The following is a 72,089-nucleotide window of genomic DNA, read 5'->3' on the forward strand; positions in this document are numbered from 1 at the left end:
GATGCAAACCTGCAGCCTGACTCCTGCAGGAGTTAATGTGTTAGCATTTTAACAAACTGAACCACTTCAGTGGCCTACTTATCAGTTCAAGCTATTTGGAAATGTTGCGACCATATGTCGTCCATTGAAATGAACACTAAACACTGCATTTATAAATGGTAATTTATGACTCATAAATGTCTTTGCTATTAGAGCCATTCTGCCACTGTGAATGGAATTGATAGCAGGTTCTAAGCTCTGTGGTATGTGTATGTTTTTTTCCCTTTTTAGGAATGTTGTAGATATTAAAGCTTTAGTGCCTCATGGAAATGTTATTTTTAAAAAGCTGTGCATATCAAAAAGATTGTGTTTTATGCTAGATTTTCATATTCATAAATTTGACAGGCAGGTTAAATATATGTGTGCATGTGCATATGGTGAGGATTTTTTACATGCTTGTATAGACAAAGATTATAGAATTATAACTCTAAGATGTGGAAGTTACACCTCACTATCTGCCCAGGCCTGGGATTTAACTCATGTAGTTGCAACTGCTCATCGTACACTAATATGTCCTCTCCCTTTCTTCCTTAGAAAATAGAATGCCTGACTTTGAGTTGGACATGTGACCTCCTAATACTGTATTGCTCACTTCTCTTACAAAGAGCATGGCAACACAAGCAGAATGATTATGCAGAAGCTTCTGAGAAACCACATTAAGAGATAGCTGGATTACTCTGCACATTTTGTTGTTCCTTTCTTTGCTCTGCTACCTGGAATGCAGATGTCAAGGCTGGAACTTAATGACACTGAGAACTATGGACTGACCATATTAGACCCAGAAGAAGCCTAGGTCCCTGAAAAATACATAAAGCCATATGTTGGCCCTGGAAAGCCTAGCTCCAGACTTAATTTATGTAAAAAAGAGAGAGATAGCAGGAAAAAAAAAAACAAAACACCCTGCCTTCTTTATACAGTCATACTTATTTTTTGAAGCATGCATCCAATACTGAATTGATACAGTGAGGTAATGTACATTATCCTGATTTAAGGATTGAATCATACGAGGTCTAGATAACTTATTTCATATGTTGAAGGTCACAGAGTTTTTTGTACCTGAGGAAATTCCTAGAATACACATTTTTGAGCTTTGTTCATTATTCTTGCTATTTATATCATACCTGTAGCATTTAATGAGGTCTGTATGGGAGATACCATGCTTCAGTTATAGCTTGTAGTATTTGCAGTTGGCAAACCCAGGCACCTGGCAAGTCAGAATACCTTCTAGGAGTATCTCTTGGGGAATTTGCTGGTAGCTAGGAGAGAAATTTATATTTGAGGGTAGGAGTTCCAACTGCTCATCACATGTTACAATTTACCCTACATACATGGAAGCCCAGTTCTATCTGTAACTATTACATGACTATGTCTGGATCATCAAAAATGAACATGATTAAATATCTATAGATATAAATATATACTCAGTACAGTTTCCACAGCGAGAGTTTTGGTGTGCTGTTTTGAAGTTCTAATTAATCGTGAAATTTGTAAGCGTTGTTATTAATATGCACAGTTAATACCATGACATTTATTTCTAAGGAGAATTGAGTATTTGAGATTCCAGCAAAGTGGTGAGATGTGAGAACCAAAAGGTTACAGCTAATGAACCTCTAGAACAGGGCAGAGAAAAGAAGTTCTCATTGTTAAAAGGTAATGGAATGTTCCAATCTTTGGGAGGGGGGATGATACCAAGCATCAGAATTAGAATAGAATTTTATTATCAACTCTCAATGTCAAAATGTGATCCTCTATCAAACCCCTGCCCACTTCCACATCCCTCAGACAGACAGACAGACAGACAGACACACACACACACACATTTGTCCCATTTATAAAGGAATTTTAGTCTTCTACTACATTCTCTCACCGATGCTGGGAACCCTCCTACAACATGTAATCAATTAAAAGAGTACCTATTATATGAGCATTACTGTTTCAGGAGCTATGAGTTATGGAAAATAAATAAAGCAAGGAACTTTGCTTTCAAGAATTTAGAGTTTAGTACCAAGGAAGACATGGGCACTGATTATTAATAACAAAGTTAGATGAAGTGAAAAATAAAAAGTGTTTCAATGCAACCAAACTTCTCCACTTGTGAGAATATCAGAAACTCAACTAGTGGGTCACATTTTGTTTTTCAACTTTGGCCTATAGATATTCACACCTTTCTTACAGGTTTCATATATTGATTAGTGGCAATATATGTATGTGGCACGAAATTATTCATGACATGCATCTGATGTTCAGAAATGATTGTGTTAACTCTGATGATAAGAGAGTTACAAAAATGCTAAGGGCTGTGGTTAAATAAAAATGAAAAAGAGGGGGCGCCTGGGTGGCTCAGTTGTTAAGCGTCTGCCTTCGGCTCAGGTCATGATCCCAGGATCCTGGGATCGAGTCCCACATCGGGCTCCCTGCTCGGGGGGAAGCCTGCTTCTCCCTCTCCCACTCCCCCTGCTTATGTTCCCTCTCTTGCTGTGTCTCTCTCTGTCAAATAAATAAATAAAATCTGAAAAAAAAAAATGAAAAAGAGGTTGAAAATGCTCAGCTGAGAGGAGGGATTTGAAATGAAACTTGAAGACAAATTTATGTTTATCTAATTTGGAAAATTCAAATATACAGAAGATGAAGAATACTATAATGCACATCTATGTGTTAAATATGTAACGCAATTTCATTTTAATAACTTGCCATATTTGTTTTACAGTTATTTGAGGAAAAGAAATATTACAAAGGTATATTTCCAGACATCTGAGTACCTCTTAGAATAAATATGTCTGTATTTAACCATTCCTGGAGTAAATAATATTATTAAATGGTTTTTATCATTCTACTGCATTGTATGCGCAGAATTTTAAGATGGTTCCCAAGGTCCCCAGCATCTGGTATACATTAACCTTCTCCTCTTATTCACACACTATGCTGTTGTGATTGGATTTTGCAGATGTAATAAAGGTCTCAAGTTAGCTGACCTTAACAAAATAAGTTTATTCTCAAATAGCCTGAGCTAATCAGGGGGGGCTCTTAAAAGAATTGTTCCTGGTGAAAGACATTCAAAATGTAAAGAGGATTCAGTGTGGTGATGGTGGCAGGGGATTCTCCATCACTGGCTGTAAAAATAGGAGGGGCCATGTGGCAAGGAATGCAGGCAGTAGGAAGGACTCCAGCTATTAGAGCAAAAAACACAGGAGCCTCTTTATATACTCTAAGGAACTAAAATCTTCCAGTAATCTGAATGAGCTTGTAAAAGAACATCCAGCCTCAGATAAGACCCCAGCCCCACTCTGATATCAATCTTGTGAGACCCTGAACAAAGAATTCAGTCACTCAATGCTCATACTTCTGACATACAGAAGTGTGAGCTAATAAGTAGATTTTATTTTATTTTTTTAAGATTTTACTTATTTATTTGAGAGAGAGAGAGAGAGTGAGCACAAGTTGGGGGAAGGACAGAGGGAGAAGGAGAAGCAGACTCCCTGCTGAGCAGGGAGTCCGATGTGGGATTCGATCCCAGGACCCTGGGATCATGACCTGAGCCGAAGGCAGACACTTAACTGACTGAGCCACCCAGGTGCCCCATGCATTTTGTTTTAAGCCACTATGTGTTCATTTGTTATGCAGAAAAATTAAACCATGCATGTTTTTCATAAAAACCGTGTGTGTATATGTGTGTGTGTGTGTGTATATATATATATATATAATTAATAATATATTTAATGCCTTTTATTGTACAAATAATAAATGTTTCTTATGTATTATAAATTATTATATTTCCATTACAAACATATTTGTTATGTAAATATAATAAAGCTATATATAAATATCAAATACTTTAAAAGTCCTAAAAATGGCATAGTATTTTGCAACTGTTTTCCAAGTGGCATTTTATTTTTTTCAATTTAACCATGTGGATATATGTAGCTCCATTTTCACATTCTTTTTAATATATCAGGGGTCAGCAAACTTTTCCTGTAAAGGGCAAGATAGTAACTATTTTAGTCTACATCACAGTCGGTGTTGCAGCTACTTGATTGTGCTTTTATAGGTAAAAGCAGTTACAGACAATACATAAATAAATTGCGGGCCATGTTACATAATACTTAATTTACAAAAGCAGACGATGGGACAGATTTGTCAATTCCCGGAATATAATATTCCACTGTATACATACATAGCACAGTTTGATCGTTTTTCTTCAGCTCCACATTTGTTTCCAATTTTTCACTCTGGCAAACAAAACTTCAAATTATTCTAACCTATTTTCTTAAAAGTGCTAAAACTTCTCTAGACAAATGGTGTTGACACCCATCCTCAATAAGAAATATATTTGAAAACAAAATCCGTTACATACACCAGTGTGCCGTACGAGCATGCTAGGTTTTTCACTGCTCAGATACAGAGATATGACTCACGTCAAAGCCTAGGGTGCCTCCCGCCTCCTCTAAGTGTGCCCAGTTGTACCTACTGACACAGTACACACATACATAAATTGTATATTCACAAAACAATCCTGTTACTGTAAAACGCTTTGACATTCTCTTTGCTCTTCTATTCTCTCCTATTGCTCTGTTCTGAATTCTCAAAGATTCTAATGTAACCACTAAATTGATTTAATTACCCATTAATGGATTACAACTCAAAATTTGAAAATAACTACCTAAAGTATAAGCTTAGAAGAGATTGTGTTAGGTTAAAGAGTATGCTTATATTAAACTTTACCATATGTTTTAAAGTTGTTCTCGAAACTCTCTCCAACAATTAATGAAAGTTTCTGTTTCTCTACATGCCTTTCATTATTTCTTTTTAACTTTTAATTTTGAAATAATTTTATACTTACAGAAAAGTTGCAAAAATGTTAAATGAGAGTTTCCATATGTCTTCATCTAGCTTCCTTTAAGGTTAACATCTTATGTAACCATGGTGCATTTATTAAAACCAGGAAGTGAATAATACAATTTATTAATCTCATCAGTTAGTAAATTATTTTAGTTAGTAAGAATTTCACTCAGTATAAGTGAAGATTAGCATTTTTGCATATATATTGGCGATAACTATCTATATCTTAACAATTGTTTATCCATAATTTTTGCCCACTTATACTGTGCTATTGTTCACTACTGACTTCCAAAATTAGGAATAGCATGTTACATGAGCATGTTACAATGAAAACAATTGAGAAATAGTGTTTTAAGGAAAGGTCGATAAAAATGTAAAGTAAATATACAGTACATGGAAAATTACCAAAGCAAGCTCTTAAATGAGTAGTTGTGATAGAAAATTACTTCTAGAAATGGTCTGTAAGAGTGAGTAGTCCAATCCTTCTCATTTTATTTAAATAAAATGAGACCACAAGAAGATAAATGTCTGAATAAAGACTACGGACAGCTAGACTTTTCCAGCTACCATTTTTTTTTTTCTGTTTTTTAATTGTGGAAAGACTCTATTGTCCTTATCAGTAGATCTTTCGTTTTCACTAAAAAGTATGGTAATTGGTAAACACATGCCTGACAAAACTAGCCATGGAATTGAGACAGTTTTGTACATGGTAGAATGTAATTGGAAACTACTCTATTAAAGATCTATTTCAGAAGCTAATGAGTATGGTAGAATAGTCAAGAAGCTATATATATATAGTTGCAGAAAATTAGGAGCAGTAGATGTGTGTTTTCCAAGTGAGTAAGAAGTATCCCAGAAAGGTAGATATAGCTAGTTGCAGGGATTCAAGCAGGGAAGGTAATTTAAATTCTAAGAATGTGAACAAAGTAAAGAAGAACTTATAAAACAAGAAAAACAGATCACTTCTTATAGAGTTGAATCTTCTTACCCTTAGTCTGAGATAGCTCATTGCACTACTTCGATAAAATGCACTGTTTATGGATACAAAGGATTTTAGTTCTAATCAGCTAAAAAACTACTCCACTCAGAATTTTGGCTTTTCCAAAAATGCCCAAACTATTGCATCTGTTCTCAAGGATGTTAAATATAACGGAGAGACAGATATTAAAAAAAAAATCTATGATATAGTATTTAGCTGACCTGGACCCATCTTCTGGAAAACATTCACATTCATCACAAAATAAATGCATAGGAATTTTAGAAAAAAAATTGTATTTTAAGCATGAAGGATACAAAATTACTTAGGTATTTTGATTATGATTTCTGTCACTGCTACTTGAAAACGTCCATCTATTGGCTTGCAGTGATTTTTTTTTTCCATTGGTGGAATTACACATAAAATTTACCCCCAAATTTTCTGTAGCAGTTGTGTAACTCTTACAATTGAACAGTATTTAATTTTTTTTCTTCTCTTCAGGGCATCAAGAATCAACATTGTTAATGTGTTTGATATTGCTGACTTTAGAAATGAATGTTTGGATAGTAATCTCATTTTGATTAAAAGGATAAAAGTAATACACGCTCATTGTTATTTAAGGAAAATCTTCACAGAGATATGTATTAAAATAAATGTATAATTTACCACTCTTTTTCTATTCTTTTATCTCCAACCCAAATCAATACATTAGCACCTTAAAAAAGTAAAATCTAGATGTATTAAAAACAAAGTATAAAAAAAAGCTTCAAAACTTCAGAAAATACATAAGATAATTTATAAGCATCTATCTTCAGAATGATCACATCCAAGATGATTACTTAAATATGCCTAATCATACAGAAATATTTTGATGTATTTGCATTAAAATGAAAATGGATCCTATGACAGAAAACAACATACCAATGTGAAAAGATATACCACAGAGGGAAGTACATATTTGTACATAGTATGAAGTGTTAGTCTAGACTCCACACAGAAATTTTGGAAGTCAGTAGTGAACAATAGCACAGTATAAGTGGGCAAAAATTATGGATAGACAATTGTTAAGATATAGTTATCGCCAATATATATGCAAAAATGCTAATCTTCACTTATACTGAGTGAAATTCTTACTAACTAAAATAATTTACTAACTGATGAGATTAATAAATTGTATTATTCACCAGGCAAACAATTAAAAATCTGACTGTACAAATTCTTGGCAATGACCTGGAGTAAGGGAACTTTTTTTCATTTCCTGTGGGAGTGTGAATAGGACCAATCTATTTGGAGATCCCTTTGGCAATATTTAATAATTATTCAGCAATGCCCTCCCATGTAAAAAGCAACTACATCGTCTCCATACATGAGATCCTTACATAAGGATGATCTGAAAAGAACTATCAGGAACTGACTTAATGACTCTCAGGGAAGTGTCTACAAGCTCAAATGAGAAAAATCAACTTTACATTAAGAATAGAAGAGAGCATTCAAATCACTTCCTATCAGTATATAAAGACTTGGTGGCCATTCTAGATATACCATGCAAAAATATCTGCATATATATACAAAGAAACAAGTACAAAATATCTATCCTAGCAATGTTTGTAATAGCGAAATGGAACAAACAAAAACAACATCTTTAATGTCCACTGATACAGGAATGGGTAGGTGTGACTGAATTCATATGTAGATTTAAGATTGATGATCCCTTTTTATCATATCAACTTATACAAATTAGTAAACATGGTTCACCAAAAAGCCAGTTACAAAGTACCACATACTAAGTACCTCTGTACAGAAAAAAATTAAACAGACATCAATATGATATATATAAGGGTATATATATATACACACACACACAAACATATATATGCACACACTTATATGTGTATTTACTAGCCACATATAAACATACATACATACATTTAGGCATTCAAAACATAGAACAGATAGTCTATTACTTCTAAGAATCGTTTTAGGACAGTGGTTTTCTCTGGGAAAGCAGGAGGGTTTTGTCATATGCATATTTTTTTTCCTAAAAAAATATATCTGAAACAAATATAGAAAATGTTAGTTTTGTTGGAGCATAAGTGTTGTTATATATTTTTTTCTCTCTTCTTTTGAAAAGTGTCATAATTTAAGAAACAACAACAAAAGTCAGAAGGTGAAAAATATTACTAAGTGCTATGGAAGCACAGAGGAAAGCACTAAATTTTGGTGAAGAGGAAACAGGCTGTTTACAGAGTGGATGATACTCACTTTAGATCTTGAGTGATGCACAGAATTTCAGCAGACAGATAAGAGGAAGGCCATTCTAAGCAGAATCAATTTAATTTGGGGTAGCGAAAAATATTTAGGGTGATATCTAAAGAGTGCTGAAGATATATCAGAAGCATATTCAGGAAAATACTGTTTGAGAGAAATTTTATGGAATTTAGGAATATGAAGGCAGCAGGAGGAAAGAATTGGGTCAAAGTCAAATGTTGATGAAGTGTAAAACAGAATGGAGGCTGAGGGTAATACGTTGGATTTGAACTGATGAGAAAAGAGAGTCTCGGTGTAGTTTGATTTGAATTAAAGGTGCAATGGATGGGGAAGTGGCAGCAGCCACCCCAGGCCTTCTTTGCATATGCTTATTGGAGAAGAAAAAATATATAGAGAAGAGTAACACCCCAGCTGCCTAGATGCAAGTCTGTCGTCGCTGTTGTTTTGTTTTTAAGCATATGGGATACTTGAGTGTATTTCTAGTCTGAGGGGAAATCAGAAGAAACAATTATGAGGCCAGATCCTGGAGGACAAGGCTATTATCCATGCAGGGGCTGAAGAGTAAACAGGAAGTAAAAATGGGGAAGAAGGACCGGTGGTGACATAGTGATGGTCAGAGGGAAAGAAGAGGATTGAAACGCTTGTGGTAGAGGACCTAGACGTTTTCAATAAAGTGAGAAAATAAAAAAAGAGCAGAGACAGGGTTGCCACCTTGGAGAATCAGAAATAGTTTGGAAAGAATGCCAAAGGGAACGAAAGTGGACATTAAGTGTAGACAAAGAGCCTCCCTGACACACCAGGCTTCATTCCATCCTCTGCTAAGTTTCTCTCTGGTTTGTGGTGACCCATGCTGCATTGTGTTCTGGCTATTTGTATACCCACTTTCCTTTCAGGAATGTTCACCTACATGTGCCAGGAACATAGTATGTACTTAAATGATTCTTAAGTGGATAAGCAAAACATTGCTTTTATGCAAATTCTCTGTCTCTGATCCATATGCAGGCATCAGGGACAAGCTCTATGAATTCCAATAGAAACTTCACGGGAAAATTATTAGAAATAGGTAAGAACCTGAACAGATGTACTGCTGGCATTCCCTTTTCTAAGAGGGAGGTGGTGTAGAATTGTGTTTCAGAGCATAAGCCTGAAAGATAGACCTTCACTACCTAACAAAGGAGTGACCCTGGACAAGTTGCCTTTCCTCTTTATAAGAAAAGGTAGGCTTGTCATGAGGACAGTAGTTTCTCATAGTCAGGGCTCATTAATTCTTGCTCTTTTACTATTATTTGAAATAATTTTATTCCCTTAAGCTCTGTCCATCAGATGCAGTGTGCAGTCATTGAGCACTTCCTATGTTCATAGTACAGCTTGAGGTGTACCTCTGTTAGGTGAAGGTGGTTAAGTGTTATTTTTATCACTGGGTTGCTTGGTGGAAAGCTCTGTATATTTTGGAATTAAACTTATGTGTATATTCAGCTAGTGACATGGATCAAAACTAAATCCCCTCACCCTGTCATTAAGCTTTGTCATGCTGCTTTTTAAAGAGCTTATACGATGTACAGGATACGGTTTGTGAAAGTTTAAGTGCAAATTTAGGCAAAAGAGTTAGACGGTGGTTAACTAAAAATACTCTCAAGAACTAAATTGAATATTTACTAGATGGATGTGCCAGGTTTAGCAAAAATAAATTTTAAAACCATGCCTATAACAAATCTATGATAGAGAATAGGAACCCGGGCTTAAACAGAAAATCAAAGGGTGGAGTAAAGGGGAAACATGGCAGAGACATGCAGTTTATATTCCCAATTATGTATGTTCCATTCTAACAGATCTTAGAGCAAGTAACTTTGACCTCTATGACTTGTCTATTACTGGAGTAACAAGAGACTACTGGTATGGTTTGTAACTATTATATTATTTTACTTGCAAAAATCTTCTAAGTCTTAAAAGAGCTTGGTGCTCTTTTACTCAAGAGAACTAACTCCAAAACATAACCTTAAATTTTTTTTGTCCTCCATCCTCCAAGAAGGAATTCTCCCCATAAGTAGAATAATAAACGTGGGTGTTGGTTACCTCAGATATCTAAGTCAAAAAGAACAATATTTTGTAATTCCATGACAAAAACCAGAAGCAATTTAAAAAAAAGATCAGAATATGAAAAAAGAGAACAAGTTCAAATGATTTATCTGCCTATAGGAGATGTAGGTGAAAATATTTTTTATGTCCAGTTCTCTCTCACACAAAGGGTGAAATCAGTTCTTGAAAAGGATGGAATGAAACTTTGACAGAGAGAGAACAATCCTTGGGGCACAGGTGTGGAACAGGACCACTCCTGAGATGACCCTCCCTGGAAGTCAGCCCCAGGGGAGATGAGGAAATGAGCAGGAAGGCAGGTCTCCTTCCTCACAGCTCACCCTCTTTCCTAACCTGCACACAGGGCCAGTCAGTGACATCAAGGCCCTGACCATGTCTCCTTTGGAAAGTGGGTCAAGTCATACCTGACACACTTAACCTAATAAGAGAGTAGGACACAGAAGATAAGTAATCCTTGGAAAAGTATAAAACATTAATGAGTTGTATGAGCGAGGACTTATTCAAGTGGTCAGATCGCAGCAGTGACGATCACAAAGCTAATGGCAGTGTTTACAAAGCAGCAAACGGGCAGATGTAAAGTGAAACACTCACTGTTCAATCAACCGGATGAAGGAACTGCAGAATGCCAAACAGCTGGATATTGGGAAACATCTAGACAATTGATAGCATAGTTCCTCACTTTTTTTAAAAATGGATTTCTCTTCGGAGCCAGAACATATTCCATACAAGGAAACTGGTTTCTGTCAACACCTTCTTTCCCTCTCCCTCACTTTTTTTTTAACCCTAATGGGATTATTTCGCTTTTTATTTGAAATATCTATATTGAAGGAACTATCCACTGTTCAAAAAAAAAAACAAAAACAAAAACAAAAAACCAAACAAATCAAAGACACCTTCAAAGAGCCAAGATTTGTCATTCTTCAGGATATTTAGTAACATCATAACTCATAGGTTCTGAGCACAATTATTAAAGGTGTCCAATAATGGTCCAAGGATGAAAGAGACATGCAGCTTCAAAGGGACTGTTAGTAGGACAAATTCATCTGGCTATGTTAAGTTTGTTTCTAAACCAAACCAAACCAAACCAAAACAAAACACATTATCTATGAGTTTTGCCACCTCAACTAAAATATAAATTCTGTATTTTCAGGGAGGGATAATCTTGATTATTATCATTTTTCCTCAACCTTCTGCCTCCTATATACACATAGAATTGACTTTATTGACACATATACTCCATACTTGTCTATGGATTGAATGGTGACCTGAATCTTTTTTTTTTTTTCTTAAAGATTTTATTGATTTACTTGACAGAGAGACACAGCGAGAGAGGGAACACAAGCAGGGGGAGTGGGAGAGGGAGAAGCAGGCTTCCCGCCAAGCAGGGAGCCCGATGCGGAGCCCGATGCGGGGCCCGATCCCAGGACCCTGGGATCATGACCTGAGCCGAAGGCAGACGCCTAATGACTGAGCCTCCCAGGCACCCGTTTTTAAATGTACTAGAATGAAGCTTGTGCTGGAACATCTTACATCTGGGGGGTGGGGGGGGTGGAGAACCAACATTTTAATTCCAGAACATGTGTTTACTGGAACTGAAGGAACTTAATTGCATCTTTAGAAAAGGCAAGGGAATCTCTATTTATTAGGCATTTACATTCAATGCACTGCAATGTCTCTTCTCTTTGCACTTCCCTCAGTAATTGGGTGTTGACTCTGTGCCTCCAGGCTAATTCAATGCTTATGTTGTTAAGATATAGACTGGCTACTCCTGTGTGGATACTTCCTGGCTTTAGTCTATTACCCATCCTTTTCCCAGATCTCAATAATAAACAGAGTCCTTCATTCACTGAAAGAATGTCCTTGGACTTGTTTATGCTCCAAGTGCTCCTACACTGCACTGTTCCCTTGGCCTTTGACTTTGCAGCCTGTGGTTGTCCAGCAGCCTGGTTTCCTTTACAAGCAGCCTTGTGCTGTGGTTTTGTAGAGCAGGGATCCCTTCCTACCACATCCTAATTCTAGTCTGCACACACTCTTGCAACTGCGCATACTTACCTAAAAACATTGCTTTAACATGATATTTCCTATTCAAAAAGCACCTGTGGGTCTTATTTTGATAGAGTATCGAAATATAAATCATCTGCTTGGTTCTCAAGGATTTCTATAAACAAAATTTGGCATCCCTGCACTTCTTTATGTCTGAAAGTACTGTCATAGGCTTCTGCAAATATAGGACTTCTTCCTCACTTTCTTAGGAGTATATCAGAAATCTGATATATATATATACATGGGGAAAAGACTGTGGCTATTCTCTGCAGCCATTTCTATTCCTGCAACCTTATCAGCACTAGGAATACATAAAATATATGTATTTTGTTAATAAATATTAACACTTTCATGAAAATATTTTTGTCATCATGAGGTATAATTTACAAAAGTGAGGTGCATTGATTTTAACTGTAGAATTCAATGCATTTTAATAAATGCTTACACCTGTATAATTCACACTATCATGATATGAAACGTCTCTATCATCTCTGAAAGCTCCTTTATTCCCCTCCCAATATGCTCACCAATCACTGTTCAGCATTCTACCACCATAAATTACCTTTGCCTGTTCCAAACTTCATACAAATGGGTTATTAGAGCATTACCCTTTTATGTACAGCTTGCTTTCACTCAGCATATTTATCCATGGTGTTTCATTGATCAATAGGCTATTTTTATTGCTGAGTATTATTCCCTTGTATGAATATACTATAATTTGTTTATCCATCCCCCCTACTATGGACACTTGAGTTATTTTCAGTTTTGGCCATTATAAATAAAGCTGTTGTGAACATCCATCAGCAAATCTTTGTACAAACATACATTTTCAATTCTTGCAGGTAAATATATGAGAATGGAATTGCTGGATCATGGGGTAGGTGTAACTTTTCAAGAAACCAGCAAACTCTTTACCAAAGTGGTTTTGCCACTGATAGAGTCCCAACCCCACCATTGGTAGAGTTCCAATTCCTCCATACCTTCACTAATTTGGGTTTGTGTTGCTTTATAGCTTTGGCCATTCTGGAGGATGTGTAATGCTACCTCACTGTGATTTTATTTTTATGTTTTTTAAGATTTATTTATTTTAGAGAGAGAGAGAAAGGTGGGGGAGGCACAGAGTGAGAGGGAGAGAGAGAATCTCAAGTAGACTCCCTGCTGAGCATGGAGCCCGAAGTGGGGCTCCATCCCATAGCCCTGGTATCATGACCTGAGCTGAAATCAAGAGTTGGATGCTTAACCAACTGAGCCACCCAGGTGCCCCACTCTCATTGTGATTTTAATTTACATTTCCCAGATATCTAATAATATTGAACACATTCATATGTACTTAATGACCATTCATATTTTCCTTCTTCTCTTTCATATGGGTAAAGTGTTCTGTTTTTCACTCCCTAGAATGTCATATGGTAAAGGAGTTTCAGATGCCCATTATCAGATTGAGGTAATTTTCCTGGCTTGCTGAGGATTTTCATCCCAAGTGTGTGTTGAATTTTGTCAGCTGCTTTTTTGGATCTGTTGAGAAACTAGGTTTTCCTTTTTTTTCCTTTTTTTATGCAGTGAATTACATTAATTGATTTTTCAAAGGTTGAATAAATCTTGCATTTCTGGGGTATACAACACTGGTCATAAAGTATTCTTTTTATATGTCACTGGATTTAATTTGCTAATACTGTTTTGAGGATTTCTGTGTCAATATTCATGACATGTACTAGTTTATAATATTCTTTTGTTGTAGTGTCTCTGTCAGGTTTTGGTATCAGGGTTATAATCATCTCATAAAATGAGTTGGGAAGGGCTCCCTCCTCCTGTATTTTCTGAAAGAGTTTGTTAAAGACTCTTATTACTTCTTTCATGAATGTTTGATAGAATTTGCTACTCTTTTGTCTGGAACCTGACATTCTTCCTGGCTTTACACCAGTCTATCTTTACTTTGTAATGACCACTATTCCACCTCTCCTGGTTGTCCTACAGTTTCCATCCATCACAAAAGTGTTTTCTTCTATTAAACTTTCCTTAATGCTGTGAACTGAGAACAATCTTTCATATCCAAACTTTCAGAGCCCTTGATCCCACTGATTTGGTGCTTATCCTTTTCAACCTTTGCATTTCAATTATTAACCTTCATGTTTTATATTCCCTAAAGAGAGTAAGCTTCTTGAATGTATCTTTTTTCCTTGAACGTATCTTAAAATTGTTTTGAATCAACAGCACACAATACAAAATTCTGTATCTAGTTAGTAATTCATTTTTTATTTAGTTAAAACTAATGGAAGGTGGACTTTTGCTTCTAACCAATTTAAAGTAATGTAATAGGGATAGTGTTTACCTTATCACCTGAAACAACTGTACTTTCCCCATTTTAAGGGCAAAATATATGAAATAATAACTTTTAAGACACTGCACATCAGCAATGAAGGTGCAGGTATCCCCGTGAAATGGAAAATAAAATGACTGTCTCAGCTGACAGTTTCTAGGCCACAGTACTGAAATGTGGAAACCAGGCCAAGTCCAGTGGATTCCCTGAGTTGAGAAGATAGATCTGAGAGAGTCCAGGGAGACCACAGTGGCTGAAGTTCACAGCACACCAGAGGAAAAATAATTTCAGAGGGACAGAACTCTGAAGATCTCCAGAGGACTCCCCTCACATTCTCAGTGGAGAGCTGCTCAGTCAGTTTGTGTGAGGAAACCACCCAAGACCAGGAAGGTAAGAATGGCTGGTCCTGACACAGGTAGAAGGATAATACTTGTTTCTATAAGTCATTCTGGAAATCTTTATGCTTCACAGGGCTTTGGGTAGAAAACCCAGAAGGGTCTTGCTTCAGTAGTGGGATAATTAGCCCAAGACTAAATGCTGCTCTGGTTTCACCTAACAAATTATTGTTCAATTATACTACAGTAAAGCTATTTTTTAAAAAAAGGAAGATGAAATTATTCAGTTGAAAATGCTCTGGAAAAATTTCTCTGTAATGTTATCTTTAACCTAGCGAATATTTAGGAGTGTTCTGGGTTTTTTTCCCCCAAATGTTTGTGCTCTTTTTTTTTTTTCTTTTTCCAGGTATCCCTTTCTTACTAATTTAACATTTAATTCTACTTTGTCAAGACAACTATTCTGTATATATTATTTCCTTGGATTTTATGAAAATGATACTATTATCTGAACTGAGCTACAATTTGCTGTCATTGTTTCTCATCTCAGGATTCTAAACTCTATGCTATCTCCTTCTACTTTCAGCACTCACCAGAAGGTGGCCCTACCCAGAGTCTGCTTTCAGTCCTCACTGAGTTCTGATGTCAATGTTCAAATTAAATTATTCTTTCCCTTTAGCTATGCCCAGCTAAGTTTGGAACACCAGTACTCTTTATGTCTCATCTGTCACTCCACAGAGCAATAAACAATAGAGACATTGAAATGGAACATTGGGGGGTTTACTTAGCTTATGTGTGACTGGCATCACATAGGATGTCCAAGTTGCATTTAAGTCCATGTACAGTTCCTCTATTACTTCAAATCCATCAAAGAAGGTGAATTCCTTTTGTGGAAACTTCAGCCATTAGAGCAAAATCATGTTACTTGTAGATCTCCTCTTACCTTCCTTTCCTTATCCACCATAGGTTTTTATGATGTCTTTTATTATGCACATTTTTATGTCCCAGGCCACAGAATAAAACCATGGTTAGCAAATTCTTTGTTAAGATGAGTAAAAAAAAAAAAAGTGTGCCATTAATAATCACTATCTTTGTTTTAATTAAGTTCTGTTAAGTTCATTTAGTTTATAAGTAACTGTGGGAGATAAGACCATATGTTTCTATTTCCACATATACATATCTCTACATATTTAAGAAGTTCCCTCACACTTCTTCCCATACTTAATTTTTGAATAATTAACAATAGCAGCAAGAACCTACTTCCTGACAATGCAAATCTTCAAATAAATTAAAATGCATTTACCTTTTCCTACAAATGGATGGCCCAAGCTCCATCTATTATTCCTTCTAGGAATTGGAATTAACTTCAATCCTCTTTATAACTAGTAAAGTCTGCATTAAGTTACAGTTAATCATTATCATGCCATATGAAAATGGTAGGAAAAAATAAATTATACATACATACATATATACACATATATATTAGATAAATTATTATCTAGATTTATCTGCATATCAAGATATATATATAATTTAGATATTATAGATAATATACTATATATATATCACATTCTTCTTACATATCTAGATGGAGATATATGTCTATCGATACATATCTAGATGGATAGTTGGATAGATAAATAGATAATAGAGAGCAAGAAAGATAACAGGTATGTTCTAGAGTTCTCATTTCTGCAGCTGGCCACAAAGCTGGGTTGGTATATTTAACTTATTTTCTCCAATGCTCATTCAACATTCCTCTTGTCCTCAACCAACACCCACTTCGTCAGAAGTCTTTTTACCAGAGGGACAATTCATATCACAAATCCTGAAGAATCTGAGTCTCTGATGGTTCACAATGTGATTAAGATCACAATATACTTTATATTTAACCTGAGAAACTTTTGAGTCGGAGAGTGCTATTAATAATTATGCTAGTAATGGGGCACCTGGATGGCTCAGTCAGTTAAGCATCTGACTTGATTTTGGCTCAGGTCATGATCTCAGGGTCATGAGATTGAGCCCTGCGGTAGCAGGCTTTGTTCAGTGGGGAGTCTGCTTGAGATTCTCTCTCCCTCTCCCTCTCCCCCTCTCCCTGTTCATTCTCTCTTTCTCTAAAATAATAAATAAATCTTAAAAAAATTATGCTAGTAATAAGACGTATAAATGAAGACAGTCTTAGGCAAAACAGGACATGTGGCTGCCCTATGTACATGCGAGTTTCTATATTGGTCTGCTGAATTTTACTGATGGTCACAGAGATACTAGGAGGCACTTCAGAGTATTCCATGTGTTCCATACACACTTTTTCTTATTTCCCTTATATAGCAGTGCCCTATGCATCACTGTAATTCAATAATAAAACTTTAAAAAAAGATTAAGTACCCTAACTGACACAGGGGGCATGGAAGAGTGGCCCCTTCTATGATGGTTCAGTTTCAGGACAAGCCAAATGATGTCTCTGATAAAGGGTTAGTATCCAAAATATATAAAGAACTTATACAACTCAACACCCAAAAAACAAATAATCCAATTTAAAAAATGGGCAGAAGACATGAATAGACATTTTACCCAAGAAGACATCCAGATGGCCAACAGACAAATGATCATTAGGGTAATATATATCAAAACTACAAGGAGATATCACTTCATACCTGTACCTGTCAGGATGGCTAAAATCAACAACACAAGAAACAACAAGTGTTAGTGAGGATGTGGAGAAAGGGGAGTCCTCCTGCACTGTGGGTGGGAATGCAAACTGGTGCAGCCACTTTGGATAACAGTATGGAGGTTCCTCAAAAAGTTAAAAATATAACTACCCTATAATCTAGCAATTGCACTACTAGGTATTTACCTAAAAAATACAAAAATACTAATTCAAAGAGATACATGCACCCCGATGTTTATAGCAACATTACCTATAATAGTCAAATTATGGAAATAATCCAAGTGTCCATCAACAATATATAAATATATATAACTATACACACACACACACACACACAGACACACACACAATGGACTATTACTCAGCCATAAATAAGAATGAAACCTTGCCATTTGCAATGACATGGATGGAGCTAGACAGTATTATGCTAAGTGAATTAAGTCAGAGAAATAGAAATACCATATGATTTCACTTATATGTGGAATTAAAGAAGCAAAGCAAATTAGCAAAGGGAAAAAAAAGAGAGAGAGGCAAACCAAGAAACAGACTCTTAAGAGAACAAACTGATGGTTACCAGAAGGGAGGGGGTGGGAGGATGGGTAAATAGATTAAGCAGTGCACTTGTTGTGATGGGCACCGGATGTTGTACGGAAGTGTTGAATCACCATATTGTATGCCTGAAACTAGTATTATATTGTATGTTAGTTAATTAGAATTTAAGTAAAAACTTTTTTAAAAAGATACAATTCACATAAACACAAGCTCTTGGGGGTTTTCAATAAATGTTTTCATTTCAATAAATGAAGAGCCCTTCATAAAGGGCTCTTGAGACCAAAAAGTTTGAGAACTCCTCTAAAGAACAGTAGTTATCTGCTGAGGGCAGCAGAGTTTTGCTCTAGGAGCAAACCACGAGGCACCTACACTATGAGCCTCTCTTTTCAGAACCTGCTTACAACACTCTAATTTGCCATTGGCACCAAATGGCAGAGGTGCTTGAATTGCATCCCAGACCAGTGAAAAGCCTTATTTTTCCCTGGATCTTACCCAAAGTTGCCAGTTTGGGGACTTCTCAATAAGTAGCTAGAAGCAAAACCACCAGATATATCATATGTGGCCTCTAAAGTCCTAAGATCCCTACCTACCCCAAAATTAATACTTTCTTAGTAGCTGTTGTTGCAAGGTGTTACAGTTTTTCTTTCCTTTTAAAGGGAATATCCCAAGAGACCACAGAAGAATGATTTCTAAATCACAAAGTGGCAGACGCCTGAATTTTTAAGGGGTTTATCTACTGACCTCTGGATGTAACAAATGCAAGTTACCAGGACACAAAACATCTTCCTACATTCTGCTTATCAGGTCCTATCAGTGTGAGAAAATCAATGTAGTAGACCAATGTGTCCTGTGGGATATGAGAATATCAAATTTCTTGCAGACTAACTGCAGTTGATATAACCCTGATACAAGAATATAATGTTATACCATTGTCCAAGTCAGGTGAAATCTAAACTATGCACATTTGTACACAGTAAAATGTACTCAAAATATCAATAGCTACATATCATGTCACTGACTATGCTGGTTTGCTCTATTGAGGAGCCTACATGTAGTTCAGCTGCAACTGACGTCACTGTCTAAATTTATGGTAATCATTCTCCTTCTTCAAGATCTATCTATTTTCTGCACAGTCTGCATTGGTAATTTAAAGGGAGATATGATAAGGATAACCACCTATGTCTTTTAAATGATTGATTATGGCACTAATCTTTGAGAAGCTCTGATGAATGAAGTATTGCATTTTTAAATTATTTTTCATAAGAATGGAGAGCTCCTGGGTTTTTTACTTGGCTTTTTCCAAAGCTCCAACCTAATGGGTCAGGGAATCAGTATGGGAATTCTGCCACTTGCTGAGTGCATCCAGTCTAACTATACACATAAGGACTGGGGAAAAACCATATGGTAATTCTGCTTTGAAGTAAACGTGAGCCAAATCTCCATTTACCTCCTAATCTCATAAGTTCTCACTCTGACCAGTGTATCACTAGGGCTTTCTGGGTCCCCAAAGATTAACAGTAACTCAGATTCTGGACTCAGTTATCCCAAAAATGTCTGGGTGTTTTCCTTTCCCCAGTGCACAGCCACCTTGCTATGCCTATAACAATCATCATGTAAACACCAATTACTTTGGAGAGGAAAGTTTAAGCACAGAGGAAAATTTAAGCTCATACTTGGAAATTATTGCAAAGGTCTTCCTTAAGCTTCTCCAAAATCTCCCCACTTTTTTTTTTTTCACAAGAGAAACTGTTCTTTACTGTTTAAGATAAGATATTGCTAGAGTAGAATTGGTTGAGGAGCTATGATTCAGATCAGATTAAGTAGGATTTTATTTCTAGGGATCCCATAATCAGTGAGACATCATCAAAGATCTCTACGTATCAAAACATTCTGATTGCCACCCCTACTTTGTCTCTGACAGTTAAGTGCAACCGCCTTCCACTTCCCAGGAGTTCCATCATCTGCCCTATAATCAGTAGTCCTATCACAATACTAGCATCTTTTTACTTGCATCTCTGGTCTGCAGAGAATAAATTCAATACTTTTCAAGGATGCCAGAACTCCTCTCAGTGATTCACTTCTCATGACTCTGTGGAGAGAATTCCTATAAATGGAGTCTGGGGTGGGTGAGCTGGCCACATGCAATAAATCCACACTTGTTCCCCTTGACTGAAAGAATAATAATGATAAAAGAATATTTAAATAATAACTTCCTGGGGCACCTGGGTGGCTCAGTTGGTTAAGCGCCTGATTCTTGATTTTGGCTCAGGTTATGATCTCAGGGTTGTAAGACTGAGCCCCTCATTGGGCTCTGCATTAAGCAGGGCATCTGCTTGAAATTCTTTCCCTCTGCCCCTCCCCCTACTTGCATGCTCGCTCACGTGCATGCTCTCTCTCTCTTTCTCTAAAATAAATAATCTTAAAAAAAAAAAAAAAAAAGAATAACTTCCCACTTACAGGGCCTTTCTGTGTTAGCCTTCTCTTTCTAAAGATCAGACTACTCATGATGCTTGATTGACCGGTCTATCCAAACAATGAGCTGAAGAAATAAGCAACAATCAAAATATATTTAAGCATACAACTGATTTTGGTAAAATGGAGACCAATTAAAAAATAAATGTGTGCCTTCTCAATTCAGACCACTTTTTAAAATAAACTTTAATTTTTAGAGATGTTTCAGGTTCACAGCAAAACTAAAAATAAGTGTCAGGAATGTCCTATATCCCCCTTGTCCCTACCCATGCATAGCCTCTCCCATGACCAATATCCTGGACCAGAGTGATACTTTCATTACAACTGATGAACCTCCACTGACACGTCATGATCACCCAAAGTCCATGGTTTACTTTAAAGTTCACTAGTGGGTTCTACATTCTATGGGTTTGGACAAAAGTATAATGTTATGTATCCACTATTATAGTATCATACAGAGTGGTTTCACTCCCCAAAATTTCCCTGTGCTCTACCTATCACCCCAACCCCCACTCCCTATTTCCTGGCAACAACTGATCTTTGACTGTCTCCATTATTTTGCTTTTTCCAGAATATCATATAGTTGGACTAATACAGGGTGTAGCCTTTTCAGATTGGTTCTTTAACTTAGTAACGAGCATCTAAGCTTCGTCCATGTCTTTTCATGATTGATAACTCATTTTTTTTTTTTTTTAAGTACTGAATAATATCCCATTGTCTGGATATACCACAACTTATTCATCCATTCACCTACTGAAGTTTGGGCAATTATAAATCAAGCTGCTATTAAAATCTGTGTGTTTACAGATTTGTGTTATAAACATCCGTGTGACTTTTGTGTGGATAGTTTTCAACTCCTTTGGTATTTAACCAAGGAGCACAATCACTGGATCATGGGAAGTGTATATTTAGTTTTGTAAGAAACAGCCAAAATGTCTTCCAAAGTGGCTGTACCATTTTGCATTTCCACTAGCAACAGACAATAGTTTCTATTGTTCAACATCCTTACCAGCCTTGGATGTTGTCAGTGTTTTGGATTTTGGCCATTCTAATAGGTATGTAGTGGTATCTCATTGTTTTTTAATTTGTATTTCTCTGACGACATAAGATGTAGAGCATTCTCTCATATGCTTATTTGCCATCTGTGTATTTCTATGGTGAGATGTCTGTTAAAGTCTTTGGCCCATTTTTTTTAAAGACTTATTTTATTTATTTGAGAACCACAGAGATAGGGTGAGGGGGGGTGGAGAGGGGCAAAGGGAGAGAATCTTTCAAGCAGACTCCCCGCTGAGCAAAGAGCCTGACACGGGGCTGGATCTCATGGCCCATGAGATCATGACCTGAGCCAAAATCAAGAGTCAGCTGCTTAACTGACTGAGCCATCCAGGCCCCCCCAGGCCCATTTTTTTTTTTTTAGTAAGGTTGTCTGTTTTCTTATTGCTGAGTTTTAAGACTTCTTTGGATATTTGTTGTCCAAATATACAAAAGAGGCCCAATAAAGGTACTTATCAGATATATATTTCGCAAATATTTTCATCTAGTCTGTGGCTTGTCTTTTTACTTTCTTTTTTTTTTTTTTGAAGATATTATTTATTTAGTTGACAGAGAGGCACACAGTGAGAGAGGGAATACAAGCAGGGGGAGTGGGAGAAGGAGAAGCAGGCTTCCCACTGAGCAGGGAGCCTGATGTGGGGCTGAATCCCAGGACCCTGGGATGCCGAAGGTAGACACTTAACGACTGAGCCACCCAGGCGCCCCCATCTTTTTACTTTCTTGGCAGTGTCTTTCACAGAACAGAAATTTTTAATTTTAATGATGTCTAGCTTATCAATTCTTTCTGTCAAAGATTGTGGCTTGGTGTTGTAATTCAGGCCATTTTTGACTGAAATATTCAGATAATTAAGCAAATGAAGGGTTTAGAGCATAATTTATCTGAATTATCATTGCCATAGTCATATACTATATGATATATATCTTACTGTTTCTGTAATTCAGCAAGGCCAATATTAGTATTAAATTCCAAGTTCTTGAATCAATTCATGTAAGTAATGAAATGTCATTGTTAAAAGTACTTTATAAATTAAAAATATAGGCTAAATATATGTCTTCAGAATATTCAAGTGAGAAAACATTTAAGTACATTTCACTGTTTACTCTCAGGTTCAATTTCACTTCAGGGAACCTCTTTGCAAATCCCTTTAAAGTGCTGAGTTAAAGGAAGGAAGAAAGCTTGTTAGAAGCCTAAAGTTGGCTAAATTTAGATATGTAAATGAATCAGCAGGCCTTCCTTATACTTCATAGGCAGTCTGTGCAACCTCTCTGTCTTTTTCCTCCTTACTCCACCCCCAGTTAAAAGAGTAGTTCAGTTACTTGGTCAAATTCCCTGTGTTGACCTAGCTTCTTGGCTGCTTTGAGAGGGTAGAAGTCTGTACACCACAGAGAACTGGCAATTAGTTCTCTCATAATTAAGAAGTGAATGGCACTAGTGAATGGAGGTGGGCATTTCTTTTCTGCTGAGGGGGAAAACATGGGATGAATTAAGGAGAATTTTCTAAGCATAGCATCCCCTAGAAATGCATTCATCATTTCTCCTAAAATGGCATACAGTCCTGGGATGATGCCCCCCCAAAAATTACTGCAATTTTGAGTTAGGCTGGAAATTGGAGAAACTCACACAGACCTACTCATGAAGAGAGGCCCTTGAAACAAATTGGTGTCATTTGTAATGAGATAAAAAGGTCTGTCAGCCACCTAGAGAAGAACTTTAACATACTGTCATGTGTTATTTTAGAATCAAAGATGATTGGGTATAGAACTATAAATGAAGTTATTGTTTTTAGCCTTATTTCAAATTGCCAGGTGTTTAAATAACAGAAGGGTTTTGTTCTCTTTTGTTTTTGCTGCAGGTAGCAGAGAACCAGTCAACTTATTTAAGTAATGGGGATTTTATTGCCAGAATAAATATCAACATTTAGAAACATAATCAGAAAAGTACCAGGAACCCAAGTAACTAAGTCCCTTCCTCATTGTGTATCTGATTTTTTTCTGAATTAAAATCCCTCTCTCTTCTAATCAGCTATGTCTACTAACTCACTATTTTCAGTCCATCATAGCTTTGACTTAATACGGCTCTCAGCTTGCCATACTTCCAACTCCAGTTCCCTGCGCTGATTTGTTGCCTTCTAACCCAACCAACTGGTTCCTTCACTTTCATATTCCTAAGACAGAAAATGTGAGGACCAGCTAACTTTGAAGGTCAGTACACCCAATTTTTCTATTATACCAACTTCTGTGTTTATTTTAGAGTATTAATTCCAGTCTGCAACTATCTTGTTAAGAAGCTTTTAGACTTTTGGGTTCACACACACACACACACACACACACACACACACACACACACCCAATGTGACTGACATTGTTTTTCTATTAGAAACCTAATTGACCTGGAGGTATCCTTCCCCATTCCTCATATTTATCTTTTTCAGCCACAGGGAAGCATTTGGGTTTTTCCTCACCACACTGGTGGCTGCAGAACATGGAGATGGTTTCAGGCCAATTGACTGGACATCTGTACCAGTCTGCTGGACAACAGTGCTGGACAACAAACCACCTCAACACTCAGTGACTTATGATGATGAGCATTTGCTTCTTGTATGTGTGTGGGGTCAGCTGTTTTATCTAAAATAAAAGCCCCACAGTCACTCCTAGTTCACTGCTCCTCATTGTGCACAGCTTCTGAAAGATTGGCTACTTCCCAGAACTACGTTAGGGAAGAAGGCTTTGGGTCTCTACTATCCCTACTCTCCCCTGTACTCTATTGTTGCCCTGAACTCCACCTCCAGGAGTTGTGGAGGCTTGGGAGGGGGACAATCCAGCCCCTTCTCCACCTTCCCCATTCCAACACAGCTGTCTTATTTACCGGTGTCTCTTTTCTAGCCAGGTAGATAGACATGATATGCATTTAGATTCTTGGCCTCCTGAGGAAGCTGTTTATTTTGTTCTATTTTTCTTTATAGCTTTGTTTTTTAAATAGTTTTCTAAAATGAACGTGTTATTTTTATATTAAGCTAAAGAAGAAAACCTACTTGATCTATATATAGAAAGTGCTTAGTGTATGATATCTGAGTCAATATGCCCGTGTCATGAACAGAAGGTGGAGGGACCATTTATTTTATAAATAAATCCATGAAAGTGTGACATTATATATTTAGGAAATCCCACAGACAGTCTAATGTCACCTGACAGAAGTCACTTGTTTTTATATTTCCTGATTGACGGACTACAACAGTACCCTCACAGCCCTCGGACCACCTCCAATTCCAGCCAGCCGCCAGTACCTCTGTCCTGCTCACAAAGGGGGCTTACATTATCCTCTGGGCAATCGAACCACATATCAACAGAATACTAGTGGAGAATTCATACATGCTCTAATTCTTCTCTTTTAAGGAACACTTTTTCAAATTTTGGGGTTTCCAAAATATATATTCATCTTATTAATGATGTCTTATAAAACATCGGTATACACTGTCGAGAAAAGCCCTGATATATGCCCTAATGACCCAAAATTTATGTGAGTTACTTCACTGTCCCTCATAGAGGGAGGATTCATTTTGCACTCACTTCTAATAGTGAAAATAAAGATAGGTTTCTTAAATAGAACCATAGTCAGTATTTATCCCCTCAAAAGAGGTGTTTTGTGAAGTCAGTCATCCTAGTGCTTTGGAAATTTCTCCCTTAGGGAACCTCTCACTCTGTGTATCGGACTGGCTCTGTTACTATAATTAGTCAAAGGAAAGGAAGGTAAATGCTTTAAAACTAAGGAACCTATAAAAGTAATGTAAGTAACGGATTGTTGGCCATCAATATTTAAGCTATTGAATGTATACCCTTGGCAACTGGCAATCATAGATTAGCTTTATATTTCTCTTTTATACCCACTCCTCCAAATGGATGTAACCAGATGATGCTGAAGCAATGGTGCCCAGATTATAAAAACAAGAAGATATTCCCACACGTCAAATTTCTAACTAAAGACATCTCACACATGAAAATGAATTTCCTCATTTAGCAGCTACATCGATTTAATTATTTTATGGTAAAATAGTGCATAGACATCTTAGTAATGTAGCTGAATAAATATACTGAAATATAGAATAAATATGAGTTGAAAACCAATCACTGGAAATATATATATAAGGTCACATCTTACAGCAAGAACACTAACAACACTCATAAGACCCTTGTCCTGAAATTGTGTTAACTGAGGTTGGGAGATAATTCTGTAAGTTTTGAGAGTTTTCTTTTAGCTTTCAGAAGATAATGGTAAGTAGCTACACACCTACTAGGAAAAAACATGAAAATATATGCATATCTGTGCATACACACGCATATTGATACAAGCTTGTATCCACATAAGCAGACTGTCTAATGCATAAACCACAAGTGACCAGTTCTCTTAACTCCACCATTTGCCTGGAAAGAGGACTGAATGGGCTGTTTTTTATATCATCTTAAACATTGCAGTTTTGTTCTTTTAGCTTCAAAATAGGAAGCAGGTTTTGACCAAAACTATGAGAAATGTCTTTTTTATTTGTTACATAGCATTCTCAGATTTCTCTGGAAATCTTAAAAGAAATAAATATGCAATGAAATAAACAAGCAAGCAAATAAATTTTACACTTTACACTATCTGTAACACTTTTAAAACAAACAAACAAAAAAAAAGTTTTCACACATCACAAATTTCATCAGCAAACCAGCAAACTCCAAGAAGGCAGGGACTTGGATGGCCGGTTGTTTGGTTAGTTTGTTTTATTGCTGTATCCCAAGTGCCTTGATCAGTTCTTAGCATATGGTCCTACACTCAGTAAATATTTAGTGAAGGAATAAATCCCTCACGAATGAATTCTTCATATTTTTTCACAAAATTCATGGTCAAAAAAACCCCATATTGTTGAAGGCAACTGCATCGGCTTTCACCACTAGAAAAAATACATTTCCCAAACTAGAGTATGGAAAGAACTGTGTGCCACTCAATCAGAACTGTGACCATGCTTTGATAACTTAGGCAAAGCAAATGGCCACTTAGGGGTCATATTATGGAACAGGAGATTAGAAGGATAATTAACACTTTTAAAGCTAAGAAAAAGTTTTCACACATCACAAATTTCATCAGCAAGGAACAGAAGATCAGGAGTATATTTTTAATCAGTGGAAAGAACACTGCCTGTGAAGAATTAAAAATTTAGAGAAAGTAGAGACATATGTAAGGAAGTTAAAATATAAAACCTTTACCTAAATGACAGTCAGCATCAGGATTATAGCCCAGCAATCAGGGGAAAAATAAGAAAAAGAAAGAGAAAATAAGAATATGGGAAACCATCATGATAAGAACAAGGGAAAGTCTCATATAACTTCCATAAGTTGCCAGGGTGATTGGTTCTCAAAAGAAGTTGAGGACCTGAAACTTTTAAGCACAGCTCAACAGAAAGTGTTGATTCTAGCACCTACGACAGTACCTGCCATGTAGGAAAAACTCAGTAAGTATTTGTTGAAAGGTGAGATGATGAATTCCTTTATTCTTAGTTCATCTGCTTTCAGGAATCCTAAGGAAAAAACATAATTATGATTATGGCAACCCAATTACCATGAAAAATAAAATAGTAGTACTTCATGAGGGCATGGACTTAATCTGTTGTGTTCCTGTTGCATCCTCATTGTCTTGAATAGTGCTTGGCTCATATACCATACTGAGTGAATATTTTAATAATAATTGTAAATTGGTAATAACAAAAATCGTAAGATTACATATCCTGGAATCAGCCTACATTGTTATGGCATAATGTCCCCCACCCCCCCACCTGAAATAGTTCCTTTAGTACTTCATAATTTGCTAGAGTACAGAAATAATTCCTTCAGGTTAAACATTGTTCTTTCTCTGTAAATCTCACTTAAAATGAAAATATCCATTAAAAAAATAACAGAATAATTCCCTATGCTAACCTGTGCAATGAAATTCTCATTTCCTCCTAGGGCATGGAGCTCCCAGGTGAGTTCCTAATGTTTCCCCTTGGGCCAATGTCTCCTAATTCCTCGTGTCAACCAGGAAAATTATAGAAAGAGGGATTTTTATTTTTCCATGAATCACATTTGAAAAATGACATTGAATATTCCATGCCAGCGGTCGTGCCTCATTAGGATACAGTAAGAAGACAGCTGTTTCAAGCAAGCTGCAGAAAGCAATTAAGTGAGAGACAGTAGGAGAAAAAATTCTTTTTAATCTTTAACTTTGGAGTATCCAGTGTTCTAATATGCTAAGTAGTCTTGTCAACTAATCAACTTTAAAAATCCCACTAGCATGGCCACTTAAAAGAGAGCTTTTCATTAAACTCTGCTCCAAGAAATTCTAGGGCATCACTTCACATCTGTCTTCTTTCTCACATCACATCTGCCTTCCCTCTAAGTCTGAGATCAGAGTGGTCTGTTCCTGGTAATCTTCCCTCTTAAATCTTGAAATTGACCAAGCCATTTAACAAACTCTTTTCTTATCACCTGAGATTGGTGAAACCAGTTTCTGGGTTTAATGAGCTCCCCTATCCTGAGTATTTCTCCAAGGTCTATAGGAAGACTAGACCTGCCATACCTGTTTAGCACAAGAATCAGGTCCCTATCAATGGTGTATGTGTTAAAGGTGACACACAAGAGTCATTTTGAAGGCATAATGCAAGAAAAATTGTGAAGTTGGCCAAGTGTGTCTTTATTATCATCCTAGCATCTCTTTAATCCCCTTTTCCATACTTTCTGGAGCCCTTCCTTTAACTCCTCATGTGCACAGAAGCAGACTGATGGGTATTAAGGAGGGCACGTATTGCATGGAGCACAGAGTGTTATACGCAAACAATGAATCATGGAACACTATATCAAAAACTAATGATATAATGTATGGTGACTAATATAACATAATAAAAAATTATAAAAAAAAAGAAGCAGACTGAGCATCAGTGGTGAACTTTATTAACAATCTTCTTTTTCGTGAAATCATTTTGGCTGTCTCATCACAGTAATGTCCCTTAACCCTCTAGGGTGACTAATCTAGGACTAATGGGTTTACCAGACATGAAATGTTCCCTGATAAAACTAGGAAAGTCCTGGGCAAAGTAGGATGGTTGGTCACCTTAATCCCTAGAGAAACTATTTGCCTAATACTGCTGTGCAATGCCCTTATTTACTGCCATGCCCTCTCCCCTCCTAGAGACGCTTACGAACCCTCTAGCCCTCATCTAAGTCCTCAGTCTGTCTAGGAAAACTTCCTGGACTTCCCTAAGACTGACATATGCCTATTCTACAAGTCCAGGTCATTACCTTGTTTGGAACTCCTTTGGTAATACTTAACATATTATTTTAATTGACCCCCCTCAGTTTCTTATGACCAGGCAATTTATCATGTTTACTACTGCAACCTCAGATTTATTACATTTTTTGAGAGATGACTGAGAGGTCTAATAAATATTTGTTAGAAAGAAAAAATGCTTTCAAACAATAGAGGCAAGAATGGGCTAATGTCACAGTGGTCTAACAGCAAGAGCTCTTGAAGAAAAATGGTGAACATTATGTCATTGGAAATGTTGAAGCATCCATGAGGAGGTTTTGTACATGATTCATGCTTTAGTTAAGTTTTCAAAGTAATTGAATACCAAGGTCCCTTCACATAGAAGTCATATGAATTTTAGACCAATCTCCTCAATCTAGAGTTATCTGAATCTCCCAACTCTGATTCTATCGGTATGGAGTCAGACCAATGAATTTCTGTATTTCATTAGCCTCCCTAGAGATGCTGATGTACAACTAGTTTTCCACAGTGCCTGCACCAACTTACATTTTTACCAATGGTACATGAGGGTTCCCTTTTCTCTACACCCTCCCCAACAGCGGAGTTACATGCTGTAGGGATATTTAAAACAAAAGGCATATACAGGTGCTCTGGTGGCTCAGTTGATTAAGCGTCTGCCTTCGGCTCAGGTCATGATACCAGAGTCCTGGGATTGAGTCCTGTGATGGGCTCTGGGCTCCATGGGGAGTCTGCTTCTCCCTTTGCCCCTCCCCCCACTTATGCTTGCTCGTGCTCTCTCTCTCTCTCAAATAAATAATAAAATCTTTTTTTTTTTTTTTTAAAGCATATAGCAGTCCTTGCTTACAGTCCAGATAAATGGATCTGGGGACTTCTCACAAGATAAGTTCTGGTTTGTCTGGATCCAACTAAAACCAGGCCTGCTCCAATACAAAACCTTTCTACTCCTGTTTATTACCCAGATTCATAGATCTAGAGCACTGGTTTTCAATCTTGAATGTAAATGAAATCTCCTGGGGAACTTTAAAAATATATGGATGCTTGGCTCTGATCCTGACATAACTGGTGTGGGGATGGCCTTTCCAGTTGATTCTATGGTTCAGTTTAGGATGAGAATGACTCTAGAGGAAGTAAGGGCTAAGCTGATCTGAAATGTTCAGTAGTTAGTTGGTCAGGTGAAGAGCGTATGTGTGTGTTGTGTGTGTTTATGTGTGTGTATGTGTTGGGAGAAATATGATTAAGTAGTATGGTAATGAGAGAAGGAAATCTAGACAAAGTTTTTTACCTGGGAAAAGTTCTAATAAGCTTTTGAAATGGGCAAAGGCCTATGACTGAAGTTAGCTGGAGATAATGTATATAAAATACTTTGTAAAATAGAAGGCATGGCTTAACAAAATAAACTGTAGTTAATTTAATTTAACTGAATTTTAAATCCTTAATGGTATTACTTTTAACCTAAAGAAATTAAAACTACTAAAGACAGTTAAGAGATCAATTCTTCACATATAGGCCATCCTTTATGGTAGTCTCTGGTTATTTTATTTCATTTTATTTTACTTTATTCTGGGAAACAGATCTACCCCCAAATCCCAATTACCTTGAATCCAATTTGCCTGTGGAAAACTTTCTTAAATGTATGGTTCTATGTTCTTGCCTCATTAATTCCTATCTGGTGAATATCACTGAATCTTTCCTGAATAAATGAGTAAGCTTGTGATCCCGCAGGGACATCAATTAAGTGTATAAGAAATTCAGGTAGCATGGCCCAACCCCAGGACATAGCCAGGAAGTGGCTTTTTGAGAGAAATTGCTAACATCAGCTCACTTTACTGTAATCAACTTCTTTCTCCTTAAAGAAAAATTCTGGGGGTGGGGTATTTAACTGTACTTACCTGAGTTAGTTATATTCCAGGTCATTGCTGTTTCCTGGAACCTAGTAAGAGAAGGTAAATGGTAAAGCTCTTCTTGAGCAACTCTTTGTACTGAATGACCTCTCTCACGGGCCCCCAGTGAGATATAAAAACATCTCTGCCAGGATCCCCTGGGCCTGATGAATAAACACCAGGCTTCAGTACAAATATTTGTGTCATGGAATGGTTTGCTCTGTGCTGTCATGTATCTTTCATATCAATGAGGGTGTGGCAACCTTAGAAGAATATAGGGTAGCAATCAGAACACTTGGGTTTCAGACCTAGCTTAACCCACAGCCAGGGCCTCAGAGACTCTCTCCTCAGCTTTCAATTAGGGAATACAAATCTCCATTATTTAATTTTTAAAACTGAGTTAAATAAGATTCTCAAATATCACAAGTCTTCTAGTTACAATGGGAGACATGGAACATGTTAAAATCATTAATGGGTCCTTCTGACTTCCAAGGGCTCAAAACATCTCCCTTCCTTTGTGTGCCATGATGGCAAGAAATTTAAGTCATGAACCTATGTGCTTTACCTTCCCGTTCTTTGTAAGTTGATCTTTTCTGGGGTTTCTAGAGTGTTCCTGATCAGGATCTTCCAGACCTTCCCTTGTTTCCCAATGCGGTAAGCAGCCTCTAAAATGGCTCATGGACCCCTTCCCATTTTTTATGGTCCTGTCCAACCCTCTTCCCTTGAGTATAGGCTGGACATAGTGATTCCCTTATAACAAAGAGAATACATAAGAAGTAATGGATATCAATTCAAAGACTATGTTAAAAAAAGAATGGCTTCAGGGTGCCTGGGTGGGGCTCAGTCATTGAGCCTCTGACTCTTGATTTCAGCTCAGGTCATGATCTCAGGGTTGTGGGATCAAGCATCTCGTCAGGCTTAGCACTCAGCACTGAGTCTGCTTGGGATTCTCTCTGTCCCTCTCACTCTGTCCCTCTCCCTGCTCATGCTCTTTCTCTCTCTCTCTAAAATAAAGAAATAAAATCTTAAAACAAAACAAAACAAAACAAAACAAAACAAAAAAACAGACTGGCTTCTTCTCTAAGACACTTCTCTTGGAGAAGCAAGCTGCCATGTTGTGTGTAGCCAGGAACTGATGTCTGCTGAAGCTTGTCAACAGTTACCTGAGTGAACTTGAAAGAACATGTTCTGAGATCTGCCACCATCCAAGTGACTGAGCTTGGAGGCATATCCTTCCCAGCCCAGCCCTGAGATGACTGCAGTCCTGGCCATTACCTTGACTACAGCCTGTGAAAGATCCTGAGACAGAGGCTCAAGGCTGTATCTTGCTTGGATTCCTGACCCACAAAAATTGTGAGGTAAGAAATTTCTGTAGATCTAAGCCATAATGTTTTGAGGTAAATTTTTATACTTTGATAGATAATTAAAATAGTCTCCCCAGTTCCAGTGGGACACCACCACTGGCCCTTCTTCTTAAAGCCCTAGACTACCACCACATAGAACCTGGACTTCAAGACCTTCTCATTCCATCTCTTAGTCCTAACCAAGCCCATGCTCAGGCCCATGCACCCATCGTCCTAAACCTGAGCTCCAGTGCTCCTCAGCTCACCTAGGAGGGATTTTGGTTATTTATAACAACTCATCAATGACTCACCTTGATTCTCCTAAGATATTGTGAGATAAATATTATCATTCCCATTTTACAGACAATGCTATTTTCACTCAGAAAAAATAAGCAACTTGCACAAGTAAGAAGTAGGATTTCTGACTCCAGGTTTAACAATATTATACTGAAGCTATCTCTGTTTTATTCTCTTATATATCACAGAGAAGCTCTGACAAGTTACTAAACAAAAAGAGATTTGAAAAATTATCAGACCATCTGTACTAAGTGCCGAGTAAATTTACTTGTTTTTAACTGTAATAAAGTATCATACTACTATAAAATATTGTTATTAATACACACATATGTATATATGCATGTGTGTGATTTTTTTTCCCCCTGTTTGAATCTTGTGGGAATCTACACAGTTAACTTTCAAATTTTCTCTAATTCTTGAGACTCATACATACTCCTTATGTGTACATTTGGATAATTAAATTTGACCCTGTATATATGATCAGATATAATGTATTTTTCCTCTGAATTTCATTGCTGAAGTTATTATTGATTTTTATTTTTATTTTATTTTGGTAAAGATTAAATAAGAAGGGAGTACCAATGTCATAACAAATACAATTCATAATGAATTCTCTCTATTGCTTGTGTTAAGGGACAGGGGAAAGAGAGAATTTTAGCATAAACCATCCCAGATCTTTAAATCTGTATGTAAAACTGGCACCAGTTCATCACGGCTTTTGCTGAGGAAAAAAAAAATCAAAGTCGCCCACGAGGATTTCCCCCCCTTTTCTTTAATAATGGATACTTTCAGAGACCTCCTAAGGTCCCATTCCCCCTGTCATGTTTAAAGGGTTTATTGTTTCCAGAAAAGCTTTTGCTGCTCCCTCTGGAGACTGAGCTGATCCAAAGTAATATTAATTCTGTGCCTCTCTCTTGTCGGAACTCAACTTCAAATGGAATATATGAGATGAAAGCTGAAAGAGAGGTTATGTGGGCTGTCATCCGCCATTGTGTCTGAGGCATCAACTGTGCTCAGAACAAATTAGGTGTCAGTCTGGTAAATCACAGTCAGGAAGGCAAATCAGTTTATAGAAGACTTATTTGGTCTCCTGGAAGGCTCCACCATTCAGAGAACAGTTAATCTTTCTTTTCTTTTTGGTAATTTAAAAAAAAAATTTGAGATTTAGCTGGTCATTTTTATTGTCTCCTCAAACCTCTTTCCACTCACTCCTTGTTTCCCCTACAGGGATGAAGAGCTGTTGCTCTAAGCGACTAGACTAGTAGCATTTGCAGGACGATTCACAGGGACTATTTCATTATTTTAGTCTAATTTCCTAAATGACGGAAGACCCCAGAAAAAGAAGGGGGGTGAGTCTGAGCAAGGGTAAGATGTGACTTAGCTGCTGGCCTTGTGTGTGGAATGTTTGCAGATCAAGGAGAAGGAGCACAGGGAGAAGCAGACAAATCTCGCTCTCATGGGATTTGTTTCAGTTTTTTCAAGTCCTTCTTGATCCTATTAGACCCTCATTAAGAAGTTTGGATGGCAGAATAAAGGGAATTGCTTTTTACCTTGGAATGCAGAATTTTGAATCTATCACACCTTTAACCTGAGGGAAAAAAGAGACAAGAAAGAAGAAAAAATTGTATTTGTCATATTAGGCTATTCAATCATTTTTGCTTTAATCTGAAATTTAAAAAAAAATCACTAAAATTTATAAAGAAATAGGGTGCCAAAAAAACCCCAAAAAACAAACAAAAACCCCCCAAAAACAAAAAACCCAGACCCTAGACCAGGAGTCACTAGTGTTCTAGTTTTGACTCAGTCAGTAATTTCAAGACCTTGAGATAATTACTTTAATATGCTAGTTCACCATCTTCTCATCTACAAATGGTGATTATTTCTACCCTTGCATTTGCTAACATTGTTATTGTGTGGATCAACTGAGAGAAAATCATAATGAAATATAACATGTAAAAATCAAAGGTGATATTATTACAAAGGCCCCACCACTTGGTCCCATCTGTGCCACCACTCTTCACAAGCACAGTGGTATTTGTTCTTAAAATTCATCCACTGTAATTTGAATTTCCACTTTTCCTGTATTTGCCTTTGCTGCCAGATCTCCCAAATGTACTTTGGGTGCATGTGACTTGCTTCTGGAGGTATAATCAGAGAGCTAACCATTGCAACTTTAAATGATTTCCTGGGGTTTTGCCTAACAGTTCTGCAGAGAAAAAAGCATCGGGTACCAATAATTGCTACTTATTTCCTCATTTGGCTCAACACCCTTATTTGAGATTTTGTACCCTTCCTAATAACCCATTTGTTTGATTGAACATCAACGTTTCTACCTGCTTGTTCCAGTCGTGTCTGTCTGTCTCTTTTGCCAAACATCTTGACTCCTGATCCTCCTTCTGGTTCTGGGATCTAAATTCAATCACAAAGCATTTGTTCTAGACAACTTTTCTTTTTTCTGTTCCATTTATACTGAACTTGTAGCAACTCAGATGTAACATCAAATTTTCTTAACAGTCATGTTGCTTGTTCCCGTTAGCTTAGATTCTGATTTCCTCTCCTGTTTCCCTTGAGTTACTGCAACATCTTAATAGAGACTGATTCATCCACTTGGCTTATGGGCATGTAGAAAAGCACATTATGCCCCCTTCCTTAAAGCCTGTGTGGAGGCTGCAGCATCATATCAAGGAGAACTATGCACAAAGGTTCTAGGTGGTTACTAACAGCTAACAGGGCCAATTTGAGAAGTGGAAGCCAAGGTGATAACATATACTTTATCTTCCAAAATTTCTACAAGAGATGATCAGAGGCCCGGTGGTTGGGATTGATATTTGTGATATATTCAAGTTTTCCTTTCACCTGCTACTTCTTCACACCTGTAATCTTCTCCTACAAAGGTATCACTCTATTGCTCTTCACTTTGACCTTGTTTTAAAGATTAGTTACACTTTAATCTCTAGTTCATGATCGCTCACCCACTCTCCCTCTGGGATTTTGCTTTTTCCAATCTCTCTCCCAAAATGGCTCTTCTATTTCTACCGCTAATCCTCTAATTACCAGATCTAACAATGCTCTTTGTTTCTCATACTCTTGGAAATCCTTGTGACATTTACAATGTCAGGTACACACTCTGTGAAAGGCTCTCCTATCCTAGTTTTCATGTCCTAAACATGCTTGTTTCTCCTTCATTCCTGACCACTTGTTTTTTTTTAATTTTATTATTTTTTAAATTTTATTTTATTATGTTAATCACCATACATTATATCATTAGTTTTTGATGTAGTGTTCCATGATTCATTGTTTGCATATAACACCCAGTGCTCCATGCAGAATGTGCCCTCTTTAATACCCATCACCAGACTAACCTCTCCCCCCACCTCTCTCCCCTCTAGAACCCTCAGTTTGTTTCTCAGAGTCCATAGTCTCTCATGGTTCGTCTCCCCCTCCAATTCCCCCCCTTCAGTTTTCCCTTCCTACTATCTTCTTTTTTTTTTTTTTTAACATATAATGTATTATTTGCTTCAGAGGTACAGGTCAGTGATTCAACAGTCTTACACAATTCACAGTGCTCACCATAGCACATATCCTCCCCAATGTCCATCACCCAGTCATCCCCCCCCCACTCCAGCAACCCTCAGTTTGTTTCCTGAGATTAAGAATTCCTCATATCAGAATTCTTAATCTCAGGAATCAAACTGAGGGTTGTTGGAGTGGGGGGTGGGGTGGGAGGGATGGGGTGACTGGGTGATAGACACTGGGGAGGGTATGTGCTCTGGTAAGCGCTGCGAATTGTGCAAGACTGTTGAATCTCAGATCTGTACCTCTGAAACAAATAATGCAATATATGTTAAGAAAAAAAAAAGAAGAAGAAGAAGAAGAAGCTAGCGGGAGGGGAAGAATGAAGCGGGGGAAATCGGAGGGGTAGACGAACCATGAGAGACGATGGACTCTGAAAAACAAACAGGGTTCTAGAGGGGAGGGGGGTGGGAGGATGGGTTAGCCTGGTGGTCGGTATTGAGGAGGGCACATTCTGCATGGAGCACTGGGTGTTGTGCACAAACAATGAATCATGGAACACTTCATCTAAAACTAATGATGTAATGTATGGGGATTAACATAAGAATAAAAAATAAAAAAATAAAAAATAAAAGAAAATTCCAATATTAATCAATCACTGTGGAGAAGAAACGGTCACTGCCTCCACAACATATAAGCTGCCTTATAATATACCCCTGGGCCTCATCCCATGTTTTGGTTGGAGGGCTCCCAGTTTGCAAACTGTCTTTTTGGTCTATGCACAATAAAATTTTACTAGTAACCATGAAAAAAAAAAAAAAAGAATTCTTCATATCAGTGAGATCATATGATACATGTCTTTCTCTGATTGACTTATTTTGCTTAGCATAATACCCTCTAGTTCTACCCACGTTGTTGCAAATGGCAAGATTTGGGTTTTGGTTTTGGTTTTTTTTTTGATGGCTGCATAATATTCCATTGTATATATATACCACATCTTCTTTATCCATTCATCTGTTGATGGACATCTTGGCTCTTTCCATAGTTTGGTTATTGTGGACATTGCTGCTATAAACATTGGGAGGCATATGCCTCTTTGAATCACTATATTTGTATCCTTTGGATAAATACCTAGTAGTGCAATTGCTGGGTCGTAGGGTAACTCTATTTTCAGCTTTTTGAGGAATCTCCATATTGTTTTCCAGAGTGGTTGCACCAGCTTGCATTCCCACCAACAGTGTAGGAGGTTCCCCTTTCTCCGCATTCTCGCCAACATCTGTCGTTTCCTGACTTGTTAATTTTAGCCATTCTGACTGGTGTGAGGTGGTATCTCATTGAGGTTTTGATTTGGATTTCCCTGATGCCGAGCGATGTTGAGAACTTTTTCATGTGTCTATTGGCCATTTGGATGTCGTTTTCTACACCCATCACTTCCCTCATCTGTCTATCTTTGGATCTTCCCAACTCTTTTCAAACTATACTAATTTTAAATTCTGGGCTCTGAACTCAAGTTTTCAGCCCTTCTCCTCACCTCACATCCTGACCGGTATTTCCAGCAACTGCTTAAGTATTCCATATCTATGCCATATGGGTGTATCTGATGCACTATACACAAAACTTAACTTCATCAAATCACTTTCTTCTCCTATATTTTTAGCCTATGTTTCACTCAAGAACTCTGACTGGAGTTTTTATAGTTATTTGCAACTCAAGCTCTACTGATTCTACCTCTCATGTAGATCCCAGGTGTGTCACTCTTCTGTCAGCTGTAGCCTCACTGCCATCTTTAATTAAAGTCCCTGTCATTTCTCAATCTGACTCCAAACATCCCCAACTAGTTTATTTTACCTCTTCTCTATTCACCCCCAGCTCATGCAATACATGCTCTACCATATGTTCTTTCCACGGCTTTCAGAATATGTCATGCTTTTGTCTGCTTTCTTTTTCTCATACAGATTCTCCTCTGCTAAAAATGCTCTTTCTCTCCAGGTCAAATGCCTCCAAATGTCTTCTCTGAGTTTTGGTCCCTCCTGAGTTACCCCCACTTCCAATTGGCTTCAGATAAATTTGTCCACCTGTTAGGTATTTACAATTTGTTGCTATCTGTATTTTGGTGCTGGCACCAGGTTCAAACTAAAGTCGAGCACATCTTTTGTTTTGCCTGAGAGCTACTAATAATCCATGACTTTTTCTGATGAGAGAAACTGTGATTTCCCTTGATCTTTCTTTTCTTTTCTCCTTTTTTTAAAGTAGGCTCCATGCCTGGCATAGAGCCAAATGCAGATCTTAAACGCATGACCCTGAGATCAAGACCTGCACTAAAATCAAGACTCAGATGCTTAACCGACTAAGCCACCCAGGTGCTCCTCCCTTGATTTTTCTGATGGGAGAAACTGTGATTCCCCTTTCCTTTTCTTTTTTAACTCAAACACTGTCTCTTTGCCATCTTAGTAGAAAGGGGGTTTATTTGTTTGTTTCAAATTGTGTGGTTGTAAAGTGATAATTGTGCCTATTAAAATCTGGAGAAAGGCAAACCTGGATAAGCCAGTGGAGCTACATGAGGCCCCATGGGGTAGGCTGAAGCCACCTGGATTTATTTATATCTATTAAAATATCCTCTTGTATTATGATAGCTAGCTTTTAGGAGATCAAAGAAACCAGTGTGGAAATGTTTTTTTTCTGACTGTGCAGCACACAAAAATCATTTAAATGTCACCTCAACATGTGCATATATCCAAAGCCCATCAGAGCATTAGGGAGCAATGGGAGCTGGCACTATGCCCGCATTGTTAGCCTTGCTCCATAATGATGGAAATAACAGGCAAAACAGAGACAAATAGTAAGGAAGGTGGTAGAATGCATTGTGGCATGGGGACACAGTGCCTGTAATAGGATGCTTGAATATCCAGTTTTGTCTTGAAAAAGAAAATCAATCTGAGGATGGCTCTATAATTTCCATGGCTGGAGGTGATTTGTCAAAAAGCTCCTGCTCTGGTCTCTTTGGAGATGGAGCCCTGTGGTCATACAAGGTCTTAGCATTGAGATGAATCCCCCAAGTTTGGATGGCAGAAGCAGCAAAATTGGCAATGTGCCTGTCTACGCAGGTCGAATGCCAGAGGCCAAAGAGCAAATGATCAGCAAACAACAATGTTTCTGGTCATTCTTCTCCTAGGAAGATGTTTCTTTTTGTGAGTGCACTTCATGGGATGATTTTCATGACATTCAATTATCAAATATATTTTGCTATTCAAAGCACTTTTATATTTATTCACTCATTGGGAACTCACATTTCTCCTGTAACATTATAAAGCATTAGAGCTGGAAAATTTGTTGGAGGTCGTTTCTCCAACACCAGCATTTACTAGGACCAAAAGAGATCTCGGTTTGGCTAAAATTGTATAAGTAGCTTGTATTACTGGATCATATACCACTGATTTTTCACTCTAATAGCTTTTCTCATTACCCCAAAGAGCCATCCAGGTAAGAATTTGTTTTTCAGATTCTTTGCAGGGTATAAAAGGAAATTATGGCTTCTGCAGTTGGGGAGGAGGGCTGTGTAGAACACTTTCAGCATCTAGTCTAGAGAGGTAGGTGAGTGAACAGTGCAAAGTGAAATGCTTTTCAAACAAATATATGCCAATTACACATTTTTTTTTTTTTTTTTAGTATTAAATAGTGGGGCTAGTATTCATCTTGCCTGCTTGGTTTTCTCTCTGTGCTTTATTTTGGAAGAAATAATCATGTATAGAAATATGTAAGTATGAGAGAGGCACACTCCTAGTATTGAGGTTTGCCTCTCCTTTGGGCATTACTGAGGTAACTCCCCACACAGACAGGGCACATACCTTTTAGGTCATTCTCCCTGATGTGGTGAGTTGATTATTCGTCCTAACTATCTCATAGGTTAGATAGCAATGATATTCCTTGACAATTCCTCAAATTTACTATAAAATATTTTAAAAAGATTAAACACTTGGATTTCTGATTTCAGTAGTGAGAAGTGATGTTTCATTATATTAGCATATTTCTTTCTCTAAAAATCTTTCATTTAAATAGTTTCCCAAATCCAGTAGAAAAATCTGTTGGGCACACAGAAGATACCAAACACCTGTCACTGCACACAGCTTCCTCTCTTGAAGTGTTTTTATTTCCTACTCATCTAAATTTTACCTATTGTTTCAGATCCAATCAATGTCACATCTCTTACAGGAGGCATTTACTGAAAATAAAACAATAAATTTTCTGGATTTCTATAGCACCAGAGAGTTCTAACTGCAAATCTAGCATTTAAGGATAAGCTATGTTTTCTCTCTCTTTTTTCTTTCCTAATTACATCATGGGATTTAGTTAGAGTCTCACTAGAATTCTAGGAAATTCAAATTTTATGCCTTTAAAATATTATCAGAAGCTTCTGGAATTGTCAAGGAATAACTTTGTGATCTGGCCTTCAAGGAAGTTAGGGTGAGTAATCAATCTACCACCTCTAGGAAAATGGTCCTTCAGCATGCTCTGCATGGGAAGTTACCTCAGCCAAGCCCAGTGGAGATCCTCTGCATGTTTTTCTCTCTGTTATGTCTTGTAGTGCTCTCAATGCAGGAATGGACCCAGAGTAAAAGCGGTCAGTAAGTATTTGTTGATTTATTTTACTTTCTCAACTCCCAACATCAACAAGAAAGATTCTGATAACTCCACCTGATAATAATTCTGCTATTGCCCCTGACATACATTATTAGGTATCAACCAGTTACAGTCCTTTCCCAAAGTCTGTCATGTTGTAGTTATATGAAATTGCACAAAACCATCTCATGTTTATCTTTAGTACAGAAATAATAATTTTTGCTCTGCTCATCTCCAGAAGCTCTAGCGAGGAAAAGAGTCTTAAGTGAAATGGCCATAACATTCCTAAGCTTTATACATATGACAAATACTATTGTTATGACATTATCATTAGTGCTTACTACTATACATTTTGAGTCTTCATATTTAGCTTAATACTTTATGATATTCTATTTCATATTTTCTATCCTTTCTGCTCTTCCATCTCATTTTAGTTTTACACATGTTAAGTGCAGACAAATACATATATGTATTTTAAAAATCTGCTCTTAGAACAGGTCAGAAATCTCAGCAAATATTGTTATTTTCCTGGATTTGAATCTATCATCAGACTCCGTATTGAGAACAGAGATACTGGTTCCAGTATATGAAAACAGAGGTGTAGAATAAGAAATCATTCAAATTTTCAGTTGAATTTTATATAATGGAAAAAAGATGATGATTAGACTATAAATCCATGGGAGACAACATTACATGAAAAAAAAAAAGTTTGTTTCGTGTTGGTGGGACTCCATCTGCAATCACAGCCACCCCGTCAAGAGGTCAGGAGATGTGATTATGAAAGGGGCAGCCTGCCATCACTACTTAATCATGCACACAGAACTGCTCACAGTAATCAGGAGTGACAGGCAGAGGGCTGCTATGTTTGGGGGGCACGTGCAGGGAGGCAGCCCTTATCTGATGGGCTTCTCAGTAGTCTCTCTCCTCCCCTCCAAAGGGTCACAGGCTGAACTGGCTGCACTGACTGTTATGTTGCCAGCCCGAGGTGACTGGCAGATGACTGAAGTCTTCATGCAGCTGGGTGACCAGGGATGCCTCCCCTACCCTCCTTGTCCACCTCTGCCCCAGCTGCCAGCCCAGAGAGCCAGAGGAGCATAATTGCATTGGCATTGCTCCAGCACCCCAAGGGCTCATTGCCTGCACCCCCTCTCACCTCCTCTACCAGGCAAACAGAAAGGTTAATAGTTAACAATGTCGAGCTTGATTGCTCTGCTAAAGCATAGGTGTGGGGAATGCTCAGGTTTCAATCCAGGAAGCAGTATCTCCCGTGTCAGAGATAAAGACAGCTGGCATGGAAAGGAGGCAGCATGATAGTTACTTCTGGGCTGGGAAGCCACCCATGAAGTTCCGTGTTTTAGCTTTAAAACTAGTTCCCAGTGCGATGCCGTGAAAATCATGTAACCTTTTTTATTTAACCTTAGCTCTTTCCTTTGTTGAAGATGGCATTTAGAGACAAATAATGTCGTTTCTCTATGATCTCAAAAGGATCCTTTAAAGTTTGAAAACAGAGTTTTTGCACAGGAAGCCTGTCTACTTGCCTGCTATTCGATGGAAGGTTGTCATATGAAATAACCTAAAACAGTTCTAATATGGTAGATTAACACTGGAAATTATTGTCTTAAGTAGTCCATTCCATTAAAAAATATTCAAATAGATCACATAAAAAAAACAAGAAATATTATTCAGCACCTGCTATGTGTTTACCATTTTCTATGCTTCTTTCTTCATCAGGGATTAATATATAGGAAATAATTTAAAGGCAATCAAAATTATGTATGTATAATTAAACTACGTGGCAACCGTGAAAATTTATTCTCTTCCCTCACTGACCTCCACCTCTAGGGAGGATAGCTGATCAAGAGCCTCATTCTGGAGTCAATGTCTGTATTGGCTAAGAGACCACACTTCAGCAGGGCTACACTAAGGGTTGACCTATTTCTGGGAAATTTGGGGCTCCCCTAATGGCTCTGCCACACATTCTTTGGCTGGCATGGCAGTCTAGGATCCTTCCACCCAATATTTACTCCCTCTGTACTTCACTTGGCATCTGATTTGTATCATAGTTTTATAGTCCTCACAGCCTTCCCTGGCTCTCTCCCATTTTCCCTCATCCAGGCATCCCCAGTAAAATCCTTGCACAATAAATCTTGTCTGTCATGACATCTGCTTCTTGGATCATTCTAACTAACAAAGGCTAAAAATTGTGTAAGCTCTGTAGATATAAATAAACGTACAAATAAAGCATAAAGTAGAAACTGAAAATGGTAAAAGTTACTTCTGGGCTCAATCACCAGCTCTACCAATGACTAGCTCTGTAATCTAGGCTAATGATTTATCCTTTCTGTCTCAGTTTTGTCCCCTGTAAAATGGGGATAATAGTATTACTTACATCTAGGGCTTTGGGGAGTACAAAATAAGTTTATCTGTGTAAAGCCCTGAAGACATGAAAAGATGCTCAACATCATTGATCATCAGGGAATACAAATGAAAACTACAATGAAATATTACCTCACACCTGCCAGAATGGCTGAAGTCAACAACACAAGAAATAACAGGTGTTGGTGAGGCTGTGGAGAAAGGGGAACCCTCTTGCACTGTTGACAGGAATGCAAAGTGCTGCAGCCACTCTGGAAAACAGTATGGAGGTTCCTCAAAAAGTTAAAAATACAACTACCCTATAATCTAGCCATTACACTACTAGGTTTTACCCAAAGAATACAAAAATACTAATTCAAAGGGATACATGCACCCCAATATTTATAGCAGCACTGTCTATAGTAGCCAAATTATAGTAACAGCCCAAATGTCCATCAACTGGCAAATGAATAAAGAAGAGATGGATGGGGCGCCTGGGTGGCTCAGTCGTTAAGCGTCTGCCTTCAGCTCAGGTCATGATCTCAGGGTCCTGGGATCGAGCCCCACATCGGGCTCCCTGCTCCGCAGGAGTCCTGCTTCTCCCTCTCCCACTCCCCCTGCTTGTGTTCCCTCTCTCACTGTGTCTCTCTCTGTCAAATAAATAAATAAAATCTTTAAAAAAAAAAAAAGAAGAGATGGTGTATATCATGGAATATTACTCAGCCATAAAAAAGAATGAAATCTTGCCATTTGCAATGACATAGATGGAGCTAGACAGTATTATGCTAAGTGAAATAAGTCAGTGAAAGACAAATAGCATGATTTCACTCATATGTGAAATTTAAGAAACAAAACAAATGAGCAAAGGAGAAAAGAAAAAGAGAGAGCGGCAAACCAAGAAACAGACTCTTAACTACAGAGAACAGACTGATGGTTACCAGAGGGGCAGGGATGGGCAGATGGGTTAAACAGGTGATGGGGATTAAGGAGGGCACTTGTGATGAGCACCAGTTGTTGTATGGAAGTACTGAATCACTGTATTGTACACTGAAACTAATATTGCACTTTATGTTCACTAACTGGAGTTTAAATAAAAGCTTTAAAAAAGGAATATCTCAAAAAATATTATATGAAAATGATAATCAAGATGGATAGCATTTAGTAAGTAATCACTATGGGTCTGGCTGTGAATTACATGAATTATTTAATTTAATGCTCATAGCACACTTATGAGGCAAATTCCTATATTATCATTCCACGTTGACAAATGAGGTACCTGAGCACAAACTGTGTTAAATAATCATTCTGAGGATGTAAAATAAGTGTTTCAGACGTACCTCAAATTCAAGAATATCTAAATTAAAGACCAACATTCTTCAGACAGACATCATCCTTGCCCTTGAAAGGACACAATAAACTTGACAGAGCACATAGAGTCTGATGGGTGTTTCGCAACCCTTGGTTGAGGTACGTGGGAAAGTAGGAAGATTTATGCAATTCATTGATGTGCTATAGAGGTACTGAAGGATAGTAGATTGGTCAGAATTTGAGGAGGGCTAAAGTATCTTCCATGGTAGTTCCCACTTCCTCCATGAAGGCTTCCCTAACAAGAGATAATGGACAATCTTCTCCACATCTGAATTTTTGCAGTTTCTTAATACTTAGGAAATAATTTTTATACTGAACACTAATTTTTAAAGTATAAATTTTATTAGTCCATTTAAACTGAAGTTCTTTGAGGGCAGGGCCTATTCTAGGTGCTCTGTGTAGATCTCTACCCAAGGAAGTACCCCAGAAAATATATTAAAATAATAGTTCAATTATATTCTCATCATGAGTAATTTACTGGGCACCTACTAATTCTCTTCTTATGGACAAAACATGTGTATCAGACACTGTTCTTTTCACCACGAAGCTCTAGTTTCTCTTAGGGAGAGAACATTTACCCATTTAACAGGAAGCCTTGTCACTTTCTGTATTTCCAACCTTTGCTGTGTTCCATACACATTCAAACTTAACATGAAAGTTCAAGTGCCAAAAAGTGAAGGTGGTGGGGAGTCTTTCCAGTAATCAGCATGTGACTGGAATTGAAGGCCTTTCAGAGATCCCTGTTTAAAATCTGTTTTATTCATTCAGCAGCAGCAATTTCTTTAACAGCTACAGTTATAATTGAGAGGTTTGGGGGCAAAGAGAATTGATTTCGATAAAAGTTTTATTCTTTTACCAGTAATTCTCTTAAGTGGACTTCAGTGAATTACCTTTGTTATGCAGCTATTACCAGGGATAACCTCCAAATAACTGGGGCATCAGCCAAGGAATGTCTTAACTATAGTAAGGGAATGTAGCCCTCCTGAGAGAGGTAGATTTTTACCCCAGTGCTGGGGATAATAATCACAGCACAGCATTTGTCTTTCTGTAAAACTGGGCATTTGAATCTGGGACTACATAAATTAAAGCTCTTAACAGAAACTGTGGGAGTTTTTCTTAGAAAATTTGTAAGAGGGAACTAGTTTTGCTTTTTTTGTCCACTACAGTGGCAATTAGTACCACATGGCCTATTCTGTTACAACCTGTACAGAGCTGTATGCTCCACCAATCTTTCTACCAAAAATATTCTGCCTAGATATCAAAGAAGGCTCCTCACAAAAGACGATGTTGGTGCTGGGTCTTCCAAAATAAACAAGAATCAGCCACTTAAGAGAAGGAAAGGAAAGAAAACATCAGTCAAATGAAAGCTAAGGACATAACCTAAATGAAGTGTTTGACTAATAGACAATGGAGCTTGAAGACAGAGTATATATAAATTATTTTGAAATGAGAAATTTATAGAGGAGAAAAAAAACATAAGTTATTAAGGACATGAACATATGTTTAAACTCATCAGTAATAATAAAAAAAAAAACTAAACATTTCCAAGACTAGATATCACAACACCAGTTACATTGCAAAATGTTGGCAAGTAAGTAGGGATACAACAAAGCTCATAAACTTCTGGTAATAGGAAATAGTTGTTGCTATCCTGAAGAAGAATACAGTGGATGTTATTAATTTAAATATACATAAACCATGTCCTCCTTCTGCTATGAAAAAGAAATTATTAGATGAAAGCTCATAGCAAGAACTGGAAATCAAAAGCAATGAATAACTGAAAGTATGAAAAAGCAACAGAATAAGCCAGAACATGGGAGCTAAGATTCTGAAGAGCAAATATTCTAAGATGAGTTGAACATTTTGCATATAGCTTTCCCTTGAGCAATTTGCTGACTCCTAAATTGCACATGGACGTGGTTACATCCAAAAAACCATACAGAAAGCAATTTTTAAGGGACTAAGAGGCTAAATAGTTTTTTTGTGTTTTTTTTTTTGAGTTTAAGGTCATGAAGAAATAGAAACCCATCCCTCCTAAAAACCTTAGAGTTTAGTTGTGATCTCACGAGAAATATGAACTAGCATTAATGACAGAATAAGGGCATAGCATACATTCACTACCTCACATACTTTATCCCTGGAGATAATGTAATGATATTTAGACCCTCTACATTTCTTCACATATATTATACAGCATACAAACAAACTTTGCCAGCCACACTATGAAAAAAAAAGTGATCAAATTCAAGTGAAAAAATTACTCAGTAAATTTAGGCTAATGGATGACCAAGATATTAGTGTTCAGACATGAACTTTAAAACAAATATGATGATATTTGCATTCAAAAATAGATTTCAGAAGATACTGAATTCTACAAGATAATTGGTATCTATAAAACAATCAAATGAAAACACTAGAATTTTAAAAATCAATAATTTCAATTAATAATTCAATATATGAGTTTAACAATACAATGTACAGTGCAGAAAATAAAATATCCAAAAGTGAGATATGTAAGTACAAAATATCAGTATTGAAGGAAAAATAACTACAAAAAGTAATCACAGAGAAATGGATAAAAACATAGCACATCATGGAGATGTCAAACATGTATGTAATTTCAATCCAAAAAACAGAGGAGATATTTGAGATAGATGAAATATCTGAGGATACACTTGTTAAGAATTTCCCAAAACTAATGAAAAACATAAAGCCAAAGAATGAAGTATCTATACAGTCACCAAGTAGTATAAATTGAGGGAATGATATACTTATTCACATTAGAGTAAATCTCTGGAAACCTAAAGATAAATTTAAAAATTTAAGAAATCAGCCAGATAAAATAAACATTTACTTTCAAAGCATAACAAAATCATGACAGCTGACATTTCAACAGAAACAATAGAATCCAGAAAACCCTGGAATGCCAGTTTTAAAGAGTAGAAAGAAGATAATGGCCAAGTTAGAATGCAATGCCTAGTGAAAATAAGTATCAAAACTGAAGGTAAAATACAGAACCATTGGGAAAAATAATTGCCGAGAATAGATTTGCACAAAAATAAAAACCTTATCTAGGGAACTTCTTCACATGGAAGAAACAGGATTCTTGAGGGAAGTGAAGCAATACAGAAAGAAATTAAAAACAAGTAAAAGATCAATTATGTGATTATATCTAAGTAAACATTTACTATTTAAATAATAATAATGATACTTTCTGGGATTTTAAATACAAATTTGAAATTTGTTGAATTTATACAACTAATAACAATAGAAAAATTCAGAGATAAATGGAGCTAAAGGGCCATATAGGGAGATATTACTTAGGATGTGGTAAAAGTATTAATTTAGAGTAATCTCTAATAAATCAAGGATGCATGTTTGTCTCCAGGGTAACCACTAAGAGAAAAAGAAAGCAGTGTAAAGTTTCAGTTACAATTTAACAGGGAGTATCAGGCAATGGATAGGATGAAATATTAAGGCAACATAAAAAAAAGAAGAACAAAATAAATGATGCATATGGAAACAAATACTGAAACTGTAATTCAGATATAGCAATATTTTTACTTAATGTAAAAATATATGACAAACATTGCAAACTGGATATAAAAATAAATCTACTACATATGGCTTATAATTCTAAAATATGAGGAAAAAGGAAGTTTGAAAATAAAAGAATGACAAAGGTTAAATAATGCAAACATAAACCTAAGGAAAGCTAATATTATATAAGTAAATTCTAATATCTATAAAAGTAGAACTTAAGAATACTACCAAAGATAAAGAAGTACATTTAATAAAATTAAGAGTCAATTCAATAAAAGTCAGTAATTATCATTATATTGAATTTTGCTTATGAAATACAATCAAAACAAATGCTAAGTATGTGCTAGAAAACAAAGCAATTCACATTAATATAAAACAAAAAAGTACATATGCATGTACATTTATGGAAATGTAGATGATAAAAATATAAAACTTAACACATAATAATTATGTAGAAAACTAGAAAAGAAGGAATTTTTCTTAATCTGAAAAGTAATAGCAAGAAAATGTCTAGAGCAAACATTAAATCCAGTGGTGAAATACTAAGACCCTTTACTCTGTGAATGGGAATAAACAAAGATACCCAATATCAGCTCTTTTATTCAACCTACTGTGGGTCATAGCTAGTGCTACAGAAGAAAAAGAAACCAGATGCGCAAGAAGTGGAAAGGAAGGCAAAACCTTGTTGGTTTATCCTCCACATAATATAATAGGCAGAAAATCTTTAAAAATCTATAAAGTTTTTGAATTAACACATGCATTTAACAAGATTCATTTATAAAAGACAATATACAAAACCAACTGTATTACTATACATCAGCAACACCAGGAAAAAATTAAAGAAATAGTACAATGCAGAGTAATAAAATAATCAAATACCTATTAATGTAAGGGAAAATATGCAAGACCTCTACACTAAAAACTAGAATATAAATGTAAGAAAGTTGAAAGAACACCTACCACTTGGAGAAATATACTATTTTCATGGATTGGAAGACTAAGTATAAAGGTAACAACTCACCTTAAATTAAAAACATAAATCCAAAGAAATCTCAATTGTCCCAAAGATTTTCTTTCTGGAACATTGGCAAACCGATTCTAAAATGCATAAGGAATTGTGAGGGGCTATACACTCATGACATGTACCTAACCAAGGACTTACACCTAGATTATGTACAGAACTCTTACATCCCAATAATAATTTTTTAAAGACACAACTAATAGAAATACAGGCGAAAGGATTAAACAGACACTTCACAAAATATTCAAATGTGTAAAGGTGCTCTACATCATTAGTCATTAGAGAAATGCAAATTAAAACTGTAATGGTATAGACTACCGCTTTACCAGAATAACTATAAGTGAGACCAAAATAGACAAAACAATGACAGTAATAATAACATTATTCAAAGTACCAGTGAGGATTTGGAGTAACTGCAACTCTCAGAACTGTTTATAGGGATGTAGGTTAGTATAGTTTTTAGCAACTTTTTGACAGTGTCTTCTAAAGGTGAAAACATTCCTACATTGACCCAGCAATTCTGCTCTTTCAGAATACATTAATATGAGAAACAAAAGACATATACAAAAATATTCCTAGCAATTATTATACATAACAGATAACTGAAAATAGCTCAAATGTTCATCCGTGCTAGAATGGATAAATAAATTGGTATGTTCATAAAATGGCATAGTATGCAATTTCAAAAAGTGAACTAGTATTGTATGTAAGAACATGAATGAATCTTCAAGTCATAATGTAGAGCCAAGAAGTCAACTGCAAACGTTCATATAGTATTCTATCCATTATATTAGTTAAATTTAAAAGCAAATAAAACAAGTCTATGTCAACTGAGTAGTGATTAACTTTGGTGTGGATAATGACCAGAAGGGGCACAAGTGAAGCCTCTGTGTTGATAATGTGCTATATCTTGATCTGGGTGTAGTTACATGTATGTGTTACATTATTATGTATTTTATATATTATGCTTGAATAATGAAACTTTAAAAATACAGACTCAATTGCAAAGTAGACACTAGTATTCCCATTTTATGGATGATAAATCTGGTAGTATAAAGGACTCAGGAATTTTTACAATTTATTTTCCCAATAAACTGCAAGAAATGGTCTTCAAAATGGCTATTCCGAATGTTACTGAAATTCATCCTCCTTCTACTTTATCACACTGATGGTCTGATAAAACTCCATGTAACTCCTCAAGGTGCTTCCAGAAACCCTAAGACCCCATATTGCTTTGCCCTGTAGTATATCTACGTTTTGTTTTCAAATTTATGCATATTACATATTTTTGACTCTCTGCTACTAAGGCCTTCAAATTGTATTTGAATTATATATCAAATTATATTTGAACCTTATTTTCCTTATGTTCCTCAGCTTTATGATTTCCTGAGATCTGACAATATTACAAAGACTATTAACCAATAAAGAGAGTTTCTGAAGTCTTCCACACAGTACTTCTAAACTATGCACATAACCACAGTATCAACATGTAATTACCTACATTCACCTGCACCTACAGTGTAAAGAGCCAAGAAGCCTTCTTGGCACAAAGCTTATCTTATGTGTAGGCAGAAGAGGCAATTATCATATAATTTCATGAATTCTAAGTATTTCTTATACTCAAAAAATATTCCTTAATTCTCCTCAAATTACCTGAGAAGAAATCAAAAGTAATCCCTTTTTATAATGATTCATTTTGGACCTTTATGTCCTTGATTGGAATGCAAATTTTTTGTTGAGTTTAACTGTGTATGTGATTTAGATGGATGGGGACATGTTACGTGAAAGGTCAACTAGGTCAAGCAATGCAAGCGTTTCAATCAGTGCTTTTCAAACTCGGTGGTACATAAGGATCACCTGGGAAAATGCTACAATAGAGATTTTGGAAGCTCATATTCACAATACCTTATTCTGTGCGCCTGGGGTAGGGTGGCCCAGAAATAGGCAAGTGTAACGGACATCTCAGGCTTTCTGCTACAGATAATTGAGGACTGTATTTGGATAGTTGCTCTGTGAGCCTTTATCATCAAGTCTTAGCGAATACTGATTAAGATGCTGAATGCAAGCCACTGGTGCAGACAGGATGAGTGGCATAACAAGAAAGAAGAGGGTCACAGGGAGAATTGAAATGGGTGGATCTTCCAGCCAAAGATAAATTTACCCACTTCACCAGAGCTAAGCCGGCACCTGAGGCATCATATAACTTTGTTCAGATACTGTGCACTAAAATAATTACAAGTTTCCCTAACTTATATGTAAAAGAAAAAGAGCCATCATTCTTAAAGTCAAAGATCTAATAAAAACTCAACCAAGAACTGAAAATACCTTTTAAAAAGATAGTGAAATGATTCTTTTCTTTTTCTTTTCTTCAATGAGATTTTTACTAGGTTTTAAGTTATTTTTATGATAAATACAAATTTATTTGTGAAGATAAATGAGTGAATGTTTTCTTCTACTGCCTCTTCGAGGAGTAAGCAAATAATAAGATCACAGATATGGCTACCATAAAGAACAGGTCTTGACAAGTTTTGCCTTTTGTTTTTTCATAAAATGAGAACTCCATGTTTTTTTTTCATTGTTCTACTTGTGAGACATAGTCTCTTTATCTGGAAACACTGATGAGTCCTTTCTCCCTTTTCCATAAAAATTTCTTTCAAAAGCTCAAGCTATAAGACATCTCTTAAAGTCCAATAGAACAACTCAAAATGGAATGAGTTCTGGAAGAAAACGTGTAGCATCTGAGTTGAGTTTTGGCATACAGGACCTTGCCAAATGTTATACACTTTTGCTATATGAACTTGGTTGCATTTATTTATCATGTCTGATACAAGTCTTCATCTTTTGCATAATGGGGCAATAATGCTGGTACTCACAGCAGTGTGGACAGGATCCACTGAGATAGTTAATGGGCCTCAGAGTTCTTTATAAAGTCAAATGCCCAGTACAAATATTTTGTAGTGTATGACATGTGATATATGACTGGGGTGCAGGTTATATAAAATAGAGGAAAGGGAAAAAAAGATTGTGAAAATAGTTTCTGAACAAAGTAAGAATGGGCTTGAATTCCCAAAGGAATATGAAAAACAGAACATGAGAGAAAATGTGCTAACTAACTATATGAATGGAATTAGTAGAAAGAACACTGAGTTGAATATGGCCTTTGTTTTCTAGCTATTGGGGGATTAAATATACCAAACGACTTTTCCATTTAAAACAAACAAAATGCTGATTATATGTATTTCTGTTTAAAAGAATTGCCAAAGTACCCTGAAAGGAAGAAATCTTCAGTGGTCAAAATGAAGTAAAGCTCCAAGCCTGAAAAATAATTATCACTCTACTGGCTTTACTTGAAGGTTTATACCAAACCCTAGAGACCCCAAACCCTTGCTTTAGTGCCCTCAGAAGGCTGAAAGGATACATATATATAGTGTTGGGTATTGCCAGATCAGCACATCCAATAAGAGCCCATACATGAAGCAGAAATTCCAAAGGGCTAAATGAAAAATAAATCTGCTGCAAAGAAGGATAAAGACTAAATTTGCTTGTCTTCATTATTCATCCTGAGTTGATAGAAAAATAATCTTCCCTGAGAATTTCTAATGACAAGACAGAATATATACAAGTTTAAATCTTTAAGATTAATTCTTATGAGGATCTTTAAAACATAAAGAAAAGAATTGCATTTAGAATGATTTAAGATAGTGCCCAAGAGAGGACGGACAGAAGCAAACAAAAATCCTCTCTTCATTCTCAAGGAAAATGCAACTTTAACCCAGAACACAAATAATCCCCAAGATAAATTTCCAGAGAAAATGCTCAGTGTCAAAAATTATAAATACACAAAGAAATAAGTCACCATTAACGAACCCCACCAAAAAAAAAAAAAAATGACACAAAACTTTAATACTGAAAATGTTATATCAGCATATAAAGTATTAAGTCTTGATTTCACAAAAAGGAAAGGAGAATATCAAGGAAAAATAAGTATCTCTGAAAAGGAATTAAATGTGACTTCTAGAAATAATACATACAATTGAAATAAGATCTCAGTGGGTGGTTACTTAGATTAGACACAGCTGGAGAGTGAATAAATGAAGAGGAAGATACAGCATAAACACAGCACAGTGATGCAAACAAATGAAGAATGTGATAGACATGTGAAATGACATGGGGGACAGTATGGGAAGTTCTAATAGATATCTAATCAAAACTCAAAAAAACAAAAATGGAAACGGGGGAAAATAGTGTTTAAACATTTTCTAGCATTCAAAATATGGGCAACATTTGGAAAAACAATTCTTGAATCCAAGTAGCCTAAAAAAAATTCAAGCATGAAAGCAAAATGGAGGTACACAAAGATGCACATGAAAACTATAGTAAGTCAATGTGTAAGATATGATTATAAAAGCAGCCAAAAAGAAAAGACAAATCCTTGACAAAGAATGATTATCTAACCAAATACCAACTCCTCAACATCAGCAATGGAAGTCAGAAGATTATGTAATAATAAAATCAGTGATGTACCAAAACAAAATTAATGTCAACCTAAGATTCTATAATCAGAAGAACTACCTGTTAAGCATGAGAATGAAATAAAAATGTTTTCAGAAAAACACCAACATACACTCACTACAGCAGATTCTAAAGAATATCCTTTGGGGGTCCTGGGTGGCTCAGTTGGTTGGGCAGTCATTTCTTAATTTTGGCTCAGGGTATGATCTCGTGGTCCTGAGATGGAGGCCCATGGTGGGCTCCGCACTCAGTGGGGAGTAGGCTTGGGGAGTCTCTCTCTCCCTCTCCCTCTGCCCCTCTCCCTGTTCCCTCTCTCTCTCTCTGTAGAATAAATAAATAAATCTTTAAAAAAATATCATTTGTGCAGAAGTTAAATGATATCCAAAGTTAGATTTGGATTGCCAAAAGCAATCTTGAGCAAATAAATATTGGCAAATAGGACTGCTTACAATGAAAGCAATTACCCCTAATTTGTAGATTAGGAACAACAACAAAAAAGAAAGAACAAACTAGATTCTCCCTCTTCCTCTTTTCCTCCTGGTGTTCCCATGATGCAGTTCATTGGGGCTTGCATGACTGGAAGGTTCCCATCTGGCACATGGTAGCTCCCAGAATCAGCAGCACCTTGGGGATTCAACTGGAAGAAAAGTTAATTATAAAGCAACTGAGCAAATAAATAAATATATAAAGAATAATGGAACTTAGATATTTTATTGTCAGAGAAGAAAGTTACGAATATAGAAAGGAGTAAGCTAAATTAAACTTTGTGGTGTAAGATTGCAATTAGAGTCATTGGTATAAACTTTATCATATTTTAATATATATGGATATGCATACAGATAAAGCATATGTGTGTATATGTGTCCGTATGCAGATGTATTTATCTTTGTCCGTTACAAGAGACCTAGAAGCACTGGCACTTCAAGAGCAATAAGCACACCTGGCACCCATATCTTGGTGTTCAAATACCATTGTCTGCTACAAGTACCATACCAGCAGAGTTTGGAGAAATACTTGATTCCAGGGCTGGGGTGGGGAAAAGTATAAGATGAACCCTAGAACATCTTATTGTGCCTTTAAGTAAGAAAGTACTCAAGGAATAAGCTAGATGGAAGGGACTCCCACTGTTCAAATATGTGACAATCTGACCTCCAGAATGAATAATGATAGCCATGGATTATAACTGATTAAATAAAATAGAAATCCTGAGTCCATTCATATATAAGTAACAGAATACATAAATAAATGACACAGAGAAAAAACTTCATCTTACAGAAATGACAGCAAAAAAAAAAAATAATTGCTTATTGGGTCTCCTGGGTGGCTCAGTTGGTGAAGCATCTGCCTTCAGCTCGGGTCATGATCTCAGGGTCCTGGGATCGAGCCCCGCATTAGGCTCCCTGCTCAGCTGGAAGCCTGCTTCTCCCTCTCCCTCTGCCTGCTGCTCCCCCTCTGCTTGTGCTCTCTCCCTCTCTCTCTGCCAAATAAATACATAAAGTCTTAAAAAATAATAATCACTTATTAACAATAAATAGAAAATACTTATTAAGTTTACAATGGAGAAGACTGGCAGACACTATCTTAACCAAGTGGCAAAATTTAGCATCTCCAGTAACAGGATGGATTGGTATCATGAACCTACTGATCGGATGCACTGCAGTGTTCCTGTCATAGTGGCACAACTTGCCATAGTTGCAGAACCTTAGGGAAACAACAGACCCAAACTGAGAGGTATTTGGCAAGGTAGCTAGCCTGTTCTTTTTAGAAAATGTCCAAATCATGAAGATTAAAAGAAGACCAAGGAATTACTCTGTTTTGAAGTGACTGGGGAAACAAGACTACTGAATGGAGCAAGCAATCCAGAATTAAATACTGGACCTGTCAGGTATGTTATTGGAACAATTTCTGAATGATGTGGATTATATGGCATTATAGTATTAATTTCAATTTTAGAATTTTGATGGCTGTACTGTGATTATGTGAAAGAGTGCTCTTGTTTTTAGGAAGTGCACACAAAATTTCTAAGGCATAATTAGGCATTATGTCTGTAATTTACAAATGGTACAGGATGGGAGAATGATTGGCTAAATAGGTTAAAATGCTGGCAACTGTGATATGGGAGGAGTTCCTTGAGCTGCCCAGGAAAACTTGCTGTAAGATTATAATCATTTCAAATTGAAAAGCTCAAAATTTTAGAATTTAAAAAACTAGATATCAATAGTTCATAAGAAAGGAAATGGACACATCAAGGCTAAGGCCTTCAAAGGATCTTGTAGGGCTTGGGAGGCAGGTCAATAGTGATTAAGTCAGACTTCCTTAGTTTGAAATGGAAATAGATTAGCACAACCATTTGGAAAAAAGTAACAATAACTTCCAAAATAATAAAAAGGGAAAAATGAATTGAGAAAAAAATCATCCAAGAAGAATTTAATACTGGCCTTCAAAAGGATGAAGATTATTCTAAGATGGGGTAAATAAAAATCATGTCTTCTGTTTCGAGCAAACCTTTAGACTAGATATCTAGATATCATGAGAAAGTTTTTTCCCACTTAACTGCCAAGAAAACTGTGATAATATTATATTATATATATACATAAATATATAGATAAATGAATTAATAAACATGCATTCATTTAAAGTTGCAGTCAAACTTCAAGAATGCAGGTGAAATCCCTAGGAGTCAAATTTGCTTGAAGTTATTAGAGAACTAGGGGCGCCTGGGTGGCTCAGATGGTTAAGCGTCTGCCTTCGGCTCAGGTCATGATCCCAGGGTCCTGGGATTGAACCCTGCATCTGGCTCCCTGCTCAGCAGGGGGCCTGCTTCTCCCCCTCCCTGTGCTTCTCCCCCTGCTCATGTTCTCTCTCTCTCTCTATATCCCTGTGTCCCGAATGAATACATAAAAAAAAAAGAAAATCTTAAAAAAAAAAAAAAGTGTTTAAAAAAAAGATATTAGAGAACTAAACACAGACACAAAAATGTAGAAAAAAGTTAATAAATTACAGCCAAAATCAATCAAATTAAAAACAAATTTACAATTATGTGTACTTTCTTAATAGTACCAGATGCCATTAAGAGTAAAAAAGCAAACCACAGACTGGGAGAAGATATCAAAGGATTTATATCCAGAATATATTAAAACTGGTAAGTAACCAACTAATCCAGTAATTCTTTGAAAACAATAATCAATTTAATAATCCCCTGGAAAGATTGACCAATAAAAAAAGAGAAGACATATTACCACTGTACCAGAAGAAAATGATACATAGAGAGGCATCCTACAGACTGTAAAGAATGTATCCACTGAATTTATTGCCAGTACATTTTAAAATTCAGAAACAGATAATTCCTACAAAAATACAATTTATAAAGCCTGCACAGGTGACTTCCTAAAGAAGTCACCAATTATTTTAGAAGGAAGTAATGCCAATTTATACAAAGTCAGAGATTGTAAAATAATGAAATATATTCCAATTTGTTTGATTAGGCCACAATAAACTTAATTCCAAAACTGGACAATGTCATTATAAGAAAAGAATATTAAAGCCACTCATACTTATACCTAAAAAGAATTTATATACCAAATCCAGAAATATATACAAAAGATAGTATGACACAATGAGTTGTTTTATCCAAGTAATACAGAATTGGTTTCAAATTTAATAACTAAGCAATGAAAGACCTCTGCTTCCAAGTAGGATCTAGTAGATTATGGCAAGGCAACACTTCTGCTACCCACTACAAAAAGACAGAAAAATTAAAAAAATGAAATTACAAAAATAAAATAAAACCTTCCAAACAGGGAAAAACAATCCAGAAATTTGCTAATGATTAAAGGCCATTCCCCCAGTCCTTTTCAGAAATATGCCAATTCTGGGCATGGCCTATGGGTTAGGAAGATTGTTCCTACTTGAGGAAATTAGCAAAGTGAGGGAGAGAGACTGTGAATGATCAGTGACAAAACTGAAGACTTGTGAGTCCTCAAATAAAAAGCCAACTTCTGAAAAAAAAAAAGTGAATAATTGGGCTGGGCAAAAGAACTACATTAAAGTGAGATGGATTACAGCAAAAAATATGACAGGCAAAACAAAAACAATGAGTTTATAAGAATGTTTAACCAAGAATTTCTTAAATTCGATAAAAATGCATTAACCATTGGAGAAAAACATTAATAAATTACACTTGAATAAACTTAAAAACTTCTGTGCTCATCAAATGATATCATTATGACTACAGAAAGGAAATCATAGACTGCAATAAGATGTCCAGGGATTTATATCCAGAATAAATTAAAAAAAAAAATTTCTACAGGCCAATAAAAAGACAACCCAATTGAAAAAATAGACAAAATTCAACAGCACTAAAGAAACAGAAAACCAAAATGACTAATGAGCATTTGAAAAGATATTCCACATCATTAGTTATTATGAAATATGACAACACATCTGTTAAAATGACTAAATTTTTTTTAAAGATTAAAAATATCAAATGTTGGTGAGGATGTAAATAACTGGAATTGCTGGTGGGAATGTAAATTGGGACAACTTTGAAAAACTGGCAGTATCTACTAAAGCTAAACATATGCTTATCTTATGAACTAGAAACTCCACTTTTAAGTATATACCCAAGAGAAATGAGGACATAGGCCTACTAAAGTCATATACTAAAATGACCAGAGAAACCTTATTCATAGTAGTTTAAAATTAGAAAGAACCCATTGTCTGTCAAGAAGTTAGAGAAGTTAATATCGATTCATCGAACATAATATATATTATAGTATTTAATATATAATACATTTTTCTATGTGATATGGAAATTAGGTTGACAAAATGAAAAAAGATGTACATATCATGATTTTACTGACATGAACTTTAAGAATAAGCAATTTAACATATGGTCAACAAAGTCAAAATCATGGTTGCCTCAGGGATTATATAATAGGAAAAGGAATTAGGGTCTATGGTCCTGAGGAAACTGAATGGGAAGAGACATGTGTTTAAGCTCATGAGAGTCCTAAGAATATTAAATCAGAAAAAAAGAAAATAGGGTCTGGAGTCCTGGAAATGTTCTATGTCTTCATCTATGTTGTGATTTAGAAAACATATACATATGTAAAACTTTATTGAGGCGTACACTTAAGATTAGTGTAGTTTATGGGATGTGTATGTGTATATCATAAATAACATACATATCTATTTATCAATATCTATCTATACACATCAATTTAAAAATAAATTAAAAATTAATTTAAAATCAATTTAAAAAACTAATCTTAAATATCTCAAAGGAAGACTGAAATCTGCAGTTTCACAGCACTTTGAATGAAGAGATCAACCAGGTAAACAGGCACTGAAATAAAAGCATGCAAGAGATAAAGTTATGGAGGGAGACATAATTGAAACTGAGGATTCACAGTCACCTCTCATCTGGGAATAGAAACTGACTCTAGGCACTTGTAGAGGTTGAGGATGCAGGCTTGAGCCCTCAGAGAAGACTGATCCTGGGGGCAAAGAAACCAGTGGAATTTTTTTTTTTTTTTACCTAATAGAAATTTTGATATGTAAGCAAGGCTGGCAGGAAAAACTGGAATATAAGAAAACACATACAAAAAAAAATTGTCAATCTCAAATTTTTTGCGAAACTTTCAAGTTGTTTATATCAGGAGACTAAAGGTTACTAGAAGAAAACTTTATAAAATTTAATCTCTCATATTTTCTCAGTACTGAGAAAGAAAAGATCTGCCAGATACTCAAGTGAAAGTTCTTGAGAATAATTCAGTAAGAACAGGGACAAATCACAGATTGTTAAGGTTCAATAAAACTGCAATCTGTCCTTGAAAAATTTAGATTCTGATCGATTTGGGTGATAGTGTCCACCCTCATGCTTAAAGATGAACAGGTGAACTCTCACTGATAGATGATACCATCATCTGTAACACCAGTAGTTTATATATGTGTATATATATAAATGATATATATATGATATTCAGAATATAATGAAAAATCAGGTATACAAAAACCATGTGATCAATAATCAAGAAGAAAAATATACAACAAATACAGACCTACAAATCCTAATATAAGAATTAGCATTAAAGAATTCTTAAAATCACTATGATTAATTAATTAATATATACAGGATTAAATGGGAAGATCAGGTAAAAGATGGAAGGTTTCAGCAGCAAATGGAAATCTATCAAAATCAATTAAATGGATACTACAGGGATAAAGCATAAACTATCTGAAATGAAGAATTTAGTAGATCTATTTACAAAAATTGGACAGAGCTGAATACAAAATTAGACAGGTAAATAGAAAATAATAAAAGTGAATCGCAGAGGGAAAAGAAGACAAAAGAGGAAGAGTATAACACAGAAATTGGGAAATACTGTGGAATGCACTTAAAAGTTCTAACATTAGAATTGGCTTTTCAGAAGGACAGAAGAAAGAGAGAATACACAGAAGAATATTTGAAAAGATACTACCAAAATTTTTTTCAAAAATGATTAAAAATGCCAACTCATGGATTTAAAAATGTCAGTGAAAACCAACCAAGCATCATAGTCACAAAGAAAAACCACCCAAGTTGACCATAAAATGCTGAAAGACAAAGAAAATATTTTAAGTACCCTGAGGGAAATAACAATTACCATACAAAAGGCTACTATAAGACTGATAACTGACTTTTTAAGAGACAAAAGAGAAAGAACAGAAGAAAGCAAGAAAGAGAGAAGGAAGGAAAAAGAAAGAAAGAAAGAAAGAAAAAAGAGAAAGAAAGAAAGAGAAAAAGACAAATGGGAAAAAGAAAATAATGAAAAAAAGTTATTTAAAGGCTTGAATAAAAAAAAAATATGGCTAGCCTGAATTTCTATGCCCAGCAAAAATATCCTTCAGAATCAAAGGTGAAATAAAGATATATTCACACAAACACTTGAGGAAATTTTTCATCAAAAGGCCATCACTTAAAAAAGAAACACTAAAAGAACTTCTTCAGCCAAAAAAGACCATGTGAGACAAAAATATGTAAATTCAGGAAAGAAAAGAATAAAGGAAAGTTTAATAATAAATAAAATGAATATCAAACTAACAATAAAAATACAAACAGGATGTCCACTCTTACCATTGTTGTTCAACATCGTACTAGAAGTCCTAGCCTCAGCAATCAGATAACAAAGAGAAACAAAAGGCATTCAAATTGGCAAAGAAGAAGTCAAACTCTCATTCTTCTCAGATGACATGATACTTTATGTGGAAAACCCAAAAGATTCTATCCCAAAATTGCTAGAACTCATACAGGAATTTAGCAACATGGCAGGATAGAAAATCAATGCACAGAAATCAGTTGCATTTCTACACACTAACAATGAGACAGAAGAAAGAGAAATTAAGGAATCAATCCCATTTACAATGGCACCAAAAACCATAAGATATCTAGGAATAAACCTAACCAAAGAGGTAAAGGATCTGTACTCTGAAAACTACAGAACACTTATGAAAGAAATTGAGGAAGATACAAAGAAACGGAAAACATTCCATGCTCATGGATTGGAAGAATAAATATTGTTAAAATGTCTATGCTACCCAGAGTAATCTACACATTAAATGCACTCCCTATCAAAATACCATTGACATTTTTCACAGAGCTGGAACAAATAATACTAAAATTTTTATGGAACCAGAAAAGACCCTGAATAGCCAGAGGAATGTTGAAAAGGAAAACCAAAGCTGGTGGCATCACAATGCCAGACTTTAAGCTCTATTACAAAGCTGTAATCATCAAGACAGCATGGTACTGGCACAAAAACAGACACACAGATCAACGGAACAGAACAGAGAACCCAGATATGGACCCTCAACTCTGTGATCAACTAATCTTTGACAAAGCTGGAAAGAATATTCAGTGGAAAAAAGACAGTCTCTTCAACAAATGGTGTTGGGAAAATTGGACAGCCACGTGTAGAAGAATGAAACTGGACCATTTTCTTACACCATACACAAAGATAAACTCAAAATGGATTAAAGACCTAAATGTGAGACAGGAATCCATCAAATTCTAGAGGAGAATAGAGGCAGCAACCTCTTCGACCTTGGCCACAGCAACTTCTTGCTAGTCATGTCTCTAAAGGCAAGGGAAACAAAAGCAAAAATGAACTACTGGGACTTCATCAAGATAAAAAGCTTTTTCACAAAAAGGAAACAGTCAACAAAACTAAAAGGCAACCGACAGAATGGGAGAAGATATAGCAAATGACATATTGATAAAGGGCTAGTATCCAAAATCTATAAAGAACTTACCAAATTCAACACCCAAAAGCAAATAATCCAGTCAAGAAATGGGCAGAAGACATGAACAGACTCTTCTCCAAAGAAGACAACCAGATGGTTAACAGACATATGAAAAGATGCTTCACATCACTTGGCATCAGGGAAATACAAATCAAAATCACAATGAGATACCAACTCACACCAGTCAGAATGGCTAAAATTTAAAAGTTAGGAAACAGTAAATGTCAGTGAGGATGTGCAAAAAGGGAGCTCTCTTACACTGTTGGTGGAAATGCAAGCTGGTACAGCTACCCTGGAAAATAGTATGGAGGTTCCTCAAGAAGTTAAAAATAGAACTACCCTACAACCCAGCAATTGCACTACTGGGTATTTACCCCAAGGAGACAAATGTAGTGATCCAAAGGGGCATCTGCACCCCAATATTTATAGCAGCAATGTCCACAGTAGCCAAACTATGGTAAGAGCCCAGATGTCCATCCACAGATGAATGGATAAAGAAGATGTGTGTATACATATATATATATATACACAATGGACTATTAGTCATCAGAAAGGATGAAATTTTACCATTTACATCAACGTGGATGGAACTGGAGGGTATATGTTGAGAGAAGTAAGTCAATAAGAGAAAGACAATTATCATATGGTTTTACTCATGAGGAATATAAGAAATAGTGCAAAGGATCATAGGAGAAGAGAGGGACAACGGAATGGGAAGAAATCAAAGAGGGACACAAACCATGAGGGACTCTTAACTATGGGAAAGAAACAGGGTTGCTGGAGGGGAGTTGGGTTGGGGGATGGGGTAACTGGGTGATGGGCATTAAGGAGGCCATGTGATGTGATGAGCACTGGGTGTTATATACAACTGATGAATTACTGAACTCTAATCTGAAACTAATGATGTTGGCTAATTCAATTTAAATAAAAGATAATAATAATAACAAAGAAAAAAATACAAACAACATGATTTAAAACTAGGCAAATTACTTGAATAGATATTTCTCCAAAGAAGATATGCAAATGGCTAACAAGCACATGGAAGGATGTTGAACATCAGTGTCATTAGGCAAGTGCACATCAAAATTACAGTAAGGATCCATTTCACACTCTCTTAAATGGCTATAATTTTAAAAATGGAAAATAATAAGTGTTAGCAAGGATATACAGAAATGGAAACCCTTTTACATCGCTGATAGGACTGTAAAATGTTTAAGCCTCTATGGAAACAATTTCACAGATCTTCATAAATTTAAACATAGAATTACATATGACCTAGCAATTCCACTCCTAGATACATCCCTAAAAGAACTGAAAAACAAAACAAAACACTCAAACAAATGTGTTGCAAACATGTTCACAGCAGCACTATTCACAACAGCCAAAAGATAAAAACACGCTTAATGTCTATCAACAGGTGAATAGATCATAAAATGTGGTATATCCATTACAATGGAATATTACTCAGCCTAAAATCAATAAAATACATGATAAAATGTGGATGAACCTTGAAAACATTATGTTAAATGGAAGAAGTCAGATATAAAAACACACATATTCCATGATTCCACTTATATAAAATACTTACATAAAAGTATTGAATCCATGGAGGCAGAATGTCTACTACTAGTGTTTGCCAGGGGAAGGAGAAGGGCGAAAGGAAAAGCAACTGTCCAATGGGTACAGGGTTTCCTTTGGGGTGATGAAAATATTTGGGAACTAGAAGGAGGTGGTGCTTGCACAACATCATGAATGCAGTAAATGTCACTGAATCATTTACCTTAAAGTGGCTATTTTATGTTATGGAACTTTCACCTCAACAAAAAATATTTTAAAAAATAAACATTAACACTACAAAACTATAATTTGTTGGGGATGTTAAAAGCATTATGCATTGGGGCGCCTGGGTGGCTCAGTCGTTAAGCGTCTACCTTCGGCTCAGGTGATGATCCCAGAGTCCTGGGATCGAGTCCCACATCGGGCTCCCTGCTCCGCGGGAAGCCTGCTTCTCCCTCTCCCACTCCCCCTGCTTGTGTTCCTACTCTCGCTATGTCTCTCTCTGTCAAATAAATAAATAAAAAATCTTTAAAAAAAAAAAAAGCATTATGCATTATACAAACTAGCACGTAGTGCACAAAATACAAATAAATGCATGGCTAAGATGCTCGGTGACAGGAACAAGATTGTTTGGAGGAGGCAAAAGAGAGAAAAAGTTTCTAAATTCTAGTAGCATCAGGAAAATGGTAAAAATAATAATTTTTAATTGATGGAAATGAATTAAAGATTTATTTCTAGGATAACTACTAGAAAAATAGTAAAAAAATGTATAATTAAAAGATCAGTAGCAGAAAAAGGGGATTAAATTTGATTAATTGGTAAAAAGACAAGAGAGGAGGAAATAAGTGGTAAATAAAACAAGTTGTGCCAGATAGAAAAAAAAAGATGGCAGGTATAAATTCAAGTATATCTCTAGTTACATTAGATGTAAATAACTAAATATTCCTAATAAAAAAGTGAGATTGTCAAATTAGACTGAAAGAAAAATTGATGGTTGAGGAAAACAGTCCTCCAAGGGCCAGCCCTTCTTATCTCTGCTGTGTCAAACTGCAAGGCCTAACCATCCTCTGACCCTGAGACCTTTTAGCATGACTACCATGCAACTGGTTACTCCTTGGGGAAGTGAGGCTGGCTTGTTTGTGGTTTCTACAAAAGATGCTGAGCACTTGACCCTGGTGTCCTCAGCTACAGCACAATCCAGGGTGTACAGGCATCATCCGGGCTGGCCGCATCATACAGTGGGGCTTGGTCTCAGTGGAACTGTGTTACATGCAGAATCTCCTGCTGTGGCTCCGCTTGTGAGTGATAAACTGCCACACTGAGTCTTACTATCTCTTTTGGCACCTCTGGAATTGTGGCAGCCACTGCTTCGTATTTAATTGCTTAGTTATTTCCTTTGGTTTCTTGTTATTCCTCGTATCTTTTAGGAGGTTGGGAATCTACCCTTACCTTAGTCAATATAATTCATTATATTCACCAAGTAAAAGAGAAAAATCACAGTATTGCTCAATTGATGAGAAAAAGCAATTTGATAAAATTTAACATTTACTTATAAATAAACATTTAGTAAACTATGAGTAGAGGAGAGCTTCTTTAATTTCATAATGGGTATATATAAAAAAACTATAGTAGATATTTTCCTTAATAGTGAAATATTGAAATATTTTCCTATAACACTGGGAAGGAGATAAAGATGCCCACTCTTTCTTTTAACAGTGTCCTATAAAATATGGGCCCTATAATAAAGCAATAAAAATAAATAAATGATATAAGAATTTGAAAATTATTGTATTGTCATACAGTATGTTTTTTTCTAACAAAATCCAAAGGAATCTGTTTATTAGAAATAATATGTTTACTGAGGCTGCTGCCTGTTAAAGTTAATAGATAAGAATTAATTTTATTTCTTTATACCAGTTACACACACTTAATAAAATTAAGCTAAAGATATTTTAAATAGTAGCAAATATATCAAATATCTAGGAATTAAACTAATGAATTATGGATAAGACATCTATACAGAAACTATTAAGTATCGTTTAAAAAAATTGAAGGATACTTAAGTGGATAAATATTACCTACACATGAATTAAGATATGCAAATTCATTAAGAGATTCAATCCCAACTAAATCCCAACTAAAATCAGAACTTTTTAAAATTAATAAATTATACCTAAAATTATGTGAAAAGGAAAAGGAAAAAGAAGAGCTCTGTCTTGAAGATAAACAAAATGAGAGGAAATAATGGTTTATTATAGGAAATAACAGAATTTATTATACAGCTGATTTAAAACAGTTTGGTATTGGTACAAGAATAAGCAATTATACCTCTGAATATAATAGAGTCCAAGAACAGAGCTACATACCTGTGGAAACTGAATTTGAGATAAAACTTACTGCTGAGCAATGAGTTTACGCTTGTCTTTTAAAATAAACACTGCTTGATCAGTTGGAGGGTGATCATACATTTTATTGTCCAAATTAGGGCAATTTTCAGTGAAAGAGCATGATTTGATAATCCACCAGAGCCATAGGGAGCTAGGACAATTAGATAGCTGAGTTAAAAACAAATGCATGATTCCCTTTCTCATACAATTAGTAAAAAGCCAATCCAAGAATATTAAAGATTGATACATGACAGGTAAAACATTAGATTTCCTAGAACATCATTTATTACTTTAGAACATGAGCTGTTTCTTAAGCAGGACAAAGGAAACAATACCAATAGTAAGAATTGGCAAATTTGACTATAGTAAAATTAAGAATTTTTTTCACTAAAAGATGCCATTAAGACAGTGCAAGGCAAAGTATTAAAAATAATATATTTGTAACACCTTGAGCAAAGTGCTTATATCTGGGATAAATAAAATACCTATGTAAATTAGAAAGAAAAATGACAACCAAATATTAATATAGGCAAGCCACTAATCAGAAATTTTACAAAAGAGGATATCCCAATGAGAATATACAAATGGCCAGTTAACCTATAAAATAGACTCAGCTTTATTAATAATCAGAGAAATGCAGTTAAAACCACAATGAGATATCACTACATATTCTTCAGAATGGCAAAGTCACAAAGATTCACACAATCAATCTTTTTTGTGGATGTGGACTAAGGGGGAAAGTCTGATTGACAGTAGGCGTATAAACTGTCATAACCCCCTTGGAAAGGTGTTTGATATTATTTGCTAGAGTTGAAAATATACATGTGCCATGCCCCACTTTTAGGTATATATTCACCAGAGGGATGATATGCACCAAGAGAAATGCACAAGAACATTCTTGGCAGAATTAATCATAGGAGAAAAACAATGATAAAAGTGTTCACCAATAGTAGGAGGAAAAAGATGAATAAACTGAACTGTTCATACAATGGGATATTCTCCAGTACTGCAGAGAACAAGAAAAAGCTACAGCTACACACTTAGCAAACATAATAGTGAGTCAAAGAAGCCAGATAAAAATTAATGTGATATATAATTCAACTGATATTAAAGTTAAAAACAGGCAAAATGATACTATGTTAAAAGTATAATTACTTTGGCGGGGCAGGGGGGGGGAAGGGAAGTAGAGATTGCAAAGGCCATAAGGGGAGACTTGAAAGTGCTGACAGTACTCTGTCTTGATTTCAGTGGTGATTATCCAAGTGTTTACTTTGGGCAATTAAGCAATATATTTAAGGTGTGGGGTGTGTGTGTGTGTGTGTGTGAATGTGGGGTTTTTTTGTGTTTGTTTTTTCACATTGTATGTTCTGATGCAAATAAAACAAAATAAAACGTATGTAACTTAACACACTCCCTATACAGAAAAGGACAGAAAGTGATGGACACAAGTCATTTCATGGCAAGTCAGGGGCTCCCTTGGTTTCCAGAGCTCTCTGGGTGCCTCTGCCTTCCCCTTCAGGAGCTATCCTGATTTTTCCAACAAATCCATCTGGGGTTTATTTATCAGAATCAGTTTCAGTTGCTAATAACCAAAATGATCTCACTAATGCAGCTTTAAAATGACATGAGTTTGTCTGTTTATTTTTAATACCTTCCACTAATGAAGTTTGTATTTTAATCAAACAAGCTTTGATATTACACACACACACCAAATTTTCCATCAATTTAATTTATAAATCAATTTCATTCCAAAGAAAACTTCTAGGGCATTATTTTTGGAGGTTGATACATGATTCTAAAGTTTATCTAAATAATAAAAGCCTCTGAGGAGCCACACTTTTGAACAAAGAGATAGTGAGGGAGGTAATTCTCTACTAAAACTTAAAACACATGACAGTACCTCAGTAATTCAAACAGTATTGTACTGGTATAGGAAGACAGGCAGAAAAATAAAAGACATCTGAGAAATATAACAAAAAATGTCTGATTTTAGATTCTAGAAACAGATTTAGGTATAAATTAGTAAATGGATGAGAGCCAATCACAAAAAGCTGTTGAAATAATTTATTTCCTTTAGGAAGGAAATAAATGTAGACCTATGCCTCATAATAAAACAATTCAAAATAGATTTGACATTTTAAGAGTAAAGGTAACTATAAAATTACCAGAAGAAAATATAAATCAATCAATAATTATAGTGTCTTGGAATTAGGAAGGACCTATACACTTTATGCTCAAAGTTAGAAACTATAAAAACAAGAGAATTACTAATTTGACTTCAAAACATTTGTTTTCTTAATATAATAAAAGCACTATAAATAAAATTAAAAGACAAAACATAACTAGGAATAATATTTACTCCATATATACCTGACCAAAATTCTATATCTTTAATGAAAGAAAACTTATTTTAGGCAGTAGGAGAAAAAAAATGGATATATCCAGAGAAAATTAGTGAAACACAGAAAAGAGAAAACTACAAAAGCAGAAACACAAACAGTAAATACTAAAAATACCCAACTCCTCTATTAATAATAGAAATCAGAGAAACTCATATGAAAACAATCTATCTGATTGCAAACAATCAAAATAAATCTTATGCAATTGCAATAAAACTGCATATCTCATTCACTCTCGTTTAGAGTGTAACTTGGACTATTGCTGGATGCAATTTGATCATATGTAGCTAAAACTTTACAGTGGGCATATTATGTGAAGCAGTAATTATATTCCTAAATATAAGGAAATAAAGATGACAATATATATGTGTAAGAATTTTCAGTGGAGATTGTTTAAAATTATATACAACAAATTGGCAATAGAGTATATCCACTCAGTGAATTTACATAAGTCATTAAAATGATCTAGTTAATTACTTGTTTACATGGGAATATGTTTTAAATATATTTGTAAGCTTAAATGACCATATGATAAAACTACTGAGATTATAAATAGTTTTATTAAATAAAAATGCAGATTTACCTATTTAAAATAAGCATTGGAATGTCTGGATAAATATACACTAAAATGTTAAAGTAGTTATCTCTAAGTGCTGAGTTCATACTTCTTCTTTAAGCAAGTCTGTACTTTCTAGCTGCCACATAACACTAGATGAGGTCCACGAGGCTCTGCACATGAACCTACATTCAGGGTTAGAGCATCCAGGTATAGATACCTAACCTACACTGGGAATTTTTCTTTCTGGGGAATCTGGAAGTAAGTGATAGAATCTAAGAGTGATAGGATCTGAGTTGCAATCAGTGGCTGTGTTCTCCACAGAATCCCTAGGACAGACTGCTGCTGTAATCAAGTCCAGTTCACTATACTTGCTAAGATTAATGGTTATTTTTTATTATTACTTTTTACTGGGTGATGTTTTCCAGCAATCTTTACTTTCCCCTACTATGTTAGTCATAAGTTACTCCATTACTTGTTTCCTGGTAACCTTGACTAACAAGAATACCCAAGTAGTTTTTACCTCAGTATCCTATAGAGTCTTTAATTATCATTAAGTTTTGATCATTTTTCTCATGGTGGTCAGAAACAGAAGACAAAATATGTTAAGAAACACTTTGTGGGACACCCAGGTGGCTCAGTCGGTTAAGTGTCCAATTTGTGATTTTGGCTCAGGTCATGATCTCATGGGTTGTGAGATCGAGCCACACGGTGGGCCCAGCACTCAGCAGGGAGTCTGCTTGAGATTCTCTCCCTCTTCCTCTGCCCCTCCCCTCAACTCACGGGTACATGCACATGCTCGCTCTCTGTCTCTCTCAAATAAATAAATAAATCTTAAAAAAAAGGAAGAAACACTTTGCTATATAGAGAATTGTCATCTCAATGACTCACACTTGATTTCTTTATCAAATTCATGATTCTGGACTCTTTCTTCCATGAGGACACCTTTTTCCCCCAGAAAATTCTTCAGCTTTTGTGTAATGTCAAATGTCTTCCCCCCAGATATAATAACCAACACAACCTGTTAATAAAACAAAGCTGAGTTTATCATTTACCACAGTAAAGGAGAATTAGAGACCTTTGGAGTGTCTCTAAGGGGGAAAGGCAAGAAAAGGATTTATGAAGAATTTGAAATTTGGTTTAAGGCAGGTATTTGAAAGTGGGAATTTGATTAGGACTAGATAAGGATTATGGTAGAATGGTAGGATTGATGAAAATAACACAGCATAAATTCAATTGAAACATTGATGGGTCTTTTGGGCAACTCCTGTAATGAGCAATCAAGTTATTTGCATGGTGAAGAGTTTCCTGGAATAATACTGTTATGCTAATGAAGACAATGGAAGAGTAAAGACAGGTTCATGAGAGGAGGGAGTAGGTACTTTCAGTCTTCAGTGTCCATCTGTTTATGGGAGTAAATGTTTTTTTTCTTAATGAGGTTCCTAGTGTCCTGAACTACCAAGTTTGCCAGACATGACATAATAGCCCTAAATTTCTCTTTAGGCTCAGTCTAGGACTCCTGCTACTGATGAGTTTGATTTTGATATATATATATAGAGAGAGAATTGAAGATAATTTTCTAGCACAAAAGAACAATTACACACAAGGGTGTAGAGTCAGAAATTAAACATATTTTGCTGAGGACAATGGAGATCGTCTAGCCACAATGCAATCTTTATTTAGGAACAAGAACAAAATGGATAAAAATATGATACAATATAGTAGCCCAGACTTTACCCCTAATTTTCCAAGTGAACTTAAATATTTGAATTCTTGCTATTAGGACAAATTTTCCACAACTGTAAAAGAAATTCTTCAGACTATTTTTTTTTCCTAGCTCTAGAATGCTACAGTAGCTTATGAAACCAAATATTCTGTTAATGATGAATACCTTCCAGATGGGCAAATGGCCAAACATTATTTTTCTCTCTCTCCATCATAAGGACCTTCTTGACTAGAGGAGGTAATGGTATCCCAGCAACAGATAAGCAATGCTCCATTTAATTGCCAAAGATTATATTTTAATGAACTTTGGAAAAAGGAAGTCAAGTTGACTATAGGGTTCTTTGATTAATTTGATGAAAATCTATAAACATCTGACCTAGCTCATTAACACCTTAATGAAGACAGAAGAATCTCTTATGCTCAATTTCCAGAGAACAAGTGTTGTGTGTGGCATTTTGATTTTTCCAGCCAAAGAAAAATGAGGTCCATGAAGTAAAATTTACATATCTGTAGGTCAATGTGAATGTGGAAATCATCAAATAACAATTGGGGTACCAAGGACCTCATGGATGACCTTATCAAAGACAAATTCCCAGTTGGTACTCCATCTCTTCCTCTTTTCCATTTCCACCTCCTCTTTTCCAGCTCTATCACTGACTTGCAGGTACACAGTGTAAGTTTACTACCATCTGAAAGACAGGTTCTCCATGGAGGAGGTGATTGAGAATACCAAATATTTATTGATCAATTACTCTTAGTTAGAGATCACTGGAGTTGATAGAAACACCGAGAAAAAAAAAAAAAAAAGAAAAACATAGATGATCTCTACCCTGGGAAGATAGCAAATTTGGCTGATTAGGACGACAAGGAGTTTGCTGGGGATATTTTTAGATAGTTGATGGAATTGTTGGGAACATTACAGAACCAGTCTCAGTTATAAGAGCTAAGGACCACAAGCAGATGCTGAAATGAATCCCCCTGTCTTCAAATACTAGGAATTTCACTTTGAAGTCTCTGATTCTGTTACTTCCAGATGTAAAAAGAGAGCTCCTCTCAGGTCCTTCCTGAGTCCTAAGTCAGTCTTGTACTCTTGAGTCAAAGTGTTGCCTGCGTTTCTGATTAATGGGATCTAGTCCACTTGTCCAGGCCACAAATGCAAGGGAATTTGGAAAGCAGATAATTCAATATTTTCAGCTTTTTTTTTTTTTTAAGATTTTTATTCATTTATTTGACAGAGAGAGACAGTGAGAGAGGGAACACAAGCAGGGGGAGTGGGAGAGGGAGAAGCAGGCTTCCGAGCAGGGAGCCCGATGCCGGGCTGGATCCCAAGACCCTGGGAACATGACCTGAGTCGAAAGGCAGATGCTTACTGACTGAACCACCCAGGTGCCCCAATATTTTCAACTTTTATAGGGGTGCATGTTTTCCCCCACCAAGCTTCATAAGGTGGGGATTCCCCAAACAGAGAAGGTCAGTGGATGCCTAGAAGGGAAAATGTTTACAGCGTGTTTACAGGTTACACTCTGTGAAGCATCAAAGACAAAGGCCCAGGCAAGGTTGCAATAACGTAGGAACCGCTATTAGAAGAAAAATAGAATGACTGACTCAGACTGAGGTAGAAAAGAACAACACCTGTGGTAGGGAACAGGTAAAGTGAATAAGGATTAAGAAAGGACATCCCAAGGAAGAGGGCACACAGCACAAGCAAAGGTTCAGAGGCCTGAAACAACAAGTGAAGAATTTCCCAAATTTGCATCATTCTCTGAACATCTATTACATCTGTTTC

This window comes from Mirounga angustirostris, unplaced genomic scaffold (assembly GCF_029215605.1).
Source record: "Mirounga angustirostris isolate CCGP_5_RB_7025 unplaced genomic scaffold, mMirAng1.0.hap1 SCAF_14, whole genome shotgun sequence".
Taxonomy (NCBI): domain Eukaryota; kingdom Metazoa; phylum Chordata; class Mammalia; order Carnivora; family Phocidae; genus Mirounga; species Mirounga angustirostris.